The following is a 60948-nucleotide window of genomic DNA, read 5'->3' as shown; positions in this document are numbered from 1 at the left end:
ATACAGGCACCTACACAGAGGTGATGATTTTTTTCTGCTCTCACATAAACAACCGTCCGCGGAGGTTGCGCTTTCGCCCGCGCACAAGAGCCGCTTTTGTCCGTTTGGGAAGCGAGGGGACACAAAGGGGGTCGGAGCGGGGGTTTTGCTGTGGGAGCCGCTTGGGATGGGGATCCCGGTGGGGACCGGCGGCCCGGCCGTGCCCGGGGGCCTCGGCCGCGCAGCCCCGCGCAGCCCCGCGCAGCGCCGGCCCCGCCGCCGCGCACAGAGCGGCCTTTGAGCGCACCCAGGGCAGGGGCGAGGCGGGAGGAGCGCGGGGGAAGGAGGCGGGAGGAAGGGACACCAGGAGACAAAGGAATTTCTGAAAATGCTACGGGAGACGGAGCAGGGGACGGGACGGCGGCGGCTCACGGCATTTTTTATTTGCTTGGGGTCTTCTTATCATTATTCTTTTAAAATTACTACTATAATTTTGTTCTAAAGTGAAGTGCGGATCAGAGTCCGCTCCGCACAGGCCAACCGCAAACTCTCGGCTCCTTCCTCCCGTTCCTCTCTCTTCCTCACAAAAACCAGAGCAGCGACAGCGTTTTGTCCCTACAAGTCAAGCAGGGAAATAAAAGAGGGGACAGAGCCTAGAGGGGAAAAATTCCGCGCAGAAATATCGCGACTCCATTCATTCACCCTGACACCCTGTTCTCCCGTGTCCATTCCCCTCTCGCATGGCCGAAAATATGAGGAAAGGAAGAAGGGACGAAGCGGCAGCGGAGGAAGCGGGGCCGGGCCGAGGCGGGCCCCGCGCTCCCGCACACGCGGAGTTTGGCCGCCCTCGGGCCGCTCCGCGCTGCCCAGCACAATGTCCAGCCTCGCAGAGGTCAAGGGGTTTGAGAGGTCAGTCCGGGGCTCTAATGCCCAGCTAATCGCCTAGAAAACGTGTCCTCTGCGTGAACTCTATCGGGGCCGGCGAGCTCTGAATTTTGCCTCCCCAAATTCTCCCTCCACCCCTCCGACACATACAAGATGCGAGGGGCCCAGGGCGCTCCCGCGCACCCTGGAGGGACCTTAGGAATCCCTAATGCCCCCATCCCCGGAGACACCACCCCAGGGGTGTCCCAGCTCGGGACGTCTCGGGACATCCGACCCCCTCGGGACCAGCAAGGCCCCCTGCTCCCTGCAGAGGCCCGAGCCCTTCGGGATTCTCCAAGCCGCAAAATCCCCCAAAGCCTCCTGTGCAGGGAGACACGGGCAAGCAGCGCTCGTACAAAATAATAAATCAGAATAAGAATCAAAACGGACCGAAAGGAGCGAGAAGCCGCCTCAGTCTCAAACCCGCAGCCTCCCTCAACCCGCCTGCAAAGTTTCTGTGCTCGCTCCCTTCGCTCACATCGGGCAGCATAAAATGAGCAAACAGAAGGAAAGCCCCGCACAAGAATTAATGATTTTTGTTCTTTTTTTTTTTCGGTCAGAAATGCATGCCAAGAGACCAGTGCTGTTACCTGCATCGCTCCCACATCCTTTTTCCACGGCCCTCATGGCTGGGGTGGTTTCTTCCAAAGTGAGAGGTCTGGGGGAGGGGGCGGCTTGGGGGCTTTTGCTTTTGTTTTTTTTTTTCTCCCCCAAAAATAAAGCTTTCACCTTTATGATCCAGATTTTATTAATAATATTATTATTTCCCCTGAAGATTCTGGTAGGGCTCCGGGTGCTTTTTCCCAACAGACGGTCTGCGGAGATTTGCTGTTGAATAACAATGGGAAAAGGATAAGTATTTAAAGAAAAGAAGTGATTAATGATTTTCTGTATAATTCTCGCATTTTTCTTGGCTTCTGTCTGCTTATAATGGCTGTGAACTTAGGTCCTATAGAAATCTTCTTTTCTCCCCCTTCTATTCTATTCATACTTTCCAGCTTTGATTTGCTTCTATAGAACCTGCATTCCTAGAAGCATATGCTTTTTTTAAGAACTATTTTTGCCATTCTTAGAAGCACTACCCTGAAAATAACGCCCTCTTTGCACCCACAGCAGATCAAAGAGTAAACAGTAAAATAAAATGCAACAACAGCAAAACAACCCCAACCTCAGGCGTTACAATAAAATACAGCCCTTGGCACCCTCTCTGGGTTAAAAAAAAAAAAAAAAAAAGAAAAAAAAAAGGGAAAAACGGTAAAACAACAACATCAACAAAATAAACTTTAAAAGTCTCCAATTGCTGCCTGGGAACCCAAAATCCAAAATGCCTTTATAAATCCCCTTCTTCTGCATTAGAAACGTGTATCAAATCTGTATCATGTGACTACATTAATATTATTTTAAAGTATGAAAGTGTCAATAGAAGGAAAAATATAACGGTCCTTTGTCTGGGCTGGGGGAAGGGCCACATCTGAAGACACTTTATTTGCAAGGTGGTCGCGCAGTGACTTAATACAAATAAAGCCCTAGTAATAAACACAGGCCGGCCTCAAATGTCCCAGGCGCTGCCTTTGTCCCTGGGATATCGCGCAGCTTATGGGGGGTCTCCAAGAAGCCCATAAACACTGAACAAATAAGCAAAAGACATTTTCGTTGGAGGCAAGTATAAGAAAATGATTATTTTCCTCAAATGGGGAGAGGAGGAGGCCTCCCCGTCGCCCCCCCACCCGGGCACAATAGTCTTTTTCTTGTATTTCTAACTTAGAACTGCAGTGTTATTTCGTCTTGAGCGGTATTTTCGATACATTCTATGAGAAAGAAAATGAAAATTAATACAAGAGCTGCGGCTCACAAAAGAAGCCATTTGTCTTCTTGATTATCTATTTGCTTGTCAGGCTATGAGCTATCGCAGGAGCCAGCTCCTTTGTAATATAAAAATACACAGAAAACCTGCAAACACCGAGAAACATCTGTGCAAAAATTAGACTCATTAATGCATTAACTACCTTGGAGAAGGAGATTTTTTTTTTAAATCAAGAAGTCTCTCTAGAGAAATACAGCGTTCCATCAATTCTTTAAAGCCAAGCCCAGCACTAATGACTACCTCTGTTTTGTCTGAAACCAGTTTGGGAAGAGCATATTAATATAAGCTTAGAATAAATAAATCATAATATGTAAGGCTTAGCAGTACTTAAGGCTGATGTACCCCATAGTCAAACATCTTTTGTTTTCATTAGGGGGTAGAGGCTGTGCCATTGACAACAGAAAGCCCAGCTCAAAAGCGACATGCTTTTTAATTAAAACGTTGCAAAAATCCATTCCCCCCACCCCAGCACAACAACAACAGCACAAAGTCACACGGGATCAGCTTCACAATGAAACGTTTATTTCCACTCGCGGTTTTTTTTTTCCCCCTGCTGTTTACACGGGGGTTGAGGACGCGCCGAAGGACAAAAGGCGGCGGTGGCTTCGCGCCCGCGGCCCGTGCGCGGGGACACCTCGGTCCCCCCCGGGCCATCCCGCCGGGGCCCCCACGCCCCGCGCCGCCGTTTCCCGGCCCGGGGGAGCCGCTCTCCGCTCCCCGCACTCGCATTTCAGGTGGCACCACCGAGTTTCTAGACTAAATCTTTCCCCCCGCCTTCCCTCCCACCCTCACCAGACTCACAAGTGAAGCAATTAACCCAGTGGACTCCAAATGGCAGGGGGGAGCGGGGGGGTCCTGCATAAGGCTCCGTTCTCGCGCTTTCTTTGCCCACCACTCACTGAACACAATTTCACTTTGTTTTAGTGGTTTCCCCCCCAAATCCCGGGGCTGCGCCACGGCCCAGGGGGCAGCGCGGAGCACCGCGGATTTTCAGCTGGTTTGTTGGTTTTCGCCACCACGGGGATGTGCTAGAACCGCCGAGTCTTTGGGATGTCTGAATAGAAATTTTCGTTTTGTGGCTGGTAGGCGAGGGGAAAAAAATAGGGGATCCAGTTCGTCTTGAAGAAACTGAGCCTCATTTATTAAAGTGAACGCTGGTTGTCGAGGTAATAGCAGACATAAGGTCCATCCTTTGTACGGGAGAGTAAACATGACAAATGGGGCAGAGCTTGGCGTGATTAAAGATGAAACAAGGATCCATCTTAGCCAAATCTGAAAACTACTCTCTACAGCCTCCTCTTAATGGAAGAGAGGCACAACAGCAGGGCCCGGCTTTGTTGGAGCCGAGCCTCCCTCTGCTCCCCCTATAAATGCGGAGGACCCCTCCTTCCCTGGCTGCTAGAACAAAAAAAAATCCTGTGTTCCCTACACACACCCCCAAACTCGTACCCACAGACACGCTCTCATCCACACACGGAACAGTTATAGGCTGCTGGCTGGTCCATTGGATCGGCTTTGGGAAGCTCCTTGCTGTAGCTGCAGGCTGCCCGAGGAGCTCGAGGAATTAGACCTGATCTTGGTATTTGGTAACTTGTGATCTTTTTTCCATTTCATGCGCCGGTTCTGGAACCAGATCTTGATCTGGCGCTCGGAGAGGCAGAGGCTGTGCGCGATCTCGACCCTGCGCCTCCGCGTGAGATAGCGGTTGTAGTGAAACTCCTTCTCCAGCTCCAGGACCTGCTGGCGGGTGTACGCGGTGCGCGAGCGCTTGGGCTCCCCGCCGGAGTAATTGGGGTTTACTGAGCACACACAAAGGAGGGAGAAAGAGGAGAAGAAGAAGAATTACTGAGCTGTTCCTCCCGCCCCCCGCCAAAAAGCATCACACGTTCTTTGGGGGTGGGGGAATAGTCAAAAAATACACCACAAACCTTCTAAAAATATACCCAGAGACTATCTCCAAATCTCCACCTCCATCCTCGTTGCTTGACGTATATTCCTGTTTTTATAAGGTCCCCTAGACACATTCTCCATGCCCTCTGCGAGAATGTGCGTGCGTGTATGTGTGCACGCATATGTGTATATATATATATAAAAATACACACCCCCCTACCTGAGCATCACTCTACTATCCCCAAATCTTTAAAGTTCCCCCTACACTCATATACGCAGACAAACACAGGATTCTTTTCGTTAAATATCACACTGAAAAAAAAAAAAAAGAGGGGGGGTGGAATAGTAAAAGTTTACTCAACCCGCCACTTAAATACAAATTACGAAAACATAAAACTTAACTTATGAAGATTCAACAGCCATAAAAAAGTAGCCTGCAAGAAATTGGAGGAGGATGGTAACAGAGACTTCAAAGGCACATGGCCAAGCAGAGCAATAAAAATTTATGGAGGATGTAATTATACCGCTCTGCAAACAGGCGCTCGTAAATCTCCGCGAATGGTTATTTTACAACTGGTGCAATAAGATTTCTACAAGACTTTGAGGTGCTACTTAGTATAAAGCAAAGCCTCTTTAGTTCACTTACCCGTGCTTACATGGACTTTTTTCATCCAGGGATAAACTACCGGCTCTTTGCACGAGGACCTGGCCGGGCTTTGGTTCAGAGAGTTTTGGCTGCAGGAGGGCGGCGGGCTGGGGGTGCCCGGCTCGCAGGGCTGGTTTGGCTCAGAGAGGTGGCTCTGCAGTCCGGCCGGAGGATGGACATGACCCCGGGGGGATAAGACCGCTGCTTGGTGGCCGGAGCTCGGACAGGACGAGTAGAGCTGCTCGTTGCACGCTGACCGCGGCTCGTACATCGCTTCATGTTGGAAAGTGCCCTCTCGCCTCTGGCTGCTGTAATATTCCGGCGAGTGATTGGGAAGGTAATCGCTGTGGGAATACTCTTCACAGGGTGGGAACTTGGGGTCCACATAGTTGGAGTTGATCAAAAAGGAGCTCATGGCCATTAATTTCTTAGAATTGCACACACGAAAAAAAATATATACCCTAAAATTTATTCCTGTCCCCCCCTTTACTCGTTTTCCTGTTTCGTGAAACCCTCCTACTTACTGTCAAGTGAACAAAGTTGGAGTCCATGTGACAGCACGGGCCAATGACGAGGTGGCCTGCGATCCCCGGATAAGGAAATCTGCCCGGCACGGGCTCTCCCGGGGCCCCGAGCATCCCCGGGGAGGCGGCCGGGGGCGCCCGCTCCCCTCCGGCCGCCCCGGGCCGCCCCGCGGCCGAGCCCCGCCGGCCCCCGCCGGGCCCCGGCTCCGCAGCGCCCCGAGGGCTCCGGGTGGCCCCCCCCGGCCCTCCCCCGTCGAGGGTGTGTCTTGGACGGCAGGAGGAAAAGGCGGGGGGTGGAATAAAAAAGGACAACAAAAAAATATATATTTTAAAGTGCTACGGGGCTACGGATCAGACTCGCTACCCCCGCATGTGGTCCATAGCGGTCCCTCCGGGTGGTGGCTGCGCCCCAGTGCCGGCTAAGGTGATACGAGCGGGAACAGCGCGCCCCGAGCCTGGCAGAGATGGATAGGGCTTCTTTGGGATCGATAGGGAATTCAGCAGCTAATTCGGGGTGCCCGCTCTCCTAAATCACATTCGGCTGCGCCTTTAGATGGGCTCCTTCCCACGCGCGGAGGGAAAGAGAGCGCGTCCTCCGAGTGGGGAATCAAGGGCTCGATGAGCAATTACCGAGAATTAAGCGAAGTCCCGATGCAGCTTCGGCTCGCCCGTAATAAAGACGCTTTAAAGGCCACAGCAAAGGGACAATCTTTCTGAAAGCACCCGAAATGCTCCGATTGGCGCTAAAATCCGAAAGGCGCAAAAATCGCTCCCCAGTCCCGTTTTTGCTCGGTGTCACTGCCGCGGTGGCACAAACCGCAGCCATGGGGGGACCCCCGTCCCTGCGCGCAGCGCTGCTGCCCGCCCCCCGTGTGAGCAGCTCTGATTTTATCTCCAAGTGATGATAAACTTTATCACGGGAGAGCTCGAGTTAGGTTAAGGTCAAATCCAAAGGATTTCTTTTCAGCTACAAAGAGGCTTTCTGTAAGACCTTGTTTTCATCGTTTTATTTAGGGATTTTGATGTGATGGGGTGTAGGTTTTTTATTTTATTATTTATTTTTATTTTTATTTTTCATTTTTGGGGGGGTGGGAGGGGGTGTTGGTTTTGCCTTCCCGGATTGTGACCTGTAGTGTTTGTGTCAACTACATATTCCCCTAGATACGAATTTGTGACCCAACTTCCTTTACACAAATTCGGATCTACAGGGTACATATAGAAGACAGATGCATCCTCCTTGGTCAGAGATCTTCTACTTTTCCTACTGCCAAAATTATCTTCCAGGGAGAGGGGATGGGAGAGCCTTAAAGTTTGTAACTAAAGAGACTGAGATTTAATCTATAGATAAAGAGGGTTAAAAGATTTTCAGAAGAAACACAATTAAAGCACCCGCTCAAAATCCGAATGATTTATAATCTTGCTTAGAAAAAAAGAAAAAAATTATTTATCTACCTTCATACCTTATGCATTAGATTAGTAATATTATATATGTATAAAAATCGTATCCTGGACTGGGTATATTAACATAGACATAGACAACGAGAGCAGAATCCGAATAATAGTGTTTTAAAAGTAAAATGCGACGCTGCGCCTGCCTCGGCCGTGATACCTTCCTAGTTATTCTCTAATGCAGCACAGATATTTCATCCATTTTTCGTTCTTGGAGGTCAACCAAGGTTTTAGTTTATACGTGCGTGTGCGGGTAAATTATACATATAAAGAAAGAAAGAAACAGATGAAAAGAAATACAGAATGTAAAGGCAGATGGGACGACAGTTTTTTTTTTAATGACAGGCAATTCTTTTTACAACCCGAGAAAAAGATCAAAGGCTTTTCATTTCCGAAAAAAAAGGGATATAAAACAATAAAATATTCATACTGTCTAGGTAATGAACCTTCATTCGGAACTAATGAGAGTAGCATCACGTTGAGATTTCGTTTAAAATTACAGTTGCCAAAGACATTAAAAGTAGAACATCCTCCCCTAATTTCGGTTTTGTGTATTTCAAAAGAAACAACATGTTTTTGGTCAAGTATTTCCCGATTTTATCGTTATTTCAATGTCACAGTAGAGAGACTACCCAAAAAAGTAAAAGGAAACAAGAAATGCTGATTTACTTTGCAGTAAAATTTTGAGTGCGGATGCTTTTCCCCCTACCTTTCTGATAAATATCTCAGATAAATAATTTAGAAATGCCTGTAATTTTCCTATTAGAGGGGGGAAAATAGTTACGGCCACGATCGAGTGACTGAGTGTCCCGGAGCGCTTGGCCTGTGACTCTCTGTGCCCTGAGATTTTTTTTTTAATAAACTTTGCAGCGATCTGGCGCTTTTCCTGATAAAAGCGCCTGCTCTCCGGCTGAGCACATAAACGGCCGCGTATTTCCCGCGATAAGCGCAGGGCCACCCCGGGCCACCGCGCGCACCCTCCGCGCGCGCAAGGGCAGGTTTGGGCCGCAGGGCCGCGGCTGCTGCGCTGGGGAGCAGAGAGCGAAGCTCCGACTTCCCTTCCCCTGTAAAACTTGCCATAAAAATAAGAAGCCAAATCAAATCTGCTTGTACAAAGCGTCGATGGAAGCCATAAAATAATTCTATAGAACCGATCCCATTAGAGTCTTTTTTTCTCTCTTTCTTAAATTTTATTCCTCCTTTCCAATTCCACTCTGATTTATTTTATTTTTGTATTTCCTTTCGTCCCTCACCGTAGAGACCTGGTAAACTAAGCGAGTGTCATGAAGGTTCCTAGAAACAACTAGGCCTATCCCAGGATTTTTAACCCCCTCCCACGTATAAAAAAAAAAAGATATGTAATTTTAATTTTCCTTTCCAGTGACGGACAAAAGGGATTTGGTGCCAGCAAACCAGCAGCCCTAGCGCCTACCAGCCCTCTTCCCCTCCCCCCTTCCCCCCCGAAATCCTCCCAGAAATCGCACCCTGCCGCCTGGGATCCCAAATTAAACGGGAAGCGCCCCCCCCACCGCACACCTTGCTGCCTGCGCGCACAAATGCGCCCCGCGCTGCGGAAGTTCCCCGGGGCAGCGCGCGCCGGCGCTTTCGTTTCCATTTCAAAGCAGCGCTCGGACGGAGAGGGGAAGGGGCGGGGGGGGCTCCCTGCCCCATCGGGGATCGCGGCGACCCCTCGACGTCCGAAAACCTCCCCAAGGCACCTGCCAGAGCGGGGTGGCACTAAAAGCTTCCCTGCCAGCGCGCTCGGGGACGCTCCGTTGTCGCCTCCGCCGCATCCTGATCCCTAAAGAGGGGGGCCGGGAGTGCCCCCCCCTCCCCGGGCGGCGGCTCGCGCAGGTAGCGCGGGGACGATACTCACCTCGGCCGAGGGGCTGCGGGGCTCGCGGCGCTGCCCGCGGCGCCGGGCGCGCCCTCCGCGGGTCGCTTTGCAGGCGGCACCGCTCCGAAATCACCTAAAACCCGAGGCGCGCAGCACCCCCCGCCTCCCCACCCGAATCTAGGCTGGGCTATTCCGGGCCCTCTCCCCCGGGTTCCTTCTCGGCGACATTATTCCGCGATAACACTAATTTCTTTCCCCCCCCCAGTCCCCCCACCCATTTTTCGCCCCTCTGCCCTGTTTGGTGCCCCCTCCCCCAGTATAAAAAACCATTGTGTTCCGCGGCCAGCGGAACTGCCGCGGGCGGAGCGAGGGGCCCCCTGCGCGCCGCGAACCCCCCAACTTTGGGGCTGAATCGCGCAGTTTGTCAGGCTTTGTTAAAGAGCGAGGCGTGTCCGCGGCCGCGAGCCGCGCTGACCCGCGCTTCACCCCGCGCCGCTCCGCGCCCCCGCGCGTTACCCGCCGCTCCACGCGCAGCGGCGCCCGCCCGTCCCCAGGCCCTTCCCCGCCTCTAGTTCCCGGATACAGAGAAATTTATATATATATATATGTATATACACACACGCACAAAAATACACACACATATATATATATATATATTTTTCTGGGTGAATCTCCTCCAGAGCGGGGGTTCACTGCTTTTGGGGACCTCTGCGCTGGCAGCAACGAGCGCTGCGATGTCCTCTGCTCTGCCGGGTCCCCTCAGCGCACCCCCCCCGCCCCCGCGGAGGACCCGCCGGGCTCCGCTTTTACTACGAAGCCTCTGGCGTCTGTAGCGCAGCGGGGCGCGGAGAGGCGCGGAGCGGGATGCGGAGGGCCCCGGCCAACACCTGCCTTGCGACAGGGAATGGGGACCGAGTCTGGCTTGTCCTCCCCCCTGCCCCCCCAATGTCATTTTGTCATTTCTGGGCAGAAGGAGCGGGGGCGGCTCTGGGTTACCCTACCGAGGTGCAACTTATTTTAATTCTGCCGCGGTATTAAGCGGGGGCGCGGAAAGAGGGTGCGTGGAGTGAGCGCGGCGAGAGGGAGGTCGCCGGCCACGTAAATCGGGATTAAAACGCCGCGGATTGTCCAGCGGGGCGGGGGTGGGAGAGGAATCCAAGGAAAACCCACTCCAGAGTTGGGATTTCCGCGCCTGGCCAGGGCTGAGAGAGCCGAGGGCCAAGCCCCGAGCAGCAGAGATAAATTAGAAATATCCCTGAAAATCATCCCTTTAATTTCCTCCTTCTTTCCCTCCCTCGCTTTCTCCCCTCTTCCACTGCTTCAAATGAATCTACTTCAAATGAACATGCAGAATCGTAGTCCTAAATTGAAACTTAAACGTTATAATGTAGGAGTGAATATTATAGGGAAAGTTGGGAGGTGGGTTTTTTATTGCCATGAAATTATACCTGCTTGTTTTAATATCCCGAAAACAAATGGCCTTTATTATCCATTACCTGTTCTATAAACCTGGAGTAGAAATGACTGTTCTATAGAGATAAGTATAGTAATTACAAGGGCGAAGAGATGGATCACCCAAGTTACAACTAAACGGTAGCCCTTATATAGTGATATTTTATAAATACCAAGCAAATTCATGGCAATTAATTAAAACCGAGGCTTATCACGCGAAACAAAACGCTTTACGTTCTCTTGAATTTCACCTACTCTATGAATATATCCGCAACGGGAAAGCAAATGTATTTTCCAGAATGCCTTTCCCAGGGCTCTAATATTCTCTCTTTTTCTTCCAAGAAAAAAAAATGAACCCTGTTATAACTATTTAGCCGCTGAAAATATTTAAAAGCCAAAGGAGAGGGGACCGAGCATCAAAATCTTTTTTTCTTTCTTTCTTTTTTTTTCTTTTTTTTTTTTTAGGAGTTTGCCTTGCTCCGCTTGTTTGCTTAAGAAGCGATTGAAAAGATCTTCCCCAGTCCCAGTGCAAATAATATTTCGGGTTTGGAGGGTTCAAAGTCTGGCAGTGTAGAAATAACTTTGAAAGGCCAAGGGAAATATTTATTATATCAGTTCATTAAACTGTTGCAGTGGCCAGAGTGGAGTCACATTTCAAGCAAGAAATAGAGAAAAAATCCCATTCAAACTGCGGCGGAAAACGCGCTCCTCGACAAAATCAGCTCCTCCAACGGGATCGGGGGCGAAATGGGCACTTGAAAGTTCCTTTAAATACCTGCATTGGATATTTTAAAAACATCAGTGCATTGATTTCGCCGATTGTAGCTTTCCCACGATTAAGGTATAAATGCAGACAGTAAATCATGGCTGTGATTTCAAGCACATTTTTTCCTTTTTTTTTTTTAATTTCTTTTTGGTAATTATTTTACACTCCTACTGAATACTCTTACAAAAATATTTGAAGCTTTCCGCTCCTGAGCCCCAGGGAGGAGGCAGAGAGGCTCCTCTCCAAGGGTTTTAGAAGCATTTCCAAGGCAAGATGTTAGGACATATTTTCACGAACCATGTCAAGCTCTTTTTCTTTTTTTTTTTTTTTTTTTACTCCTCGGCATAATTTAAACCTTCTCCAAACAAAATTGATTCTCGACTGAAAATTATTTTTTAACTACTAGCGTTAATATCCTATGGGGACCGCGGGGTAATTGGATTTAATAAATGCATTTCCCCCTCTATTCCCTTAATTTGACTCTAAACAGCGTTTCAGGGTTTAACGATGGAAAATACCAAGGAATCGCCACGCGCTTCCTCGCGGGAGCCCCGGCCCCGGTGCCCCCTTCCCGCCGCCCCCCGGCCGCCCCCTCGCCGCTTTCCCGGCCCTTTTCTCGCCCTCGCACAGGACCGAGTCACGCACGGCGTAAACTTTTGACCCTCAACTTTTTGACCCTTCGAGCTATGATGCTGTACTAACAAGCCCCCCAAAGCACAGTCACCTTCCACGGCTCCAGCAACCAGCTTTGCACTGATTTCCCTATCTTATTTTGCTTTAAAAAAAATCAATTTTGCTTTAAAAAAATCTGTTTTGCTTTAAAAAAATCAACAACCACAACACCCCCTTTTCCGGACTTTTTTTTTTCTTTTTATTATTCTTCATTTATTTCTCCCTTTTCTTTATTTATCCCCCCCCCTCTCTCTTTTTTTTTTTTTTTGGCTAGGAGGAAGAAGGAAAGGAAAATCAGTCCTTCGGAAATACTAGAAATTTAGCTCCAGATCTCCAGATCATCCAACACCGTCCTAGGCAGATGATTTGTTCCCAATTCTTTTTTTTTTTTCCTACCTTCTGCCACCTCCGTTAACTCCGTAAATTTAGAGGAACGGCAAAAAAAAAAATCCTTAAACCAGAGCGGGCTTCATCTCGCTTTGCACCAATTCTCTTTTATTTGCCTATTGGGAGTTCACCTAGGCGAGTTGGTGACCGCTGCAATTAGCTCCGCATTGGGGTAGGGGGGGGACTATGTGAATATTTGGGTTCTATTGCGGTTATTTAGGGAGGACTCGGTAGCGAGTAGTCTCCGAGCTTGTTCCGGGGACAGAAGGGAGGTGGGCGACGGGGACGGAGAGTCTCAGTCCCGGTTCCAGCCCCGCGCCCGGCCTCGGTGCCGGACCGGTCCCGGTCCGGGTCCCGGCCCCGGTACCGGCAGCGCCCCGCGAGCCCCTCTCCGGCCCTCCTGGCAGTGAACTTGGTCTGAAGCGAGCTCTGCTGGCTGCTTGGGGACGTTACAGGCGAGGCCACCAAGTCCCCGGCCCCGCTTTCCCTTCCCCCCTGCTCCGGCTCCTGCCGAAACTTCCCAAATACCCCCCGGCCCCGGGCTCGCAGATTCTCCTGCATAAACAAATCCGGGATTTGCCACTAAGCAAATGCCCTTTACAAAAGCCGAACGCTGTCATTTGTTTTGACTTGAAAGGTATATATATACATACAGGCACACATATACATACACATGTTAAAAAGAGATAAATCAAAAGGAAAAAACTCATGCTAGTCTTATTCTTTCAACGCTTGCTGTCAAAATAGCTTCTTTTTCAAGCTATTTAGGGTAACAGAACACGGAAAACTACGAAGGGTGGACACCTCTCGAGTTAAGTTATCAACCTCCTTCCAAATACGATTTATTTGAAGATCAGGAGAGGAAAGATGGGAAGAAATAGCTCAGGTCCCGAAAGAGCCACGGCCTGAAAGGAAATTTCAGTCTTTAATCCGCCCTGGGCCTGGAAAGGGACCCCCCAGGTTACCTAATTGTGGCGAGATCTTTATCAAGGGGGTTTAAATAATTCCAGGAGCTCTTGCCTTCAGGCCGCAGGGACAATAAAGGAAAAGAAAGGGGGGAAATGGGGAAAAAATGAAAATTTTTTTAAAAGGGAAAGAACAAATTTTCAGGCTGAAATTCTGCTGTGTGGATGGGAAGGAGCTTTGGGGACATGCAGGAACAGGGGCTGCCCTCCCCCTGTCCGCCCTGGCGCTGGCGGTGGGGAGAGGGCAGCTCTTCCCAGCCCTATGGCACAGGACTAGCTCCCTACTCGTGATTTTCCTTCGGCAGAAGGAAATAAAGAAATCGCCCGAGCGGGGCAGGATCGTGGCTCCGTCACCAGCGCAGCCCCTCGAGGTAGATAAGGAGCTGTAATCTACGAAACTGTATTTTGTGTTTTGTGGAAAAAAAATAAAAAGTAAGAAGAAGAAGGAGAAAAAAAAAAAAGACCCCTTTGGCTGCTCCGAAGCAGAACTGCCACATTGTTGCTGGGTGTCGGGATTGGGGCAATCCGAAGCACATCCAGCCCTTTCCCAGCCCTCCCCCTCTCTCGCTGCGAGGCACCACCAAAGCATCGGGGACCTGGTGAATTAAAAAAAAAAAAATGGAGCTTATGTTTTCCTTAAAAAAGGTGACCCGGGAGACCCCGGGGTCCGCGAGAGCGGCGAGCGCGGGCGGTGGACGGTGCTCGCCCTCTCCTTGGGAGCAGCCGGGGCTGGACGAGTCTGCTGACCTCGCCATGATCCCTCTCGCCTATGAATTATTGATGAGATATGAGCTCTGATTTCGCTTTTCAGTAGGCAAACCCCATTATACTGTTAAAATGGCGATTTAATCGTTTAGAATAGCTTCGCTTTTTTTTTTTTCCAACTCATTTGTGCCCCCTTCATTTTCATTTAATTCTCTTAATTAAACCCTTTAACAGATTTTAATCACTTTTGGTTGAATAAAATAAGACATCATGCACATCTGTAACTAGGTTAGCTTGGCGAAGTTTGTTTTTGGTGGGGTTTCTTTGTTTTGGTTTGGTTTTAATTCGATCTGCTTGGTTTCGGGGGTGAATTCTTAAAGGCAAATTTTACTCTGTGCAAAACCGAACCAAGGGAGCACGGAGAGCCTGTAAAAATGCCTTTAAAAAAAACCTAGTCTGGCGTTCGGAGCTAAAATAAATAAATAAAGAGAAATAAAGCCACGGCATTCACACTGTCCTGACAACGGCCCTTCCACACTGAGCTGCTCTTTTCATTGCAGCGCTCCCCAAACAGCCCCGTCCCTCCGAGAAATTCATTTCCCCCCAGTTACCGCTAAGCGAAGCTGCCAAGCAAACGGCTACTGCGGGGTTAAGGGGGGAATTTTCCTCGTTTTTCCCCCAAGGTGGCCTGGGTTGGGAGCACCTCGCTGGCCTGGCCCGGGGCTCGGAGGACGCTGCCCAGCACCTTTCGTTACTGCAGATGTGCAGCTAGGCGGGGGCCTGGGTGAGAAACAGGGGTTTGTGCTTTTTTGTTCTCTTTTTTGTTCTTTCTTTCTTTTTTTTTTCTTTTTTTTTTTAATTTTACTTCCCCCAAAGATTCATTAAGGATTAGACACTGTTTGCGAAACGAAATAGGAAACCTCCAGGGCTGCAGAGAAGATAATACGACATAATAGGGAACAATAAATAAATTTTATAAAGGCAAGAAGGGACGGATGTGAGCCTTTCATTTTATTTTATTTTTTAATAATAAGCGAGAGGCGCCCGGGCTCGCTGCGGCCCACGTGGCCTCCCGGGGGGTCCCCCAGGTTTTGGTCACCACTTGGGGCAGATATCCCCGATGCCCTCGGGCACCACCGGTCTCAAGTCCCTAAAGCAGAGTTTCCACGGTGCCCAGAGCCCTGAGCAGCACCAAGACCTGCATCTCAGTGGGCGTTGGAAAGAAAATCCACTTGTTTCCCAAAGCACTAATCACCTTCAAGAGGTTGTCCTTATTTATTAATACCTGGTGTTAAAGCATTTCGCATTTATTCTCTCTTCCACAGCTGCAGAAGAACTAATTGCTGCGTGGCTGGTGCCTTACAGCGACAGAAGCGCTGAAAAAGGCCAAGGAAAATCCCCGCCTACCTGCACGGTCAGAGCTCCGTTTTCCTGTTTACTCTCCTTATACTTCCTCCTCATCTGCCACAGGGAGATTTTCTTTTCTTTAGGGGCTGGGGGGGAAGTCCGTTCTAAGCCTGTGACCCGTTCCGTGCTGTAAATTGGTAACCAGTGAGACCTCCCTATGTCTCACAGGAAGCTGGAGACTAACAACATGCAGGAAAGGAAAAATATATATAAATAAATAAAAATAACAATAAAATTCCCCAAAACACAACTCGGAGGAAACAGAATGTACTCCATGATGCAGATTGAAAGATAGAAAGGATATCTTGGGGATAGAGAGGATAGGGACAAGGGAGAGCAATGGGAAGGATCTGGGGGGATTTTAGCATGTCAGGAATCAAATCCAAGCCCTGCTGAACTGCCCTACTGAAGCCCCCAGCCCCAGTGCCAAGGCTGCTCGTGCACCTTGCCCTCCCTTTGCCCTCCCAACCACACGTGGCACTTGCCAGGCCGTGTAAAATGGTGCCACGTCAAATAAGAGCCGTGTGGCTCGCGCCCTCGGACTTGATTTTGGAGCGGAGCTGCCCTGGGACATCGCAAAAGAGGAATTCCGAGCGCGGACACGAGCGTGGGGGAGAGGGCTGAGTGGATGGATAGATGGACGCGCTTTGGAAATGTTGGTGCATGGAACGTATTTATTCAGGTTTATATTAAGAGTGGAGGACACTGCTTTTCTTGCCTAAGTTGTTAGTTGTGATACGAGGCGGTCACAGTTATTTCTTGCCGCCAGTGGAGATGAGAGGAGGCAGAAGCAGCAGGCCTCGCACTTGCTCTAATCCGGCCTGATAACAAACCTCTCCCTTCCGCGTCTCCTGATGCAGGGGAGCCAAAACGTCCCTAACTTGCCTTGTTCATGGCGCAAAACGCACGATTTCGCGTTTTAAGACCTTTCCATTTCATATCTTTATTATCAACCGGGAAACAGGAGTCCTGCTTCAACAAGCATGAAGCTACACAGCATAAAACAGCTCCAATGAGCAGGAGAGGCTCCCCAGGCTCCCCACACCCCGCTTCCCTCTCCGGATTTCTGTGTTTTCACACATTTGCAGAGCAGAGGTTTCTGCCTGTCGCTCAGGAGCGTTCGTTTGCTCCGTCAAACCTCTGCCTGGACAGGGAGAAGCTGGAAGCCTACACCACGATAGCAAAGATATTAGAAGCCACATGGAGCAGGACAGGAAAAACAGCCCGAGGAAGGAAAAGCAATCGCCGAAGTGTGCAAAAGGGGGACATTCTGCTTTGTGTAAAAGAGACGGACATGTGTCCACCAAATGTTGTCTCACCGTTAAAATCCCCGCTAAGGAGGGGGAAAAAAAGGCGCTTGTGACTGCTCCAAAGTCTAGCGAGCCCCCACCCGCCCCCCCCTCCGGGGTGCATCCGCTTTGAACTTTCTTTTTCTTTTTTAAGGCAAGGACGGGGAGGGGGGAAATAGATGTGAGTTGGTTCAGGTGCTGCAAAGCGCTCACCCTCCCTCCCCCTCGCCCCTTTTCTACTGCAGAAGTGAAGATTTTGGTTTCCCAAAGAAAAATCCACCGTTTTCCTGCAGTTTCCCCCCGAGCCCAGCGGTACCTACGCGGGCCGGTCCCCACCTAGAGCCACCTCGGGCTCATCGCTGCCTGCCCCCCGCTCCGAGCCCTTCTGTCTCTGCTCACTTGTTTGTTTTCCAAAGGGAAAGGCTGCTCCCTTTCCATGGCACACTTGGGAAAGGAGACGCGAATCGGCGAGAAGAGCTTTAGGTGAGAACAACGCTTGGAGGGTCCCTATGCAAACTGCAGCCGCCTGACTAAGTTTTAGGGATCGCTGGAGACATAACAGTGGGCATTCCGTGTCTCCATATGGGATAAACAAACTGCGGAAATCAGAGGACACTACTTAAATATATATATACATATATATAGATATAAAAGTCCTGGGGCAAATCATAATAATCATCATAATAAAAAAGGGTCTCTTCCCAGGCCAAAATAAAAGCAAAAGCGCACAAATTTCCTTGGCAGGCAGGTGAAAAACAATTAAAATCAAAAGGTGTCAGCAACCTGCAGGACGCAAAGCGATTGCAGTTAATTGAAATGCAAAGGGAGAGGCCGGATTTGTGACTAGTTGTGAGCAGTGATAAAAACCCCCAGACCCTCCAATACATGACAGAGATCCCTTCTGCATGGAAAAGGACAAATCTAAACTTTGCCTGCAGTGTTTGTCCCCGGCCAAGCCAGGACAACCCCGCGACCACAGTGAATCTGCCCAGATCTGCTGTTCCTCCCGTCCCCGCAAAGTTCACTTTGGGCCTCAAAATTGTGGCGGAAAACTGTTGAACCCCGGACTCTCGGGAGGGTAAGCGCCAGAAGCTCCTAAAAGTGAGAAATACAGCTCTGAAAGAGAGACAGACCCTCTTTCCTCCCCTCTCAGCCTTTAGCCATATCGCCCCCTGAAAACACTTTAAGCGGATAATATTTCAGAAGAACTTACTTTCAGGACTCCAGTCTATTGGTTCTCTGGACTGAAAACTGGACCCGCAAAACATGTTCCCCGCAATTGCAACGTTTATCTCATCTGGAAAAGTGCTCACCCATTGCTGCCCCTTACAAGCCAAACCAAGCAGTTAAAGTGTCACTTAACATTCTAGAGAATGTGAAATATATTGTACATTGTCAACTCCCCAAAACCATAAAACTAACTTTATGGACCTCACGTGACTTTTGAGAGCCAGTGAGGGGTATCTGTCTGAGGTCTGGGCGATTTTTACGATCTAACTTCTAGATAAAACCCTATCCATTTGACATCTAAATGTCATACCCACTTTTGGTATAGTTTGCTATTGGTAAAAAAATATCAAGGGAAGGCGAGCAAATGGTTTGGGATCTGACAGTCCACTTCACATTCCTCTCAAAATCACTTAAGAAGTACCTAAACAGTGGGAGATTAAGTTTGGTAAGTTTTAAGATCCAACTTTACTTGATACGAACAAAAAGCCTAAGCTGTATTGTAAGGATGTCAGTGGCGCTTTGCCAAATAGAGCGACTTTAAGCTGGAGTGTCTCGTGCCTTGTTAGAATCCCTAGGTAGCAAAATTGCAACATTTGCCATCTTTGATGATGTTAAATTATCTGCAGCGAAAATGCCTCGTTGTAGCAAGTATCAGTAGTTATCGAGCTGTAATCTGTTATTTACATGTAGAGCCAGAGACTCGGATGTGGCAGCAGTAAAGCACAATAAAATGGAGCGAGAGATGGAGGAGAGATTGCAGTTTAGCATAGAAATATATTATATATACATATAATAGACGTACACACATAGTTATGTGTAACGAGTTTTTTTGTGTGTGCAAACATAGAGATATGTATAAATACCTCTACCGCTTTATGAATGCGTGTGTGCGGATACATATGGCAATTCCTGGAGTGCGCGCAGATCCGCGGGAGAAGCTTTTATGCCGCGTTATTGCAACCTAAAGTAGTTTCAAGCAGTTTGATGCGATTTGGGGGGGAGTCTGTGTTATTTCCAGGCGGGGAGGCGCGAGCAGGAGCGGGACTGGGAGGGAGCCGCTTGCGCGGGGCTCCGCGGCACGTCCACGAGGTGCCCCGCGGCCGCGCAGCCTCCGCGCGCCTGGGCGCAGCGCAAGCCCCGCGGCTTGCGCAGTCCTCGGCGTTCGCGCGTGGCGCCGATTCCTCGCGCGAGTCCCGAAGCCGGCGGATAAAGTGCGAGCAGAGCCTTTGTGAGTAGGAGAAACGTTTATTTGACTTCGAGTAAAGCTACAAACAAATACAAAAAGCTTATTGGCAAAGTACTACCAGGCAGCTAGACATGACAGATGCCATTTTTACACATAACATTGCATTCACTCTGCCCACTACGAACTGGCTATTAGTCACATCAGAAATATTTGTAGTATTTACAAACATTAGAGCACTCTATTGTTGATCCAATTTTATACATTTTTTTTTCATAGTGAAGTTTACCCACGTCTAAGACGACGTCTCAGAAGTAGCCTGGGATTAGAAATCCTGGCCTGAAGTTTGAACTAAAACACAAACTGGACAATTTTAAGACAGAAAGATACAAGAGCTTTTTTTTTTTTTTTTTTTTTTTTGCCTTTTTTTTTAATATATATGTATTTTTTTTCTGCGACTGTAGTGCAGGAACCCCCGATTTTAGCTTAGGCAGAGAAGTCACCCAAAAGCAGTAAACTCAGGAAGGGAAAAAAAAACAACAAATAAACAGTCATATCTATCATCAATTTATAAATAAGTTATAACATTTAAAAGGCTCACATAAAACATGCTAGCTTTCCAAAAAGCACCAAGAGAGCACGGACACATACATTTATAAGAACAACAAGAGCATGTGAGCATCTGGAAATAAAATTTAATTAAAAATAATAAAAAAAAATCACGACATGAGTCCTGGGATAACGGTACCATACGCGTTGTTTTAGAATATCAACAACATGCCGAAAAGAAGGTGCCTCACTGTACAGTACTCGAAACTAAGATCTGCTGCTCTTTATTTATTTATTTAGGTATTTATTTATTGTTTCCTCTTCTCTCCTCGATATTCCTCCTCTATAATTTATGGCTGAAAGGCGCTGCCTGCAGAGGCTAAGCTCATGCTTTTCAGTTTATTATCCTTCTTCCATTTCATCCTCCTGTTTTGGAACCAGATTTTGATCTGCCTTTCGGAGAGGCAGAGAGCGTGAGCGATCTCTATTCTCCTCCTGCGGGTGAGATATCTATTGAAGTGGAATTCCTTTTCCAACTCCAGGGTCTGGTAGCGAGTGTATGCTGTCCTCGCCCTCTTACCGTCTGGTCCAGTCATGTCTGAATAACACGGACAACAGTGGGATTTTTTTTTTCTGTTTTCTTTGGTACGATATTCCCCTTGATGCTATTTATATATATATATATATATATATATATATATATATATATATATATATAAATCCCCATGCAAAATATTCACCCTCTTCTGCCCCTGGCTCCCTCTCTTGCTCGCACCCCACCCCCCCAGGCACGTGTAAAGCCCCCCACCCCCGGCCCCTGCAGAACCGACCCTGGCAGCTCAATAGTCCTAATTTAGCTGGAGACCCCGGGTCTTTAAATCTGTCCCTTTCGCCTCTGCCTGGCTGTCTGTGTGTTCGCGAGTGCAGCTGTTTGAACGCTGCTTTCTTTTCTTCGGGAGAAAAGGGGGGGTCTCGCTGCTCCCTATCTATCCCCCTGCAATTTTGCTTTTGCCACGAGCAGATTTTTAAGAATCCATCCGGCAAAATAGGAGTAGGAAAGGATGGGGAGCCCCATCTGTGCATAGAATGCCATTTTAACGGTCAATTCTTTCTTTTCCTCCCCCTCCCCTGAAACAGCCCCTTCCCCACAATTTTCAATTGCCTTCTCCCCCCACACACAGACAGCTGGAGTCTTAAACAAGCGCCCATTCCGCGGCAGAAATAGCGAAAGTAAAATAAAATCGCCCCCCTTCAGGCGCCAGAGGCAGCTCTCTGCTTTAAAGCAGCGGGCAGAGCAAGAAATACAAAGCAATAAATAGCTGGTCAAAGCGGCTGCCCCGAATAAAAGCAAGGGGAGAAATAAAGGGGGTGAAGGAGGGGGGAAGGGAGGGAAAAAAAAAAGAGGGGGGCGCGAAAATAAACAACAACAACGACAAGGAGCGAAAAAAAGAAGTAGCTGTACCATGGCTAATGTGAAGTTTCCTCATCCAAGGGAATATCTGAGGTGCCTGCCCTTCTGGTGCCGCGGTGGAGGTTGCGATGGGCTCTGCCTGCGCTCGGGGGATGCTGCTGCTTATTGGAGTGCCCTCGTCGGCTCCCGAGGACGCGCTGGTCTCGTCTAGTTCTGTGAAATTTGTGTTGGTGCTGCCAGAAGTAGCTTGCTCGGAGGGGGACGGGGCGGGCTTGCCTCCATGGCTCTCGCTGTTGGAGCAGGGCAGGGAGTCGGGAGAAGATAAGGAGCAGCTAGACGCCTGTCTAAACCTGCTCTCCTGAGCTGGAGAAGGGAAACCGCGGGAGCTCTCGCCCACAGCCCCAAAGTGACTAGAGGAGGCTGTGCGGTTGATGCTAAGGTCCATCCCATTGTAGTTGTAGCCATAAGAGCTGGAATGCATGGTGCTTGAATCTCTGTAAGAACCGTTCATGGAACTGCTGGTCCCATAATTTAGTAACTGATAGTCGGGGCCATTTGGGTAGCGCCCTGAGAACGAGTTTACAAAGTAAGAGCTCATTTGGGTTATTTTGGAGGGCTTGATTTGTGGCTCGTGGTCGTTATAACCCTGTGCTTGACGATTTATGATGTATTAATGAATTATAGCGATGCACTGTACTTCGTTTTTGCTATGTATGCGGCCAAATATGGGGGGAGGGTGGGGGGTGCGTTTGGGCATCACGTGCTTTTGTTGACCAGTCGTAAATTCTCACTGATGACCTCAAGAGGTAATTCATGCTCTATGGTTACAAATAATGACGCTCGCGGAGCCGCTCGGCCCGAGTCAGCGCGCGGCGCCCCGAGTCCCCGCGCGCGCCGCGCAGCCCGCGCGCGCCACCTTGGCGGAGCGCGCCACCTGCCGGCCGCGCCGCGGCGCAGCAGGCGCCCCCGCGCGCGCCTTCCCTGCGCTTTTCCTGCTTTTTCTTTTTTTCTCCCCCTTTTCCTCTCCGCGGTGCGGCCATCTCCGAGGTGTGGGGCTTCTTCGTCTTTCCCGTGTCCCACCGCCAGCTTCATCCCCATGGTGGCTTGTGCTTGAGATTCTCCTAGCCGCTTTACCGCGCGAGTTGAGCGGCGCGCAAAAGCGGCCGGTCGGGGCGGCTGTGCAGTGTCCGAGGGGAAGGCGAAGGCAGCGCGGGGCAGGCGGTGCTGCTGGGGGTGGTTGTTTCGTGCAGGTTTTGCCACGACTGCATGGAAATCTCGAGCTCCCTTAGCAGCTCTACAGTCACACCTTGAAATTCTGGAAGGGGAAGAAAAAAGAGGGAAAATAGGAAAATAAAAAGGAAAAGGAGGGAAAGTCCAGCCGTTGGAAGTGGTTGACAACGTTGCTCTTGAGATATTCATGTTGCTCAGTGTTTCTCGTCCTCTTTCAAGCGAGCATTGCGCTACATGATTTTTCCTTTCCAATTGCTAATCTGCAAGGAATATTTGGGAGCAAAAGCCCCTGAAAAGCGAACAAGCATTGTGAGATAACCGCACTTTGTTAAGCATTACTTTTTCTTTCCTTTTCTGTCTCTCTTTTTTATTATTATTTTATTTCTTTTTTTTCCCAAGGCAGTTTAGGAATTTCATATGGTTGTCTGCAACTCATTGGAAATTATGCGCCATATTGAAAGTGACATATAATTATAATAATTACGGGCAATGAAAAGCGTGGCAATAATAGTAAATGTCCTACAGCTGTGAAGCTTCTGCATGAATTGATTTTAAAAGTGACTGACATTAAACCAGCTTGTGGCATGGGGGAATGCATTCATACATAGGTATTTCTGGTGGGTAGCGAGAAAAGGGAATTGAAGTGAAGAGATACTTCGTCGCAGCGATTTCCCCCCTTGAAGCTCCACATAGTGGTATCCGAGTTAGGCTGAGCTAGTCGCTTGCTTTGATTCTTAAATCCCCAGCAGAAAAAGCACTTCCTTTCGTTTAATTCCACAAACCAGACAATCTTTGCTCTGTGCAGGCACGAGATTCCTCTTTGGTACAGAACAGAAGCAGCATCCATCCCATCCCAGGCAAAAGCGGACTGTCAGAAGGAGCCATTTCAAGTGCTTGAAGTGAAAATAAAATCTAATATTCTGAAACAGTCTATTGGGTTAATTAGGGCTTTTTCTTTCTTTCTTTTTTCTTTTTTTTTAATTAAAAAAAAAAAAAAACAAAATGCTCGGTGCTGAGAAGCTACTCATTTTGCAGGGAAGATTGCCTTGAAATCTGGATTTTTTTGCAGTACACTTCACTTTGATTTGGGGATATTAAGTAAGGGACCAGATGTTTGAAAGATGCTAGGCAAATGTTAGGTATCTTCCGCAGATAAATGCGAGCATATTTTTGCCAGTTTCCTTGATTTATTATGTATACGAAAAGCATTTCATCATAACTCTTTGTACTGTAACAATAAAAAAGAACGATACTAAAGCAGAATGTCAGCGAGGAAATACTATTGGTGAAAGGTCTTCCATTTCAGATTAGACAAAAAGAAGGAAAACCAGATTTATCTCTGCACTGTAACTTCCGTATGCTCGGACTTGCTTGTCCTTGCAGATTAGCAGATAGTGCCATAAAGAGAGGGGCTATTCTCTCTTTGCAGCTCTCTGCTCCTTAAGAACGGCAAATTTCTCTGGAAAAGGGAAATATAGCAATAATGACAGGGGGGTTTCATGAGCTCGAAGACTGTTTTTATTAGAGAATTCCATGTTCATACCTAAGACAAACTTCAAACACAACACGTACAAAAAATAAAATATAACTTTTTTGTTGCTGTTGCTTTTGCATCCTTTTAGGTAGTACTTGCTCTTTCAGTAGATTTTCTCAAAAAATAATAACAAAAAGGAAAACTAATTACAAAGACCCCAGGGCTTGATTAATTTACCAAAGGAAAACAAACATTTTTAAAAAAGGAAAAAAATGAAAAAGATCTATGCCAACCGTGCATGAAACAATTTTACAAAAATAAGACAATAAACACCCCAAATGACATATATTGCAGCACTTCCATTAAATACAAGAGTTAGCAGATTACTAACAGTGACACCAAGGGTAGAAACGCGGGTAGACGTCTCTTTTTTTTTTCTTTCCCTTTCTTCCCCGCCCCCCTCTTTTTCTGTATCTTTACTTATGTGTTTTTTTTTTTTCTGTAATTGGGGGGAGGGGAGGAAGATCTAGGAAGAAAAAAAAAATCGCAACTAGAAGCCTGGTATTTTTTTCTTTTTCTGGACATGACAGAATTACTGGAAACACGAGTCCATGGCATTGGTGGCGCAAACTTTCTAGCGTGGCCGTGGCAGCAGAGGGCTTGTCCCACCAGTGTGCACGTCCCCGCAGCGGCCCCGCGCCATCCCACAGCTCACACACACTCACTCACTCTTTTTTTCTGCTTTTTGTGTGTGTGTTTTGCTTTGTGTTTAAATACTACTTTCACTCGGCCGTTTTCTCCTCCTCCTCCTCCGCGCTGAGCTGTGCGGAGTTGAGCAGTTTGTTCTCCTTTTTCCACTTCATGCGCCGGTTCTGGAACCAGATCTTGATCTGGCGCTCGGTGAGGCAGAGCGAGTGCGCGATCTCGATGCGGCGCCGCCGGGTCAGGTAGCGGTTGAAGTGAAACTCCTTCTCCAGCTCCAGCGTCTGGTAGCGGGTGTAGGTCTGGCGGCCTCGGCGGCCGCTGGGCCCGAACGATGAACCTGGGACACCCGCAGAATGAAAGGAAATAAAATAAAGGGGGAAAAAAGGGAATGAAAAATAGAGAGGGAAGGGATGGGGTGAGGGGATCCCGGTGGTTATTGGAGGCGCGGGGATCTACGCGCTCGCTGCCTTGGCTCCCCCCCACACGCCTCCCCCTCCTGCCCTGAGAAGCCGGAGACGGCGAAAAACCCCGCGGGCCCCTTGGCGAGGGCGGCTCCGCGGGCCGCCCCGGCGCAGGCTCCGCGCAGGCTCCGCGCCGAGCTCGGCCGAGCTTGTAGCCGGGCTGCGAGACAGGCCGAGGTCTATCTTATTGCAGCATGAAAAATCGCAAGGTGTTCTCTCCCCCAGCCCCCCCTTGCTATTTTCCACCCTACCGGCAACTATAATAGATCTGAGCATTTAAGCAATAATGAAGTGAATCGATCTGCCCAAACTCTGCATTAAAGAGGACACAACACTTTATGTCCCTGAGCTAATGGACATCAATTTGGAACTTAAAAGGCAACAAATGCATCTAAACATGGGAAAGGGGATGGCGAGACACTATTTTTTCTCTCTTTCTTTTTTTTTCTTCTCTTTTTTTTTCCCTGATTGAGGAAACAGCACTTAAAGAAGTAATATATCATCAGGGGAAAAAAAATCTCCTCAGGCAGACTTTTCATTATGTGCGGGTTTCATTAAAAATGTAACTCTCCCCTTTCAAATATTTAAACACTTTTATATTATTTAACTGCGGAGCGGGCAGCTAGCGAGAGATGGATTTGCGGGTGGGTGTGGAAACGTGCGCGTGTAAAGTCATCCAGATCTGGGCTAGGGGAGAGTTCCCTGTGCATGTAGGGGGAAGACAGAGATAAATCGTTGCTACTGAGTGACATGCAAACTGGAATATGCAAAAAAAAGGACGGGGGGGTGCTGTATTCGGGTTTAAATATGGAGTAAATCTTGGGTTTTTTTTTTTTTTTTGGTGGAGGGGATTATGAAGGGGAGAAACGGGCTAACGGGCTCAGGGGGAACTGCTCCAGCGCCTGAAGTTTCGGTGCGTGTTGGGAGCCGCTCGCCGCCTCTCGCCGTGCCCAACTTCCCCGCTGCAAGTTTGGTCTCTAACGTCCTGCTCCGCGCGCGCGCTCGCTCCCTCTGGCGCGAACAAATAAGAAAGGGGGGGAGGAGATTGATTTATTTATTTCTGTAAAAGAGTAAACTCACTATTGCAAGAGTTCATCCGCTGCATCCAGGGGTAAACCGGTGCGGAACACTTTTGCTCCTCGCTCTCTCCGAACACACTTTTGCTCTGCGCGCAGTCCGACTTGCGCGGCTCGGGGGCGAAGGGCACCTCGTCCAGGTTGGAGGGCGCGCACGCAGGGTCCTTGTCGCGGAAAAACCCGCCGGCCCCATAGTCACAGGCGGAGCCGCGGCCGTAGGCTCCGTTGCCTTGCTGGTAGTAGGCGGAGGACGCATAGCCCTTCTCCTGCACGCCCGTGCCGCCGTAGGTGCTGGGATAGTGCCTCAAAGGATCCGCATAGCCCGAGGGATATAACGGGATCTGTCCCAGGAAGGGCTCCTGCCCCGCCGCCAGACTCACCGGGAAGGTCGAGTTGACAAAATAAGAACTCATTGGAAGGAGCCTGCCGTCCTTTCCAGGCTTTATGATTTGTTGTGTTTTATAGTCCAAGTGGTTTAGCTATTAGTAGTATATCGGAGATTGGGTTTTAGCTGAAGGGAGATGGCGTGGTGCCAGCGAGGGACACAAGGAAATACAACCATCTGATCAGGGGCTGACCAATAGCAGGCGCCTGAGGTTGCAAAATAGCACCCATGAGGAGCTGAGATTGCACCAGGGACCCCAAGAACAAACCTTCCACCCCCTTTTCTCCCTCCCTTCTAAACAACAGAAAGGCACCCCCTTAACCAAATACATTATATCTGCGGCAAGAAACATTCTCGGCGCGCTTGGCGCTTCGTAAATAAATAAATAAACGCCCCCCCGCCCCCCATGGGGGGTGTGAGAGCCTGGTGTGTGCGCGCATATGTATTTACACACATGTAATATATACAAATACCTGGGACAAGTGGGAGAAAAGTTAATTATTTTCATTAGAAAAACTTTAACCCCTGGTGTTTGCAAATCATTCCCAAATGATAATTTTCTACAGTAGAAAAAAACTTTTCTCTTTTTTTTTGTGTGTGTGTGAACTTCTGCAAAGAGCAGATCCCGTTGATTTGATTAACATTGAATTACTATAGGAGAAGAAATCGTTTTGGACAATTTATTTTTGTTCATGTTTATCTAATTACCATAGATTACCATTCTCTTTTAAAGAAAGCGGCACCTCCTTAAACCAACCATTCGCATTTAATTTACGTTATCTTTTTCCCACTTTTTTTTTTTTTTTTTTTTTTTTTGCAAAAGCTACATATCCGGAAGATAAATGGAAAATCGAAGCATTTCCTTTATCCTTTGCTAAATCCCGATCTGCTCTGGAGTCATGTACCGCATTGTGCCCTCTTGCGTTTTTTTGTTAATACCAAATCTATCCCCGACCTTTTATGGCCAAAAGGAAGCCTTGGGTTACGGTCAAGAGCTGAGTTTATTGATTGGTACCGATCGAGATTTGTTTAAGAGAGCAGAGCTTGTCGCCTGCTGGCTCTGCGCCTGGAAGGTGCGCAGGGATCCTGCGGGTTTGAGCCCCTTCCCTCCCGGACCCCTGCCCCGCTTATTTTTTTTCCCAAAGTTAACGCGCTGCAAGGCATAAGCTCGGAAGTCTCGAGCAATTTCCCTCCATCCTAGAGCTGCCTTTGGGGCTGGGGTCTCGCTCGGTTCTGCCCGTCTTTCCCAGCGAGGGATGCGCTCTTCGCTACCTGGTGCGTTCCCCTCAAATCCAAATCAAAACCAGGAAACTCCATTTAACATTCACATTTTGCAAAGGATTTGCTTCCTGGCCGGTTTTGTTGCCATCTGTCTTTTGGGTTTTATACGCAATGAAATGACACGCCGTGTAATGTACGCTCTGAATCTGCGACAGAGTGTGCTACAAATCTAGAATTACATATATTACATAGCCACTGTGGAGCTGCCAATGCGGTTCTCTCTGACGGAGCTCTAAGTATCTACGAAACTGGTATCTTATTACGGCCTAATTTATTTTAAACATCGTGTTTACAGCAGCACAGCCAAGATTGTTTCATGCCACGGCTGCAATGAACATTTCGACTGAAATGTAATCCTTATAATTCAAGGAAATAACACGTAAAGGAAGTAGTTTTCCATCCTCCACCCCCTCTTTGACTGATATCTCTAATATTTGTTCTTGCAGAGTTTCCCTTTGTGTATGGAATGGACCCAAACTTACGCAGATCAGCTTTATCGGTATGCAAGAACAACATGTGAGACTGAAAGAGAATGGGGACTGTAAAAGAAAAAGAAGGAAAGCGAGAAAGAAACAAAAAGAGGAATCCGGAGTTCCCTGCTTTGCAGGAGCCGAACAGCTCGTATATTTGATTACCGAGTTACGCAATTTTTATAGCACCACAAAACCCAGCGATTATCTGGCATGATCAGCTCGGCATGCAAATTTTGGGCTAAGAAATTGGAGGTCCTGATCAATCAATGTGTGAGTACAACCACTGCAAAAGTTTCCTATCATATTTGCTCTCTGGTCTGATTATTACTCTAAAACTAATCCCTCGAAATACTGCGAAAAATATAGTCGCCCCTATTCAATCTTCCCCGAGGTAAAATATTTTTTATTCTAGTACCTTTGCAGACAAAGATGGCTTTTTTTTTTTTTTGCCGAGTTGGCTGTGGACATTTGTTAAGAAAATAAAGCTCACTAATTGACCCTGGCTGCTCGCTAATTGCTTATTGCCGGTATTTTAGAGACGCTGTAGATAAAACCAATATGTCTTTACTCTTAGAAGCAGGGAAAGCTTCGCGTGGCCATATAGGTGGTTTTGAAATATATATTTCGGGGTGAGAGGAGCAGAAAACTTGGGCCCCAACGTGGCAAAAACGCCTGTCACCGAGTTCATCTTCCTGAGGGCCAGGCCCACCGTCTAATAGGCTTGCCACCTATAATCCATGTAAATACCAGCAAAGGTCTTAAATCGCACTAAATCTCCGAGAACTACACGGTTAGCAGAGAGGTGGCTTCTATTTCCATTTTAATAGCTTGGTTAAAAAAAAAAAAAAAAGAATTAAGAGGAGCCTTGTTATTATTATAGCTGTTTAACAGACGCTATCCTGCCTTCCCTGCTAAAGCCCCAAGGAAAAGCTGAGCCTGATTTTGCGAATATATTTTCTTTGGACGCCTCTAGCGCCAGCCAAGACGAGGAGGGACCGAGCCCAAGCTGGCGGCTGAAGCAGCGAGTCTGGACCGGAGCCCTTAAGTTAGACCCGGCCGTGACCGTACCCAGCACCATATCTTTACTCTGGCTTTGGTCTCATCTACCTTAAATTAGTACCAGCGTTTGACAGAGGAGCGATGAACCGGGACAGTTGGGAGAGACATCAGAAGGTGGAATAACACGTTTCATTTTATCCCGGGAATCCGGCTTTCCCCTCCTGACTGACATCGCTCAACCGGCAGGGCATAAATAACGGTAAAGAGACGTAGTAACAGTATGAACATAGCAGCTCTCTGCTGGGGAAGGCTTCACTTTTTGTCACTTTGCTTTTTCTGGCTTGCAAACGCCCACCCCACAAAGCAGAGCCAGGCAGATAGATGAGGGGATTAAAACAACACCTAAATATTTCGAAATGCAAACAGAACAGAGCATAGCTTGTGCAAAAGCTGATCCGGCTGAGGAACTTGGTAGAAAGTTCAGTGCAGTTGCTTCCAATAAAAAATGAAACTCTTTTTTCATGTGGAGCTGGAATTCCCGATGCTTCTGAAGTGAGAACACAGCGGGGGGTTCCCTGCCAAGGGAATTATTGCAGCCATAAACTCAAGCAAACACCACGAAAACACTTGAAAAAAGCCCTTGTTCCTGGAGTCAAACATAGAAAGCCATTGGCGGCAGAGAAGCTTCCCTCATGCGCACCCGAAAACACATCGGAAAAGGGGAAAAGGAGCCCAGCAGAAGCTGCAGTCGTGGCGTGTTTAAAACAATGATCTTGAAGGTGCAAAAATATCCGCGCTCTCTGCCCATAACCGCTTGAAACTTAATTTCCAGCAATTTTAGTTTAATTTACCTGACTTCCCGTGCAGTGCATAATAACCTTGTTAATGGCATCTTTGAAAAGAAGCAATAATAACCTGCCATTGTTCCATTAAAGAGTGCAGCTAATTATTAACCAAAAAAAAAAAGAAAAAAAAGAGGGGAGGGGGGAGGAGGAGAGAGCATGGTGGATAAGGATATTGGAGGAGTCAAAATGCATCCAGGACCGCACGATTTCCGCGAAAGCAAATCCAAAGACCAAGGGAAGGGGGAAGAGCACTGCTGGTGAAATTAATATCGGGTCAACAGAGAGAGGGAAAGCAAAAATGCAAACACGTCTCGTACAATTCGGAAGGCGATTGCTGCAGGGTGTTGGGAATTGGGACGTCGAACAAGTTAATCATGGCTGTTGCTGGTCAAAAGAAGAGAAACTTTTTACCACCCTCTTTTTTTTAACATAGTCACTGGACATCTCAGTTTCCTAGAGAAAATGTCACTAGTCTAGACGTAAACAGTTGCCAGGAAACTGCGTGGTAGAAGGAGAAAACGAGAGGGAGCGGGAGAGAGAGAGAGGAGAGACCTTTTAAAATAACAGACGCGCATTGTCCCTTCAAAGCCTACAGTAACTTTAAAGTGATTCGTCGTCTGCCTTTACTCTCGGTTCCCTTCCCCGGCAACCACCTCAATTTTGTGTACACGACTTGACATATCTTTTCCAGATCCCACCGCTCCAAGCAATAAATAAATAAAAGCGCCTCTGCTTTCTATGATGAGCTCAAGCCCCGCCTCGCCTGCGCCTCGCACCGCAGTTTTTGCACCGCACAAACCCCCGCCTGCGATGCCACATAACAACCCGGGTCCTTTCCGCGCTGCGGAGGGGGCTGCAAGCCCCAGCGCGGGTGCGCGGGGCGATATCGATGCGCACATGGCCGCGGAACGGGCGCGCAACTGTGCGCGAGGAGCGCTATTCGCGCACGCAGCGCACCCAACGGCGACGCGGGGAGGCACCCGCAGCCCCGGTCCCGCACCCCCCGGCTCTGCAGCGAGCTGAAAACAGCCAAAATAAACCCAAACCCAGGGTGCAATAACCCCCCACGGGCACCGCAGCGAGTGGGCTCCGCCGGCCGCTTCCCGCGATGTGCGCGGCGGGTACCGGGCCCCGCCGCTGCCCCGCGCAGGGGGAACCGGGGCCCACCGAAGCCGACCCGGGGCCACCGCGGGCCCCGGCGGCCGCAGCCCCCCGGGAGCCGCCGCCCGCCGCCGCCGACGGTAGATGGCAGCAGACGGCGGGGAATGGGCGAGCCCCGCGCGGCGGCGCCTCCGGGGGGCTTCGCTTTGATTTCATTGTGCATTTCCCCCCTCCTTTTTTTTTTTCTTCCCCTTCCTCCAAAGCCGGCGGGGGGAGCCCTGCGGCGGCACCGGGCCCTTCCCCGCGGCACACGGGCGGCCCGGACGCCCTCGGGAGACCGGTCCGAAATGGTTAAAAAGACCCGCAGGCGCTTCCACAAGTGGTTGCCTGTGCGGGGTGTGGGGGAAGCCACAGCAATCCCTTCTGCACCCGCTTTGCTTTAATCCTTTTTATTTTGTAACTTAATCAGAAAAATATTTTTCCCCCTCGTAAAACAAAAATACAACGAGCGCAGATACTTAGGGAAAAGAGAGAAAGGCATTTGAAACGCAATATTTCTGTGTGCGTGTGATTTATGAAAAAAATATATATAATAAGATTATTGGAGAAATAGCTCTTAAAATAATGACTTTAGGTTTATTATTTCCACAACTTGAGATCATTCACTCTCGCCCGCACTATATTCCGGAACAGCACGGCTAGGTGAGATAAATCGTCATGTCATATAATGGTTTATGCTTAAGTAATGAATCGCTTCTTACTCAATCCCGCTTCACACACACAGGCTCTTACATTATCCTATTTAAAAATCACCTCGTAACAGTAGCAATTAGTACTATATTTCAACATTTCGAAATATATATGAAATGTAATATAAACACATTCAAAATGACGGGCATCGCTGGACAAATTTTTCCTTAAAACCCAAGGCAAACGTTAGGTGATCGGATATGAAAAGGAGAAGCAACCGGCGGGGTATTTGTACGTAACCTGCTCCCAAGCTCCGCAAAGGGCTGACTCGACGCGGGGCTGAAACCCCAGGCGCTATTCCGGGTTGAGAAGCCGGAAAGGCCCCTTAACACTGCAGAACGCAATTAACTACAAGGAGGTTTATTGCATCGCAACGTCAGCTTCATTGGGGAGTTTCACGAGGAAAAAAAAAAAAAAAAAAAAAAAAAACAATGAGAGCTTTGCGCTATGGGTTGGCTTCACTCATTATCTTTTTTTTTTTCCCGCTCTTTTCTTTTTTTCCCTTATTTTCCCCCCTAATTTCCAGAGCCTTATTCTCGAGGACTGCCGCGAACTGCCCTCTTTGAAGAAACCACCCACGTAATAACGACCCTGGAGAGCAGCGCAAAACCCCGCCGGCTGCCGCGCCAACTTCGCCAAATTGCTGGGCTCGCCCGAAGACAGGCGAACTGGCAAGAGAATCTGCGAGGGGAAAAAAATAAAACACGACAACTACCCACAAAGGGCTTGGTATTTTTTTGAGGCAGTGTCTAAAAGCCTCCTTCACCGAGCTACTGCAAAATCCTTCATTCCAAGCCTACTATCTCCAGGTGACCTTACAGGCTTTATATTTCTTTTTTATTCTGTTATATTTCCTTTTTCTTTAATTATATTTCTTTTCTTTCCTTCTCTCTTTCTTTTCCTTCCCTTTCTATTTTCTTTTTCTTTCTTTCTTTCTTTCTTTCTTTCTTTCTTTCTTTCTTTCTTTCTTTCTTTCTTTCTTTCTTTCTTTCTTTCTTTCTTTCTTTCTTTCTTTCTTTCTTTCTTTCTTTCTTTCTTTCTTTATCTTAGTCTTTATTTTAATCTTTTATTTCAATTTTAATTTCCTCTCCTTTATATTTCCTTCCCTTTCTTTTCTTTCCTTTCTCTCCTCGTTTCTCCACTTCTCGCCCTATGCCACACTTCTGGGGAAACGTTTCATTTAAACAGATCTTAGCTTCCCCGATATCCCTGATTTCTTACAGTGTCTCCTTATCACCCCTCATTTTCTTTCTATACTACAGAGGGAAGAGGGAGATGGGGAATGAAACAGAAAAGGCAGTTTGACAAATGCATTTTCGCAATTAAAATTAAATGAAGAGAAACAGATATTATTCCCTTACCTTTTGACGTCCATTTCTCTGGTATATGTAAAGTATATAGGGAGAGAGAGACAGCGTTTGCTTATCTGTTTGCTGACAAATATTGTCCCAACCTGATAGCCGTCGATTGCCTCTCTGACTTGTGATAGCTTCTTGCATTTCTGTCATTTGCATAGAAAATGGAGTAACTTCCCTCTTTGAAAAATGATAGCCTCCACTCGGTCCAGAATTTCCACTTCCCCTCCATTACCACTGAGATTCCAAATCAGCAGGCAAATTAACCCAGGAATTGAAAAAAAAAAAAATCATATAACTCTTTTTGTATGTGAGTGTGTGTATGTGTGTGTATCTGTGTGTGTGCGCATAGGCTTCCCCCCTCCCCTCTCCCCTGTTTTAGCCCTACCGAGCTTATACACAAAAGTAAAAAAATGTAAAGAGGCGAGAGCCCTATAGAGGACACTGATCCGACCCAAGGTGCAGCGGACAGAAGAATGGTGCAATATAACCACATGGGAAATAATAAAAAGTTCATGTTCACGGTTAGCAGTCCACATGACCGGCTCTGGCCAATCCCAGAACCCAGCCACTCATAAAGTTCTATCACAAAGTTGTAAATTTTCATAAAACAACAAGGAATTTATTGCATTTCTTCATGACCGGTTTAACAGCAGTCTTTTTCTTAGCCGCCATCTTTTTTTTAACAAAAATAAAAGAATATGAAAGGAGTTTCAGGGATTTTTCCCCCATGGTTGCATATGAAGGAGCTAGAAATAATCAAATATTACCTTATACATTAAGCTGTGAACAATAATACCCCCTCACCCACCGCATAGAGAATTTGGGGGTGACGTTGGCTTTTAAGTGGGTAAGACGGTGGGGTTCGGGTGGGGTCTTGATGTGATTTTGGGTTCTTTCACGGCAATCTGGGCATCTTTCCTCTGCAAGGGGGGAAGCCGCACTTGCGGCTCCCAGGAAAGAAAATGAGGCGGATAAAGGTGTATTGCGAGCGGGGCCGTGTGCGGGCAGAGCCGCTGGCTGCGCCCCCGAGTGTCCCCTCCCTCCCCCGCTATAGCGCTGGCTCCGCCGGCGGAGGGACCCCGGCGGGGAGGGGGGGTCCCCCCGCCGCTAAGCGCTGCCCTTCGCTTTATAGAGGCTTGCTTTGCCCCCGGCAACCCCCCACTTTTAAAAATAATCATTTATTTATTCCTTTCGGATGCCTCCTTTTCCCTGGCCGCAGGGGGCTGTGCGGGGGCAGCCACCCGGGCCGGGGCAGCGCGGAAGCGCAGGGACGGGGGAAATTTCTGGATTTTTTTCCCCTTCCTTTTCCCTCGCTATGCGCAGGGCGCTGCTGCAAAGACATTGCTTGCACATAAAGGAAAAAAAAAAAAAAAGGAAGAATTTCCCTTCTCAGCAAGTGGGATTTCAGTGCTCTAAAGCCATAAGCGCTCCTGCCTTCAATAACAGGCTCGCCGTAATTAGTTATATCCAGGAGGTTGCGTGAGCCCGAGTTATGGATATGGGCGCGCAGATGCTTGACGTGGTATCTCCTTCACGCGGGGACCTGCTGAAGGATGCCCTGCTCCTCTTCCTCCACACGTGAAATTATCTGCGGTCGCGGGTGGCGGAAAGACAGAGAGACAGAGCGGGAGGAAGGCAAGGAGGTGGAAAGCTGCCATTTCCAAGCCAGAATTACCTCCAAGCGCTCTTTCATTTCTCTTTAATTATGATTTTTGGGTTCGTTTTTGCTCACGCAGTGCGGAGTAGATTGCTCGGAGCCTCTGCTGGAGGAGCCCTCGTCCTCGCTGCGCGCCCGCGCAATGTAAATAAACCAGGAGTGCGGAGGGGGAGACGAGGCCGCTCCCCGCACCGGGCCCGCTTTCCGTGCAGCAGTGCCGGTTTCACCGGCCTTTAATGGCTTTCATTTATTTTATGTGTGCTTTGCTGCTCAACGTTATTCGGCGCTAATGAAATAATTACAGTCGGCAGTAAAGTAATTGAAGGGCAGAGGGAGAAGCTCCAAAAATTAAACCTGCAGCAAAACATCCCATCTTGCTGCAAATTGTTACAAGCGCAAGCGAATTAAAAGATGTGCAGAAAGCCGATTCAAGCTGTTTCTGGCCTCTTTGCGCTCCCCCCCTCCTTTTTTTTTTTCTTTTTTTTTTTTTAAACCCTCTTACCTACTGCTGTAGCAGTCATGGCGCAGTCACAGAGAGAAAGGAGAAGGAATCCCCGTTTCTAGAATCCCCAATATGGCTTATACTTTGGTGTATTCACCAGATCTATCAAAAGGGCACTTAAGGTTGAAGCCAGTGGCTAGAGAAAAAAAAAAAAGACTTTCACAGTGATACATCGGGGCTTATTTTATTATAAAATGGTCTTTAATGTGTGTGTATATATATATATATGAAACCTATTTTAAGAGGAGGGGAAAGAACGCAACTCATATAATCGGAGATTTTCTTTTTTATTTCGAAGAATAATAATCACAGACGGGGAAAAAAAGCAACGCTGCGGCATTAAATAATTTGCTACTTCGATATACAACATTTTACGTAGCACAATATTAATTCTTTTTTCTTTTTCCCTAGAGACTTGAACAAAGAAGTAACCCAGGTAAAAAAATACACAGACAAAACTGCATAGCGACAATAAGAGAACCACGGAGACTACAGGATGAAGGCGTAATAATCATTTATATTATGTACAGGATTATATACGCTAAGTATAATTTGCATTCTGACTTTCAGGTCACATTTTCTAAATTAAAGGTGCTAAACACGACCACGTTACTTCATACCAAAAAGTACACGGCAAAGTACAAATGGAGATTTACAATTAACTTGTACTATAGGAAGACTCACATAGAAAAATGTGTCTATTTGGACTCTAAAGCCACATTTAATAGGTAGATATTCATTCTATTGTACAAAACAAACAAACAAAAACTTAATATAGGTAGTATTTTTTCAGTGTCAGGAAACACAATGTATCATTCCTAAGATTTTTAATTATTTACCCACTTATCATTTATGTATTTTAATATATAGTCTTTTCGGTGTTTTTTTCCCCCCATTTTCTTTTTGTCTGTTTTTTAATATTTTTGTTTTCCACGTTTCCTGGCTTCACCTTTCCAAGCAACAGTTCCCCTTGGCCCTCTCATTCCTCCTCGTCATCCTCCGCGTCTGCCTTTTCCTGGCTGCCGGAGCCCGAACAGGCCGTTTTGTTCTCCTTTTTCCACTTCATGCGCCGGTTCTGGAACCAGATCTTGATCTGGCGCTCGGTGAGGCAGAGCGAGTGCGCGATCTCGATGCGGCGCCGCCGGGTCAGGTAGCGGTTGTAGTGAAACTCCTTCTCCAGCTCCAGCGTCTGGTAGCGGGTGTAGGTCTGGCGGCCACGTTTTCTGTCCGTGCCTGCGGAACAAGGTTGGATGCAGCTGAGCTGGGGGGTTAGGAGGCTCTTTGGGCTTTTCTCGCCCTTTGCTTTCAGTCTTGGGGAGGGTTCTTGCTATCTAATGCCTGCACCACGCAGTGCGCACCCGGAGAGCCCGCAGGAGTTCAGAGCAGGTTCTTCACATTTGCAAGATCCAATCCTCATTCTATAATCTTTCCCCATGTCCCCCTCGAGACTCACAGCCCCTCTTTCTATCCCCCGCGTCCCGTCCATCGCACTTTTAACTTCCCTTCACGTCGGAGAAACACGCGGGGCTTTTCCGCGTGTCACTCTGCGTTCCTCCCGCGGGCCGCGGCGCGAGGGAGTAGCGAAACTTCGCAAAGTTTCTGCCCACGCCACATTCTCGAGCCACTGGGCCCGTACTGTGATTTTCATTTCAATTTTCGGGTGCTTCGGAAATAAATACATAAATAAAGCGGAGCAAGCGAGGCAGCTGTTGCCTACACAAATCCAACTATTTGTCCTCTCTTAAAGCTGTCATCGGGAAGCCTGCTTGGAAGGTGTGTGATGTTCCTAATTATTTAGCGGAATGCGCTGCGCACAGCGGTGGCTCCTGCTCCGCCGGGCTCCGCAGGAGGGGGACAATCCCCCAAGCCCCCCGAGGCTCCCCTAACCCTCCAGCAGCCTTGAAGCAGGCGTTGGAAAGGGCCCAACTCCTAATTCTCCCCCTCTTTCCCCACCCCCCGATAATTCCTGGAGTCCAATGGGAAATAACGCTGCAATATGGTGTTTGTGACTCTGGATAGCTTTTCCTTGTAAAGGCTAAATGTGTCTCTCTAGTCTAACACATCCTTTCCAGGGAAAGGGGATGGCGAGCACCATCTCTCGCCCTCTCCTCCACACATTCCACTGGACTCCTCTTCTTCACCTCCTCCTTTTTTTTTTCTTTCTTTCTTTCTTTCTCCCAGAAGAAAAGATCCAGTCATTAAAAGGAGGGGGGGGGAGCGGGAAAGCAAAATAGCCAGGCTAGCTGTAAAGTAAAAATGTGCAGGTCGTGGAATGTGGGTTGTAAAATCCGCTGAGGGGAGAGCCATAAACTGCTGTTGAATAGGGATGACAACTCTATCTCTGCTCTCTGATGAAATTCCGCAATCAAACAGTGGCCGTGAGGGGTGGGGAGGTGGTCTGGGGGGGCGGGGGGGTGGGGAAGGATGGGCGCAGGCCCTGCCCGGATACCTGGGCCCGACTCTCGCCGATTTTAGGCACAGCACAGCCCCAATACGCGGCTCTGAGCGCTCGTGCCCTGCTCCAGAAGCCTCTCTAATGTTGGTACTCTCAGCCTCACATGCTAAAAGAGGGTTGCGGAGGGGGGTGTTCTTAAATCTGAGGTCAGATAAAAGCAGAGATGAAATGTTTACGAGCAGAAATATTTGGGCTTTGATAAATCAACTGTAAAAAGGGAATGAATTATGGAGAAGGTAATGGAAAGTACTGACCACCAAATAAGTGCGAAAGTAACTCTAGTTCTGTGAGCTGCTCTGCACTGGCTGCTCTGCTCTTTGCTTTCCTTCCTGCTTTGCAGGGAGGCCGGCCCGCACTCCGCTCGCCCCCGAAGTTTACTAACAAGACACTTTCCCCAAATCCTGCTGCCAAGTGAGACGCGCTCAAGTTGCGAGGGGCAAAGCTCAAACGGCTGCAGCAGAGAGCTCACACGGTCCCCTCTCTCCCAGTGGGACAGCGGCACTTTTCCTCCTTTTTTTTTTTTTTTTTTTTTCCCCAAGACCTCAGGAATACGAAGCCTCAGGGGTGCCTAGTGCCGGGGGGGACCCCGAGTAGGCCCCGGCCCTGGGGAAGCTCCACCCCTTGCAGCTGGGCTGGGGGCGGAGGGGGCACTGGGACACGCGAGCCGCGCTCTCATGTGGGGGAAATGGGTGTTTATGAAATAGGAATTAATGTCTGGGTCGCAGCGGGCTGGGGGCTGCCGGGGAGGCAGCGGCTTTGAGCGGGGTCGGGCTCCGAACACACGTGCGAGGCGGCGGCTCCCGGGGGACCCGCGGAACGGGGACAGCACTGGCAGGCGACAACTTTCGGGAGATGGCAGAGACCCCCCACCCCCCTCCCAGTAGCCCCGCGGAACCGTATCCGAAAGCCTCGTCCAGCCTGCAAGGGAAATCGAGCCTGCAAGGGCCGCCCGGCTCTCATTTTTTTTGGAGGTCGCATATATAAGGCCGGGCTCCCCCCTCGCAGCCTTTATGCATACGTCCATACATCCGGATGCCGAAATGTCACCGTTTGGAAAAGCAGAGGCTTTTAACTGCACAGGGAATGATGTGTTGCTGCTTCTGATGGCAACACGCTATGCTTAATTGCAGTCTCCGGGACGTTGTGGTGAGGTGCTGGCAATTGAAGGCTTTGTAATCTAACAGAAAACAAACCGAGCTTGCAAGCACCTCCCATAAATAGTTTCTTTAAGAATCTATATCTATATCTACATCTACATGGGGCTCGTGCAACCTTCATCCTGCAAATATAGGAGGAGAAGGAGATGGCCATTATTTCTGCGGCTCTGCCTGTCCCCCCTGAGACAAACTGCCTTTTGCGCGGCACATCCACAGCCCCGGCACCACTAATAAATATTTAAAGCCCAAAGGCAGCCTTTAGGGTGGGGGGGCTCGCTCGCCCTCCGTCTCTTTTGAGAAGAGAGATGCGCTTTCACTGAAACGTCATGCAAGGAGTTGGGGACACCTCCCCCCTTCCTCCTCGATCCCCCTCTGCCCCCCCGCACGCCATGCGATAATTTACACCCCCCGGGTGGGCTCGCTCCTTACCTGTGCTCCGCATCCAGGGGTAGATCCGGAAGTTACTGTCGCTTTGCAAATCCGAGTCCCTCTGGTCCGTTTTGTTGCAGTTCTGCTTGGAGGCATCTGCCGGGCACATCATGGAGAGGTTTTGCTCAAAGGGGGAACAGTGCATGTTGAAGGAGCCGGGCTCCAGGCCGTAGCCGGACGAGTACATGCTGGGGGGCTGGGGGTGCACCGAGCTGCCGCTCGAGTAGAGCCCGGGCATGGAGGCAGCGAAGGGAGGCGTGGATCCGGCCCCATAGCCCGCTCGCTGCGTGTTGGAGGCGAAAGCGCAAGAAGTTTGCTCAGGAAAGACTCCGGATGGGAAAACCGAACTTGCGGCTTGATATTTAGAAAATAAAGCATTCGCATAATACAATGAACTCATAATTTGGCCGGGTGATTTGTAGGTCGGGACGTTTTAGTGTCGGTTTTACGAGGTACCGTGATATATTACGGAATTAGAGTCCAGATTTACACCAAAAAGGACCCTTTTTCCTCCCGGCCCATGTGACGCGCGGGCACGTGGCTCCGGCGGCGCCAATCGCCGCCCGCTCCCTCCTCGGGGGCAAAAAATTGTAGTGCTGCTGGATTTATAAAATATGATAAATAATTGATGCGATATAAAACCCTCCAAGATCTATGCTGGAAGGGGTGAAATTGTGCTGGAGTCGATAAGCAACCTGTAATCAGTTTTTAGCTGAGAACGAAGGAGAAAAAGAAAGAAGTTGGGGAGGGAGGTAAAAAGCACGTTGCTGATGAGCCGGTGGCTCCCTCTCGGTCTCTCTCTGCTGGAGGAAAAACAGGAACGGAGTCCTATTTATCCCTTTATTGATCCCTTCTAAAATTCCCTCCTTCGCACCATTTCCCTCGCTCCGAGACACTTTTTTTTTCTTTTTCTTTTTCTTTTTCTTTTTTTTTTTTTTTTTCCACGAGACTGTCCCCCTCCACCCCCTCCTTGTTCCCCTCTCCCTCCGCGGCCACCCCCAAAAGACAAATGTCTCATTGAGACCTAATACTTCCAAGGTCTTTCTTTTTTCTCTCTCCTAATATGCCATTCAGTTCTATATCTAATTTATTCTAGTGCCACAGGCTTCGAGCTGCTTATTGAGCTGGCATTTGCTTTTCTTGTTGCGAAAAATAAAGGCTGTACAGATCCCTTGTTCAGCGTGTCAGCGGTTCCGCGGGAGTCAATTACAATTATAAGTAAAACGTTACCAGCTGGCTGATTTGCTTTCTGCTGCAGAAGCAGAGAACTTCCCAAATGTGATCTGCCTCTTCTATTTCTTTTTTTTCTCTTTTTTTTTTTTTAAGAGAAGAGAAGAATAGGGGAGGAAGTAAAAAAAAAAAAGGAAAAAAAATAGTATCCCAGGAAAAGCAGCCCAGACAATGGTGGTTTGCATCTAGGGTTTGCCCTGCTTCTCCTCTCCCAAGGTTATGTTGCAAGGGAATGTGTGTGCATCCCCACACACGCTATCCTCCCTGCCAGGGCTCCATAGGCGAAGGAGCAGGAAGCAGCTCGGCTGCGCTGGGACAATTTTGCAGCGTGACCCGAGCGAGGGCAGCAGAGTGACCCAGACCTGGGCTTCATGTCGCTGGGGAAGTGGGGTGAGCGAGGCGACAAGGGAGGGAAGGCAAGGCAGAAAGAAGAGAAAAACAGCGATTACCTTCAGGCAGGACTTCCACACAGCCTCCCAACCTGTCACCACACATGAACTGTTAGCAAGGACAAGGAGAGGAGAAGCCATCGCCGCGGCCCAGGCCCCCTCCCCGATCCCAGTCCCTGCCCGTCCCAGCAGCGCTCCGGCTGGTCAGCATCTCTGCAGGCCAGGAGGGCTTTGATGGCCACGGCTGCCCCTCCAACACAATTGACTTTTATTTCCTTTCTATCAAAGTGGTCCTGGAGGAAATGAAGCAGGCGAAAAGAATGATGTCACGGAATTCTCACTTGTAAACTTTATTGTAACTTTCTTCCGCCGCTTCCAGGTTTAGACAATAGAACAAAGTGATGAAAGAACAACAAAATATATCATTAGTCCCCCAATAAAGTAATTCACGTATACAGTATACATTCTTTTTCACAGTTAACCTAAAGATCACTTTACAACTTGCTTCACTGTGCGCATGCTAACTAAAGGAGAGAAAACGCTTTTTTTCATGTATTTTTTTTTTCATTTTTGATTTTTTTGGGGAAGAGACACTTAAAATTTGTAAACAAACAAACCAAAAATCCCGAACCAAACAAAACAACAGAAGGAAAGTAAAAAGAGAGAGAGATAGATAACTACAGCATAAATAGGCAGTTTCATGTTGTTGGGATGTTTGTTTCAATAGCTACCTCCATTACATACAGATAAACCACAACAAAAATAAAAAGTGGGAAATTAAAAAAGTGCACAAATGTAATTTCACATAACTCCTATAGCATTAAAAGCTATGTTAACAACCCACCCCCAGGAAAGAAGAGAGACAGAGAGAGACAGAGAGAGAGAAAATTTCACAGTCATGTTTTACATAAGCTATTGCGTTACACTACCACTAGTTAATAACTGGCAAAAGGCTGGAGAGACCTCCACATTACTTTTGCATACTGTTCATTGTATCAAAGGATAATCAGGAAAGTGGTGCTTACAGCTATATTGTTTTACAGCAATAAAAGTTTTTTTTTTCTTTTCTTTTCCTTTCTATGCATTGTTGTTTTTTTCCCCACCCCTCCCTTACATTAACTCCCATTAATAGGGGACTCGGGGGCTCTTCCACCCCAGCAGCGCTTGCCTTTTCAGTCCTTAAAAATCCTTTTATTTCTTGTCTGCCTTCTGTGCTTCCCCTTCCTCGTCCACCTCCTGGGGTCTTTCCATTTTCTGTTTTTCCAGTTCTTCCTGCTCGCATTTGCTGCTGGGAAACTTGTCTTTGTTGTTTTCCTTTTTCCATTTCATCCTCCTGTTCTGGAACCAGATTTTGACCTGCCTTTCTGTCAATCCCAGGGCATGCGAGACCTCGATCCTCCGTTTGCGGGTCAGGTAGGGATTAAATAGAAATTCCTTCTCCAGTTCCAGCGTCTGGTAGCGGCTGTAGGTTTGCCTCCCCCTCCTCCGTCCAGCGGCTGCTGGTGAATTGCAAAGGTTGGGTGCAAGAGGGGAAGAAGAGAAGGAGGTTGAAAGATACATAAACCAGGCTCGGGGATAGACACACGGATACACAGACACACACACACACACACTCGGCAGGGGGAGGAAGAAAGGGCTCGCCCAGGCGAAGGCAGGAAGCGAGCAGGGACACGGAAAAGCTCCTCTATAATATTATGAAGGGGAAGAAGGTGCTGGAGGACCCGGGTATGGTGGCGGAGGAGGCGAGGGGGGGGAGCACAGGGCCACCCTGCAGCCCCCTGCGAGCGACAGCCCCGCCAGCCCCACGCTCCCCTTACACGCTTAGCACCATCGCAACAACAGCAGCAGCAGGGCTGGGGCTCGCAAGGCTCCCAGCCGCTGCCATGGGGGAAAAAAGGGAAATAAAATAAAATAAAAATTAAAAAAAAACACGAGCGAGAGACCAGCAGCACCAAAACTCCAAATCCAACTCGCAACAAAAATGAAGGGGCCTTTTTTTTTTTTTTACGGCTATAAAAGTGCCATAAACTTTAAGGACGCTTCCTTCCACAGAAAGCCCAGCGCGCTTAGCCCCCAGAAGAAAAGGGCTCCTTCAGGGCAATTAAACTATAAAGCAATTTACAAGTGCAAAAGTTTACCCCCATAAAGCAGTAAAACCCGGGCAGCGGGGGGAAGAGAAAGGGGGCAAAGCGAGCAAGCGGGCACGGCGAGCAGCCAGAGAGACGGCCAGCCGGCCGGGGGGAAAGCGGGGCTGCTCGACGGGCTCGTAGGAAAAGCCTCCTCGCTGTGCTTCCCATCTCGCCTCACCTTGCGGTCGCATCCAGGGGAAGAGCTGGGTGGGCGAAGGGCTCTGCTCCGCGCTCTCCGCCTCCTCGCCGAGGCCGCCGGCCGCCAGCTTGCAGTCCGTGTACTGCACCAGCTCCGAGTCCTGGGCGGCGAAGAGGCTCTGCCTTTGCAAGGGCTCGTAGCCGTAGAAGTTGCTGGGGTCGCCATGGCAAGCCACAGCGCAGGGATTCTGTTGGTAAGGGGAGCTGGAGAGCGAGGAGGCACCGTGGTAAAACTCCTGGATCTGGGGGGGGTGCTGGAAGGTGCCCCCCGCGCTGGGTCCGTACACCACCGTGGGTCTGCCCCCGAGCTCCTGGGCGAACCCGCAGTCATAGTAGTTGGGACGCAAGGAGTCCCCGGTTTTGTATTTGGAGAAGAGTGAGTTGACGAAGTAAGAGCTCATTTTAATTTAAATAATAATATTTGTTGTTTTTTGGAGAAGAGGGAAAAAAAAAAAAAAAGCCAAGCGAACCAGACCGCGGGAATCTATTAGCAAAAAAAGAAAGCGCTAAGATGCTAAGCAACGACAGTTTGTGATTTCCAGGAATATAAAAGGAGAATATAATCAAAACTCTAAGCCTGCATGATATTGAATTCTTTCCTTCCCCCCCACCCAAAAAAAAAAAAAATCGCCACTTAAAGAGTTCTCGCTTTACATTTCCAAGAAGAGATGCCAGTTCATAAACAGTTTTCAGTGATTTACTTCAGCGCAAATGAGTTGTTTCATATTTTGCAGTGTCTTTTCATGATCATTTGCATCTATTACCAAAACCTCATCCTATTGGCTTCTCCTTACTCCACACGGACTCTGCACTGCATGATTGTGAAAGGAAGAGTGTGAGAGAATAAAGAAGGAAAAGCAAGCGAGGGGGAGCGAGAGAGAGAGAGAGAGGGAGCGAGAGAGAGAGAGAGGGAGCGAGAGAGAGAGGGAGAAGGAGGTGGGGTGAATATACGGATTAAATATGTTTAACTACCTACATTAATGAGATATCTCGCGACTCACAACAAATCACATACCTAGACCACCCAAAAGATTGATTTTTTGGGAGTGTTGGAAAATTAAAGAGAAGCGCTCTCAGTCGTTAATTTCAAAATTTTAACGAGGCAGTTTTAGCCTTTTTAAATGTCAGGGTCGCTTTGGAAAACTGTAAAAGAACACGATTTAATTGCTACCAGTTTTAAAAGGTCCTATAAATGTAATTGGTATTTTAATACAAGTTATCAAATCATACAGCTTCTTACCCTAAACATATTTTAAAACAAACGAGGTAGTCATATTTAACATTTTAATGATCAATTTCCTTATTATTGATAAAGGTTTAACTATCACATGAAGGGAATTGCATTTGTAATAGCCCCCCAAAAAAGGCTGTAAACTGTTTAACAAACTATAAAATGCCATAAAGCCGGGGATGTTGTTGTTGTTTATACCGCACTACATAAAAGCCGTTAGGATTTTACGAGTTCTTTCCTCTACTGCTATAAAACAGAGGTTTCGATTGGACCCGTCCGCATTATGGCGAGATGTTGAGGTGTCAATATTGAATTAAAATGATTATAGTTTTTCATATATAACATTGACTTTTTGTGTGTGTCTCTCTCCCAGCCCCCTCGCTGCCTCCTCCCCCAGCCCCTGCCGCATGTTGAGGACTCGCAGAAGATGTGGTTGGGGATGATTGCAAACTAAAAGTATTGTTTCGCTTATCACCTCCCGAGCAGAACCTTTATGGTCAGTAACTGATGGCTGCTTCCCTACCTCACCCCAGCCTCAACAACTTTATTTATTTATTTGCTAGTTTTGCATGATACTTATAATGAAAAGCAGGGTGGGGGGATAAGGGAAATAAGAGAGAGGCTTTCTGTTTTATTGGCATTTGGTAACAACGGAGGAAACTTACCCCTAAGATGCCAACGCTGCAATTTTGCACGATCTAAACACACAGGGGGTAGATTTGGAAATTCGTTTATCGCAGTCAGCAAATATTACCGAGACGTATTTCAGCTAATAACGACCCCAAATCCTCCCCACTTAAGCACTGCCTCAGTGTGCCTGACCCCCTCCCCCCGTGCCTCTCCGGAGCCCTCGCATTGCCAGTTCTATTCCCCAACCCGCAACCTTCAAAGAAGTTAAAGACACTCTTCTAAATCACTTTTTTTTTCCTTTTCTTTTCTTTCTTTCTTTTTTTTCTCCTCTCTTTCTGCCCTGGGTAGATCTCTGGTAGATTGCATCCGTCCCCGCGATAGTGACTCAAGAAAGGTGAATAAGGTTTTCTCTCCTTCCTGACTTGAAATGAGAATCAATTCTCAACTATCTCAACCATCCGCCGCAGCATGGAAAAGAGGGAAAAATCTAAATGTTAGTCAGTCTTTCTATGGCTTTTTTATAAAATACTTTATATTATCAACACTGAGGCTGGGAATTGGCGTGGAATTAAAGAAAGTGAAAAAGAAAGAAAGATAGAAAGAAAGCTAACAAAGATTGTAACGGAATAAAACTTTAAAACCATCCTTAGAGAAATAATTTAAGTAAATACGTTTCTTTTATTTTGTGCTGGGATAATTTCAGTCTAATCTAAACGCCTTTTCAAGTAATTATTGCTGTTGGAATACTTGCAGTGATATAATTAAGGCATTTTCCCCTCTAAAAAACAAGTTAACATTTTATTTTTTCCAACACTTTTATTGTCAATTGAGCAGATTTTGGTCTCATCTTTGAACATAAAACCCTAGAAATGGTACACAGAAGTAAATGGAGCTAAACAACCTGGTATTAAGATATCCGATACTGGATTTTGCAACAAAGTAAAATCCTGAATCGACTAAAGTATTTTTCAGAAAACAACTTAGGTTCTTATATGTGTATTTACATACATACTTACATCTACAGACACATTTAAAATAAATTATAGCAGCAGTTCCCATTCCTATGTGGCCACTGCGAGGGCGTGAGTTAAGTTGTTCTTGGAAGTTAACATTTTTTATCAAGTGCAGTAGAATTGTATGGTCGTGATGTGATGGTAACTCACCAATGTCCCGGAATCAATGGCTTATCTTAAATCATCCATGTACTGTACTCAGATTCCTGACGAAAGCAAAATGTTTCTATTACAAGAAAAAACAAGTGCGTGTGTGTGCTTGTGTGTGTGTCTGTGTGAGAGAATATAATTTATAAATACCCAGTGGGGGAAAGATTTATTAGGAATTCACAAAGAAAGAAAGAAAGAAAGAAAGAACCCCTAGCCGTTTATAAGGTAAACCTTAACTTTTCGTTCCTCTGCATTTTACTGAATGCAAATAGGCAGGATTCTATCTATCTAGCTATATATCCATCCATCTATCTATCCATCTATCTATATCTATTTTGCATTTGTATTTAAATTAATATCACTTGAATAGATTCTTGAGATATTTAAACATTGCCTCCTCGAACAACATATTAAATACTATTGAAAACGATTCCCTTTCCTGTTTTCTTTATTTGTTTCATTTGTTTCACTCTTCTGAAGAAATCAGCTCATGGGGAAGTGAACAGATTTTCTAGTGTGACTTAGGAGAAGTATTTATGCAGAAAATGCTTGTCTGTAACAATATGAAATAAAGCCTATGTTAAAAATTTATTTATTGTTCTTTTTCCTTCTTTTTTTCTTTTCTGATTTCATTTGGATGAATATAAGGGTTCAAACGTCTGCACAGCTATCGTATTTTTAATTTTGCATTTAAAAAGGGTTTAATATAAGTGAATTAGTGGAGTTAAAAGTTTATGTTGTTACTGTTATTCTATCAGTGGAATATTTATATGTATTATATGAATATACATGTATTACAAATCGTGGTAATGTGATAACATTTTGGGGTAAATTTACATTTTAGCCTTAAAAAAATACATGTATTTTCAACCATAATATGCGAAGTCTTTGTCCAAGAAGCAAAAGTATTACCAAAGGGCAAAGCAGAAAGACCTCCAATGATCGTCTCAACTTCCAAAAAATATCGACTCTTTTTGCGGTCGGCCTTTGAGAATAAAAGATAAAAAATTAATAACCGTGAAGGTTGCAGCTCATCCTAACGGTTTAGGTAAAGAGACAGGAAAAAGGTCCTGAATTTGTGCTTGTTTCGTTCTCCAGAAATATTTGACCCACTCTTTTTTTTTTTTTTTCCTTTTTTTTTTTTTTTTCCCAGTCCTGCAAGCGTAAATCTTCGGCATGGAGATAATTAAGCTGTCCTCCCACCTCAGGCAGAACTAGCAGAAGACAAAACCGAGGCTTTCTCTTCCTTTTAAATGAACATTTGAAATAGATGCGCGTCCTACTTCTCTCCACATCCCAGTACAGAGACTTCAAGATTAACTCCCATTTCTTCTCAGAAAAATAAAATAATAATAATTAAAAAAATACAAAGAAACAAAAAACCCATACACTTCGAGGAGGGGGGCAGGAAAGGAAATGTGACCTATAAAATCGGCAAAATAGCTGTAATTAACCCTCTATTTTATGCGCGGGGCTGGCTGGTCCCGCGGCCGCTAATGCAATCAAGGTGTTGCGCGGGGCGGCGCGGCGGGGTGCGGGAGGCGCGCGCCTAGCGTGGAGCAATGGCGCCACCTCGCGGCGCGGCGCGGGGCAGCGCGGCCGGTCTGCGGGGGGCTACGCGGTGCAGCTGGGGCATTAAATGAAATAATTAAAGAAAATAGATAAATAAAAGCAAAAGCTGAGGGTGAGGGGGAAGGGAAGCCACACAAGAAAAGGGAGAAAGAGAAGAAAGAGGCAAATCGACTTCCTTCTATTCATGGCCGAGCTCTAATTTCTTTCTGCGGAGAAAGCCCCCACCATCCAACTGGTTTACCAGCAATAAAAGAGGCGGAATGGGATTGCTTTTGAAAACCACTATTGTTTCAAATTCCGAGACTAAACAATTGCTCATTCTGCTCTGGAGGGGGACGGCCGGAGCTGTAAAGCGATAAAGAGCTTCCCAAGCCCAGACGTCTCGCCAGAACGAGTGTTGTGAGTGCGGGGGTGCCTCTCTGTGTGTGTGTGTGTGTATGAGTGTGAGTGTGTGTTTGTGTCTGTGTGCGTGCGGGGTGTTTTTGTTGGTGATGTGTGCATGGTTCAGCATTCTGGCAGCCTGGAATTGCTTAAAAGAAAAGGGGACGGGTTGGGGGAAGAACAAAGGGAATCACCCATAGCCCTGGATTTCCAAGGCATCTGCAAAAGAAGAATAAATTAGCAAAAGTCCCTCCCCACCTTTTCTCTCTCTTTGCTCCCCCCCCCCAATTTTTAAATTCCCCCCTACCCCTATTTTTTTATTTGACTGAAGAAGAAACAAGAGCATTTACACGTTGGGTTTCCCCACGTTGCCAAGTCGTTGTAGTAATTTAGGAGTTCCTGAAAGTTTTCTTGCACTGTTTGCTTTACAGCCGTTTAGTTCCTTAACCTTCAGAAATTTATACCCTATAAAGTTTTATAGCGGTCATATTCTTTTATTGCAGCACACTGCACTGAATTTTCCTTTTTTTATGACAAGTTACTTCCTTTCCTCTCTCTTTCCTTAGTAAACTCCAAATATCTTTTTTTTTTTCTTCTTTTGTTTTCTTTTCAGAGCTACTCCAAAGAAAGGATTTTTTAAAGAAGTGAAATATTGTCCTTTAGAGTGCCCATTATGTTAAAAATTAGTGGAAAGAGACTCTCTGTTATATTTCTCACTACCTGCTTCCCGCAGGACTGAGCAGGTCTTAATGTTTTTTCGTTTTTTAAATATATAGATAGAAACAGTTTCCAAGCACTTGTATTTCTTCATGAGCAATAAAATGTCAAACGAATTTAGAGACAGAATTATAGTAACCGCTCATTGAGCTCTTAGAAAAAGGAACTCTGTGTCAAATATGAGGTGATGCCATGCAGAGAATATAGGGTGGAGTTTCTTTCTGATTGTTTTGATTTTTCCAAATTTTAGGGGGGCAAAGTTATCCTTGGGTAGTAGGGGAATAAACCGAAGAAAGTAAAATAAAGTGAGTCTGCTCTGCCATTTTCACTGAGGTCCCCAAAGGCTCCTTTGCTTTACCCTCTGCAAAGCTGCAAAGCTCAAACCCTCAGAAAAAAGAGACAATCAAACAAGCAAGTCTCCAATAGTATACATAACCAGAGATTAACGATCTTGGATTTAATTAATAAAAACAAAAAAGAGAGAGAAAAAAATCCAAAGACGCAGTAAGTTTGCACAGGACGCAGTAAGTGCTATGCTACACCGGAGCAGAATTATTTTCATTTTTCTCTGGACATTTATTTTTTTAAAGCTAAGCAAGAATTGATTCTTATAATACACTTAACGAGCCACTAAAGAACGCAGGAAAACACAATGATTTTTTTTTTTTCTGAAATTTTAGATGAAGCAATATAACACAATGACATATAGGTACTGTTGTTCTAAAATCGATTTTTATTCTGGAGTATTAAACATCTCTGGAAAATACATCCGTGCTGATGCTACAGAAGACAGTTGTTTCCACATTTTTAATAAAGCATATTTACTAATAAAAATGAACTAACATTTTAAATTCTATTTAAAAGGAACCCTATCCTGTTATCTTAAAAATAAACGCTCTTTACCACAATTCTAAGGAAAGGGAAAAAGGTTTCTAAATTCGAGTGGCCGAAAGGCTGAGTACATCAATGAAGTCACGGGTTCAGTTTTGAAAAATATAGTAATAAGCATTTAAGTAAGTCCATATGCAATTCTAGATATGGGAAGTACATTAATTCAGAATAAAGCAGACGTGAGGTTCATACATCCTTCATTAAGTGAGAAGAATCCAACAAAAAATGAAAAATTAGGCTGCCTAGCTTAAAGGGATCTAAATCATCTTTCCCATCTTTCCCTATTTTTTTTTAATCCGAGTTTAGGAAAATAATTTTGCGGTCACAAACTTTCTTTCCCCAGATTAGAAAGTCTCTAAGACAGCTTTTCTTAAATCAGTTTCAAGGGAGGGGATTAGGGGTTTTGATACAGAGTGAAGCTGGGTTACATTTAACTCATACTGGCAACTCGATAGTTAAATTTGAAAACCCCTAAGGAGCTATTTCGTGATGGAAAGTTTTACATTAGAAAGTCTAGGTTAAAAAAAAAAAAAAAAGGCAAACACCTAAGGTCTGGTTTCTGGTCTAGTGAAATATTCCACCCCTCCATGCCGCCCCCCTCCCCGCCCCGAAGAACTGAATTGATGCAAATTTCACTGTGCACCGAGGAGCAGCCACTTGATTCTTACCTCTGGATCATGAGGGGAAAAAATAATAATAATTAAAAAAATAGGAGAACACTCTCCCCAAACGCAAATCTGCTTATCACTTATTCACAGAGCAATCTCTGCTCAGCAGATAAAAGTGGTCTCACAAAAACCTCACGCTAAGTATACCCAGGTTAGTCGCTAATGGAATTAGATTTTCATCGGTTCTTTCACACATATATCAGAAATGGATTTATTTTCTCTTTTTTTTCTTCCTTTTTGCCCCCACGTTATGAAAACAAGCCACCTTACACTCATGTTGTTCCTAGAAAGACTTCTGGCAGCTAATGTACAAATATGCACACGAAGAAAAAGAGAGAGGTTTATTTCGATATTTGTCCATCGACTAACAACTGCAGAAGTCCTCGTATACTTAAAAGCCACATCAGAAAAAGGAATTAAAGAAAAGGAAAAAAACAAGCTCCAACATTCACAGAAACACAATCACAAGCACATTTTACAATACCCACCATATAATCAACTGGTACTAATCCCCCCTCCACCCGCTCCCTCCCCCTTTCCCAAAACAAAGTATTACAGAGATAAAGGAAAATAATAATAATAATAAAAGCCCTGCCCGGGCCGTTTGGAGAAACCTGCGGCAGATCTGTCAGATGAGAAATCGGCTCCGAGCAGCCTGACATGAGATCGCTTTTGCAAACCTTCGGGAGACTCGGTGCCACCCGCGGCCCGGCGGGACCGGGGACCGGCTCTAGCCCGGCCGCGAGCTCGTGTCTACCGGAGCAGGCGAGGAAAGAAAAAAAAAAAAAAGCGCCCTGGGATGGAGCACCGCAGCGCAGAGCAGGAGGGGAAGGAAACTCGCACGCTATGGTTGGCATTTTATCTCTGCAACAGTCTACTGCTTTTAGGAAAAGTCAATTCACAATAAATTATAAATATGCTAGCACTAAGAACGCAACCTCCCTGTCCCTTGTAGCTCTATTAAGGTAGTCTTTTTTTTTCTTTTTTTTTTCTTTTTTTTTCTTTTTTCTTTTCTTTCTTTTTTACTTTTTTTTTCTTTTGTTTGTTTGTTTTTTAAACTAGAAATCTCATTTTCCCTCCTCTAGAAGTTAGGAATAAGTTGGCAGGGGTTCTTCCGCCCTTTTTTTTTTCTCCCAAATAATTTACAATGCGGCTCTGAACGTGCCCCCCACACACTCTCCTCCCTCCCCGTCTTTTCTCCTCTTCCAAGTGACCCAGTGTAAAACTGCCAGATGAGGAGGCTTGTCTGTAAAGATCCTACTTAACTCTCAGGCTAAAAAAATCACCTTTTCTGCTATGGCACTATTAAAATAATAAGGGAAAAAAAGGAAGACTAAAACAACAGCAACAACAACAACAACAAAATCATAAAGCTACCCAGCGCGGTTGGGAGTTGGGCTCTCATTAATCGACTACTCCAGTATAAAGTTGGCGAATTGCAAATGATTTGTGGGGTGCAATTAAATGCAAGTCTTACGAATGTGTCTGTCTTGCAGTAGTTTAATTAAATCGTCTGGTTCCTTGGCCACCTCGGTGTGTGTGTGTGCGCCGGGTGCTGGGGAGGGTCATTAGGGAATCATTGTCCTTACGTGGATAAAGAAAAGCAGCCCGGCTTGTTGGGCGCTTGGGCCAGGCTTGTTCGAGGCCAGTTGGTTTTGCCGCCTTGCCTTCCATGGAGAACATGCAAGCAGGGAGAGCGCTGCTCGGGAGGAAGTCTGTCTATGTTACACTGCGGGGAGAAGAAAAAAAAGGGGGGAAAGTAGCGGAAAGAGCACAAGGGAATAGAAACAAATCCCAGTGTGAGTCCCCCAAAAGGAGCTGCAGTTTTGGCTAAGTTGTCTCCTACGTGGCAGGGGTGGGAGTATGTGGGGTGGAGGGGAGAATAATAATCAAGATCTCGCATGCAAAGGTGGAAGCGGGAAGCTGTTCCCGTGGCGCGGGGTTGTTTGTCAGCACTCTGGTCGGATGCGCTGCCCGAGGCGGGGGGCGGAAAGGGATGTGTGTGGGGGGTGAGGATACTGCTTTTCGGGAGGATGGGGGGGATTCACTCCTTGCCCTGCTCCTTGTTCATTTTCTTCATTTTCATCCTTCGGTTCTGAAACCAGATTTTGACTTGTCTTTCACTCAGGTTGAGGAGTCTGGCCACTTCGTGTCTACGGTCCCTCGTCAGGTACATATTGAATAAAAACTCCTTCTCTAGTTCCAGGGTCTGGTATTTCGTGTAAGGGCATCTTTTTTTCCTGGAGGAACGGGCGTGAAGCCAGCTGGCAGCTGGGTTGGCTGAAAGAAAAGCAGCGAGATCAATACGAGGCAGCTTGAGTGTTTCTCAGAAGGTTTTAATCATGCCATCAAATATTAAGATTATACACACGCATATACGCGCCCGGGTGAAAAAAATGCGAGGTAGCAGCAGAAGTCGTAGGAGGGAAAAAAAATCAAGAAATAATAACATATATATATATATATATATATATATATATATATATATATATATATATAAACTCCTGCGGGATGCTGAGGGCGCGGAGCCCGCCCCGCGCATCTGGAGCGGGCAGTCCCAGTCCCCGCACCCCGCAACATAAGCCCCCAGAGAGGCCCTCGGGGGCAGGGAAAGGTCCGCGGGAGCGAATGAGCTGCCCCGCGTGTCTGCGCCGGGTCCGTGGGCCTGCGCGCCCTCCCCAGCCCCCCGCGCGGGAGCGCGCACTCGTTCGCTGTGGCCCCAGCAGCAGCTCCGATCCCCCTAAGCGCCCCTCCGCCTCCGCGGGCAGGATGGGACCACCTGCCTGCCCTTGCGCGGCTGCATCCCGCACACTGCAGTGCGAGATGCAACGGCGACACTGTATATTTATATATATATTTATTTTCAGATATGTTTTATTTCCCCACGTGTCTGCAAAAGCAGACCTATAGACACAGGGTTCAGGAGAGGAACACAGCGAGGAGGTCTGGACGAACCTTTCATAAATCCTGCCTTTTTTTTTTTTTTTTTTTTTTCTAGAAACAGCCTGGATACAATAAACATCCTCTGAGGGCTGCGCGGGCTTTGCTGCGCGGGCTCTGCTCAGTGTTAAGCGGAGACCCAGACACGGTCAGCGCGGCCCCCAGCGCCAGAAATGCAGCCGAAAATAAACAGGGAGCTGCCCCCCACCGTTGCGTGTGAGAGAAGTTAACACGGGATCCTTTTAATAAAGTCAAACTTCACCAATTTATCCAAGGAGGTGGGGGGGGAAGGGAGTGCTATGCTTTGGGTGTAGAAATGAGGAAAAGGGGAACCTCACTGAAATGGAGCTGCTGGAGGTGTCTCGGAGGATCTCGCCCCCAAAAGCGAGACTGTTTGGGGGTAAATGCCCGAGCAGCCGCTAATCACATGCAAATATTAGCGGACCGCTGGGGAAGAGGGAGGCGGGAAAGAGTGAAATGAAAGGTTATGGGCAGACCACGTATTTCTATTTTATTTCCTTTGCCTCCCCTGAAATGATGACTGAAGCCATAAACCTTTACACCAATTAAATGGACCATTATAAATATATACATACACACGCGCTCCCGCAAACAGAATTTTTACTCTACGTAAAATGAAATATATTGAATATTTTTTTTAAATAATCCGGTTAATCTTCCACTGTAAGTACTGCCTCTTACAAATTTGCACGGCTATTTCCTTAATGTAATTGACTTGATCTAATATGCAGAATTAAATATTAAAGAGGAAGAAAGCTGTTAATAATTGATACTGTTAATCCTGCTACCCATCCTTTAATGGCAATGGCGGGTTCTGCTTCATAACAGTTTTTTATTTGATTTGATTTGCTTTTTGGTCACATCTTGGATCGTTAAAATATAAGACATTTTAAATGCGATTTTTTTTTATCTATTCACTCCATACAAATCTCCAAAAAGGGAAGTGAATGAGAAGAGGTTCTGGCACATGTTTTCTTGAAAAGTCTAGCAAATAAATTAACAGATCTCGATGCCATACACAATGCAGAGACTAGTTATTGTGAAATACTTGCAAAAGTTGAAAGAGTCAGGAAAACTGGTGGGAGTACTTTCTGCAAAACAGCTCCGTCTCCCAGCCCTGGCAGGCTCTCAACATCAGCCCAAATTAAACTATTATTTAAAACAAAATATGTGTCGTAACCACATGCCATAGAAACCACACAGCATCCTCTTAGCGCGGGTCCCTGCACTCACTTATAACTTAATAACCTTTTCTCGGACCAGATTTTTATACATTCAATTTCAGGCACATTGAACACAGAACCTGGATATTTAATTCTCTGAAATCATTCACCTCGCTGCTGCAGTTTGTTCTGGATCTTTGCCCAGTACAATAGAATGGGACTTTCTTTTTTGTGTGTGTGTGTGAGTGTGTGTGCGTGTGTGTGCGTGTGTGTGCGCCTCTGTGTGTGTTCACGGCGTAAGTTAAATGATAAGAAAAAAAAATGTCACCATAACATCCTGGACACGGAAGGGAGGGAATTACGAAGGAAGAGATATACTGTATTTTTAATGTTAAGGTTGCAATTGCTATCTCTGTTGGGGAAAAAAAAAAGTTAATTCAAGGGGGGGAAAAAAAGGTAATTACTGTGTCATTACACACTACACAGCCTCTGCAGAGCTAGACCCGCGGCAGGGGCTGTTCCTCTGACTGTTCCAGCTAGTCAGTTTGGAAAATTTGAACATTCCCTGCAAAATATTTACCGTGGCCGTGGAGCCAAGTTTATATCTCTCGCCTCCTGCACCGACTTTGGCTCCGTTTTACCTTTCAGTTAGAAGACAGGTACCAAGCAAATCGGTACGAGGTTAAGATACTCTCTTTTTCTTTCTCTCTTATTTTTTAACTCGCATGCCCCTGCATCATTATTAGAATATTAATGTTATTAAAACATTTTCGAGGCGACTTTTAATACACAATATTTTTTAGGAGAAAGAAAGAACAATGCTGGTCACTAAAAAGGCAGATAATGCAGTTTAACAGTTCACCAATCTAGCTCCATTACAAATAAATACTTAATTTAGTTAGAAGCAATCCGCACATCCCTGCCTTTTTTTCTGCGAAAGAGGGCGCAAAATTTTGCAATATTCATACCCTGAACAGTTGCATTTAATAAACAAATAATTTAAAAAATGCGCGCACACACACACAAAACAAAACAAAAAAAGCCCGAGACAACGTGACAAGTGAGGCTGCCCGGCATCCTGCATCTCCCGAGTTAAATTAGAGCAACGGACAAGGATAAAAAAAGACATTGCTGCTGTTTACTTCCCCCCACGTGAACTTTTCCTCCTTATTTTTTTCACTCTTTCCCCTCTTCTTCTCCTCCGATCGCCGCCCTCCGTTCCCGTTTCCCTACATTTCTTCCCCATATTTATTCACCCCCCGCTTCCCTTCCCCAGCCCACTACCATCCTTGTAGATTGACTCTCGCTTACAAAAGTGATCTCTGCTGCCGGAGCCAGCTCTCTGTAGAAAAGATGACTTGCTCCAGCTTTTGTCCGCTCTGGACTCTGTTTTGCTCAGAGACCAAGCTCAATTTTCATTTTATTTATTTTTTTTTCAGCAGAGACAATGCCACCCCGCTCCCCTCCCCACCTCTTCCCCTTAGGTTGGCATCAGGAATTTCAGAGTTTTCTTTAAACCCTGATTTTAAACTTTACGCAGCATTGTCCCCTTTTATTGCACCTCCTCCAGCTTTTATACTGTTTACTTCCTCACTTTTATAACTTACTTTGATCTGTCCTGTCTTTGTCTTCGCTTCCTTCACAAACTTTATTGTCCTCGAAGCTGGGCCTTTGATTGGAAACGTTCCCTTCCCTTGCAGCAGAAGTTTCTAAATTGTACTCCTGTGTGCCCTGTTTATGGACATCCCCGGGACGGCCCAGCAGCGGCTCTGCTTTAACGGATCCCTGCCCGGGGAGGCTCTCAGCTCTAGGCACGGGGTCCAGCCAGCTCCGTAGATACCTGCTATCAGATGGGACGCTTTGATGTTGAATATATGGATGGTAGACGGCAGGAAGGGTACCAGAAGAATGTGGATTCAAAGGAGTCCAGGAGGCGCTGAAAACTGGAGGTTTTGGCTGAAAACTACAGGAGGGGAATTCTAGATGCTCATTATGCCCAGCTTGCCTGGAACTTGTATATTGCCCAGATGAAAATTTAGCTGAAGGCGAGTCTTCACTTTCATGACTTATAATAGAGTCGACATAATAATTGCTAAGAGTTCCAGAAATGGACATTCTCAGACATCATACAAAGCACGGTTCAATGAAGGGAAAAAAATATATAGGACAGATCTAGATTTGTACTCGACCCCCTTCTCCAACTTCCTAGCCAACAAAGTACAGTTGGGCTGCTGTGTTGTGAGCTCCCAGCAAAATGATTGGTCAAACTTTTTTCGTGTGCCTGATAAAGCGTCAGGCGCGGCGTAAATCAATCGCCGCCGAGGGGGCTGCGCTGCGCTGTCATCCGCCCTTGCATTCCATATCAAGGATGGATTGTTTTATGTTTATGCAATGTTGCAAAACGTCAGGAGTTTAGCAAAGCCACGAAACAGCCAGAGCTGTGCCTAATATTCCTTCATAGATTTGCCCCTGGAATATTGGGTGGGGGATCAGGAGGAGGAGAGGGGGGAGCAGATTTTTTTTTTTTTTTTTTTTTTTTTTAGCATGATGTTGATGTTCTCTCCTTAATAACCATCATGGGGGAAGAGAGATAAAAGCTATTCTTTGCCACTCGGGCTCCAGAGAACCATAGCGAAAAGTCAGAGAATAAGTACAGTGTCCCCCCACTCCCCGCATTTCCGCCACCCTCCCCTAATCTTATATACGCAGATATGTGTATGTGCAATACATGCATATGGATGGAAATGCCCAGATACACACACACTTTTACAAAGAGAATGAAGGACCACGTTAGGTAGAGTGGGGGGAGTGTGTTATAAATAATTAACCCATGAGATTGGGAAAACGTACTGTTAACATGGTAAAATAATGTGGTTAAATATGAATTTCAAAAGGTCAATAAGATGTACGGGACTTTACGACTTCGACCAGCAAGCCGCCGAGCTGCCGGTTCCTACGTACAGACAAAGTCTGCTTTAAAATATGAGTACTTATACATACATACGTATGTAAAAAATATAAAATATATACATATGAATATATGGCCACATGTTTCACGGCATAATCTCAGGTCTGCTTTTCTTGGGCTAAAATATTTTAACACATTGCTGAAATCAGAAGCCTTCATTTAACTTTACAAGGCTAGTAAAATACATTGCGCCACTGATCCTGCTTTACAGAATGCCTTAAACTTGTGACGGTTAAATAGTTTAATAAAACTTACATTAGCTTTGTTTGATTTTTATAGCCTTGAATTTATTGCCTGTGGAAAAGAAAGGGAAAAAAAAAAAAAGACAGAGGAATCCTTTGCATTTTTCCTTCCCGTGCCACCCCACCTCGCACCTCCACGTAGCTCCGTGGATGTGCTGTGTGCCACCCACCCCCGCCGCCGCCGATGCTTGCATTTTAAGTGTGATTTTTATTTAATTATATTTTATTTTGGGGAAAAAATGCAAGATTTAGGTCTCTTTTCTAGCGCCGAAGCCGGTGATTGACATGAGGTTATAGCTAGACGCAGCTTCGAGCTAGTCTGAAGCCGGGTAACAGGGTCAGTGGGACCTAGTTATTATGACAAATGCGTTTATGGCGAGCTGGTCCGATGGCATCGTAAATGTTGGTTAAGGAAAAGGTGCACTCTATGATTACTGCAAAAGAGTTTCTCTGGACTTCAACTGTAACAGTCTGGATCAATTTGCCTCCTTTAATCTATCATCCCTCCACCTTCTTCCTCTCACCCCAACACAGGAGGATATTTAAAGTGAAGGGCAAAGAGATTTCTAGCAATGATAAATCGTCGTGAATCCTTCCTGAAGTGTAGGGGTGTAAGCCCATATTAATAGGATAATAATAACGTTGGAAGGGGTGCTAATAGCCACCCGAGATTAGGGAAAACTGTATTTCGGATTTGCCTCTGCATCTGCGTATGGAGCAGCCGGTGTACATGACTCCATATATCCATGTCCACACAAAACATGTGTGTGGAATGACTATTAGAGGTGATGAGGATTATAAGGGTGCTTAAAATCCTGGACCCGAGGCATTACATTTTCCCTTATAGCTATAAACGGCGCCTGTATAGGAGCCGCTGACCTGCGCCCTGCCAGAGGCACACGGTCCCCATGTCCAGAAGCAGAGCGCCGCTGGAAGAGGCACTATTAGGAAGCTGTCCATTTTAATTAAAAAAAAAAAAATCGAGGGGGTAGGGATATGGTCAAAGGAGAGTGGAGGTTTAATGCTGAAGGTGAGATTTATTTTTTAATTTTTAAATCCATCAATGTGGCAAGAACCCCTCAACCAGTGCAAAAACCTTCCCTGCTTGAAAAAGCAGATTCATTCTCCAGGCTCCAGCCAAGGTGAGGGTTGAGGACTGCTTGGTAAGACCGTTACAGCCTCTGGGCTAAGATCTTGCAAAGGCTACCGTGAATAAATGTGACCCAGGTGAGTACTCCCCACCGACTCTCAAACTCTCCTCTCCTTTCCGCGGGATAAACCCAAAGTAACTTTACTTTATCCCTTTCGCATTGAGTATCGTGGAGTAGGATCATTGCTTCTTTCCAGTGTGCATCTCACACAAAAGAGGGTTCTGCCAAACTGGGAGGGGGGAGGTGGAGTGGAGTGGGGGGGTGTTCCTGCTTTTTCCAACTTTTCAAATTTCTATTTCTTATTTATTTATTTTTGCTTAACTTCCTTAAGAGTTGGGAGGTTATGAATGAAAAGACCCTGTGTCATCAGACAAGAAATACGAGCTGGCTGCTTGCGTTGTCATATTTCTCGGCTTTATTGCCTTTCAGAAATGATTTTTTAAAAATCAGCCTATTTCACAACAGATTTGGAGGGACTCTACGAACGTTATGAGAGCCGGCAAAAGGAAAAGACTGATTTAAGCGTGTAGTGGAGATTAAACTCGCTTGGCTAATGGAAATGTGTTTATACAACTGATGGATAAACAGCCGTGTTGGTAGAAGGGTGCTGAATAAGTATAGATGAAATTATTGAACGTTAATTGAAGAAAAACACCTGTTCTCCGTTTGCTAGATAAATTGGCCATGTCTTACCTGTAATAAATATATTATTGGAAAAAAAATCTGGTGCACCTCCTATAAATAATGATGAACTATGTCAGCGTGTGAGTATATAATTTTCTGGAGTATATAAATTCAAACCAAGAAGACTCTTAGGAGTGTGGCTGTGAGGCAGAATCCAAGGGTTTTTAGATCCCTAGTGGATGGAAACCTCACAAGAAGATCTGCAAAAGCCATTTGCTTTAGCTCCTCTGGAGGTTTCCGTTTCTTCAGTAGTTTATTTTTTTAAATCATATCCCCATAGCTCATCTCTTTGCAGGCTTTTCTGAAAGGGGCTTAAGGCTAGCTTCTTCTCAAATCTGCCCACTTGGAGAGACCAAGTCGTGTGATGCTGTGTGCTTCGCTTGACATTGCATAGACTTTTATATTTTAAAGCCCAAAATAGTGCCAACCAGAAATCGCACGAAAAACTCGTTCGTTTGAGGGGAAAAAAAAAGAAGAAAACAAAAGGGAGAAAGAAAAGTCAAGGAGAAAGAGACCTCAGAGCAGAACGTAACAGTTGTGGGGTTGAATGTTTGGGATAAAGGAGACAGGATGTGCAAGCTTTATTCGGCTCAACATACTGGCAGGATTAATTTTAGATATGCGATTGTGTGACTTTGTTAAGGGAAGTGGAACTGGGATACTTATAAAAAATGGAAATAAAAAAAACTCTGAAGTGGAAACTTTTCCTGCTTTCAGAGACAGCACCAAGGGTTTTAAGTGTGTTTGGCTGTGAGGAATTATTTTGAATATTCTTAGCTCGTCTTAGATTGCCATGGAAAGCCAGAGGTTTCTGAACTTAGTTATTGTTTGTAAATAATCTTTATTGTTTGCAGAGAGAAGAAGAAATAATTTACAAATAGCACTTCCCTTTTAAATACATGGTTACCAAAATATATATTGCACCACCAGCTTCTGGGGCTTGGTATTTCTGTGATGAAAATAACCAAAAATAAAATAATTCAAAAATATGCTGATTTTAGGTCTGTGCTATTGTCGTCTTTTACTGACTTACGATCACTGGGGAGGGGAAGGGGAAAAGGAATAAAAATAAAGGTATACCATCATTTTCTTCCCGAAAAAAAAATGCTTAAG

The 60948-nt window shown here is 46.5% G+C and overlaps 6 protein-coding genes and 2 long non-coding RNA genes across 11 annotated transcripts; 2 read left to right on the top strand and 6 right to left on the bottom strand.

Moving 5' to 3' along the window:
- Nucleotides 1–1633: 1633 nt before the first annotated feature.
- On the bottom strand, nt 1634–6012 carry HOXB4 (homeobox B4). 2 transcript variants are annotated; one of them, XM_088532657.1, is made up of 4 exons: nt 5828–6012; nt 5304–5730; nt 4217–4566; nt 1634–1731 (listed from the first exon to the last, which is right to left on the bottom strand). In XM_088532657.1, exons 1-3 carry the CDS (start codon nt 5939–5941, stop codon nt 4250–4252), a joined length of 858 nt encoding a protein of 285 aa, XP_088388783.1. In that variant the 5' UTR covers nt 5942–6012; the 3' UTR covers nt 1634–1731; nt 4217–4249. The 2 variants fall into 2 exon arrangements, with proteins under 2 accessions (XP_088388783.1, XP_088388781.1); XM_088532655.1 differs by lacking the exon at nt 1634–1731 and having other exon boundaries at nt 3881–4566.
- Nucleotides 6013–15419: 9407 nt separating this feature from the next.
- On the top strand, nt 15420–28290 carry LOC104567052 (uncharacterized). The gene is made up of 2 exons (XR_015913825.1): nt 15420–15474; nt 28188–28290. It is a non-coding gene; the product is annotated as an uncharacterized LOC104567052 (long non-coding RNA).
- Nucleotides 19212–22058, bottom strand: HOXB5 (homeobox B5). The gene is made up of 2 exons (XM_010213854.2): nt 21181–22058; nt 19212–20316 (listed from the first exon to the last, which is right to left on the bottom strand). Exons 1-2 carry the CDS (start codon nt 21725–21727, stop codon nt 20069–20071), a joined length of 795 nt encoding a protein of 264 aa, XP_010212156.1. The 5' UTR covers nt 21728–22058; the 3' UTR covers nt 19212–20068.
- HOXB6 (homeobox B6) lies at nt 24576–33834 on the bottom strand. The gene is made up of 3 exons (XM_088532660.1): nt 33271–33834; nt 26080–26666; nt 24576–24875 (listed from the first exon to the last, which is right to left on the bottom strand). The coding sequence occupies exons 2-3, from the start codon at nt 26486–26488 to the stop codon at nt 24616–24618; spliced, it is 669 nt and encodes a 222-aa protein (XP_088388786.1). The 5' UTR covers nt 26489–26666; nt 33271–33834; the 3' UTR covers nt 24576–24615.
- On the top strand, nt 28405–29839 carry LOC148593048 (uncharacterized). The gene is made up of 2 exons (XR_015913824.1): nt 28405–28484; nt 29743–29839. It is a non-coding gene; the product is annotated as an uncharacterized LOC148593048 (long non-coding RNA).
- Nucleotides 33835–35877: 2043 nt separating the features above from the next.
- HOXB7 (homeobox B7) lies at nt 35878–39934 on the bottom strand. Its single transcript, XM_010213858.2, has 2 exons — nt 39468–39934; nt 35878–36659 (listed from the first exon to the last, which is right to left on the bottom strand). Exons 1-2 carry the CDS (start codon nt 39865–39867, stop codon nt 36406–36408), a joined length of 654 nt encoding a protein of 217 aa, XP_010212160.1. The 5' UTR covers nt 39868–39934; the 3' UTR covers nt 35878–36405.
- A 2013-nt stretch (nt 39935–41947) lies between these two features.
- HOXB8 (homeobox B8) lies at nt 41948–44158 on the bottom strand. Of its 2 annotated transcripts, none has more exons than XM_010213855.2 (2): nt 43394–44158; nt 41948–42585 (listed from the first exon to the last, which is right to left on the bottom strand). In XM_010213855.2, the coding sequence occupies exons 1-2, from the start codon at nt 43812–43814 to the stop codon at nt 42278–42280; spliced, it is 729 nt and encodes a 242-aa protein (XP_010212157.1). In that variant the 5' UTR covers nt 43815–44158; the 3' UTR covers nt 41948–42277. The 2 variants fall into 2 exon arrangements, with proteins under 2 accessions (XP_010212157.1, XP_010212159.1); XM_010213857.2 differs by having other exon boundaries at nt 41948–42582.
- An 8551-nt stretch (nt 44159–52709) lies between these two features.
- On the bottom strand, nt 52710–57012 carry HOXB9 (homeobox B9). Of its 2 annotated transcripts, XM_088532659.1 has the most exons (3): nt 56398–57012; nt 56102–56176; nt 52710–52946 (listed from the first exon to the last, which is right to left on the bottom strand). In XM_088532659.1, the coding sequence occupies exons 1-3, from the start codon at nt 56903–56905 to the stop codon at nt 52711–52713; spliced, it is 819 nt and encodes a 272-aa protein (XP_088388785.1). In that variant the 5' UTR covers nt 56906–57012; the 3' UTR covers nt 52710. The 2 variants fall into 2 exon arrangements, with proteins under 2 accessions (XP_088388785.1, XP_010212161.1); XM_010213859.2 differs by lacking the exon at nt 56102–56176.
- Nucleotides 57013–60948: the final 3936 nt, after the last annotated feature.

This window comes from Tinamus guttatus, unplaced genomic scaffold (genome assembly GCF_059628265.1).
Source record: "Tinamus guttatus ecotype Peru unplaced genomic scaffold, ASM5962826v1 Tinamus_guttatus_pri_ptg000463l, whole genome shotgun sequence".
Classification (NCBI taxonomy): Eukaryota; Metazoa; Chordata; class Aves; order Tinamiformes; family Tinamidae; genus Tinamus; species Tinamus guttatus.
The sequence above is the reverse complement of the archived record's forward strand: the minus strand, read 5'-3'. Positions and strand labels throughout refer to the sequence as shown.

Bases quoted from the DNA above. Each gene is read 5' to 3' on its own strand.
- HOXB9 (XM_088532659.1), bottom strand. From the start codon at position 56,905: ATGTCCATTTCTGGAACTCTTAGCAATTATTATGTCGACTCTATTATA. The intron at 56,177-56,397 runs GTAAGTTATAAA...TGAGCAAAACAG, and splicing joins CAAAGACAGGACAGATCAAA to AGTCCAGAGCGGACAAAAGC. The intron at 52,947-56,101 runs GTAAGCGAGAGT...CTTTTCTTTCAG, and splicing joins CGGCAGCAGAGATCACTTTT to CCAACCCAGCTGCCAGCTGG.
- HOXB7 (XM_010213858.2), bottom strand. From the start codon at position 39,867: ATGAGTTCATTGTATTATGCGAATGCTTTATTTTCTAAATATCAAGCC. The intron at 36,660-39,467 runs GTAAGGAGCGAG...CTTGTTCCGCAG, and splicing joins CCCCTGGATGCGGAGCACAG to GCACGGACAGAAAACGTGGC.
- HOXB5 (XM_010213854.2), bottom strand. From the start codon at position 21,727: ATGAGCTCTTACTTTGTAAACTCGTTCTCAGGGCGCTACCCAAATGGC. The intron at 20,317-21,180 runs GTACAGCTACTT...CGTGTTATTCAG, and splicing joins GAAACTTCACATTAGCCATG to ACATGACTGGACCAGACGGT.
- HOXB4 (XM_088532657.1), bottom strand. From the start codon at position 5,941: ATGCTCGGGGCCCCGGGAGAGCCCGTGCCGGGCAGATTTCCTTATCCG. The intron at 5,731-5,827 runs GTAAGTAGGAGG...TGCAATTCTAAG, and splicing joins CCAACTTTGTTCACTTGACA to AAATTAATGGCCATGAGCTC. The intron at 4,567-5,303 runs GTAAGTGAACTA...GTGTGTGCTCAG, and splicing joins AAAAGTCCATGTAAGCACGG to TAAACCCCAATTACTCCGGC.
- HOXB8 (XM_010213855.2), bottom strand. From the start codon at position 43,814: ATGAGCTCTTACTTCGTCAACTCACTCTTCTCCAAATACAAAACCGGG. The intron at 42,586-43,393 runs GTGAGGCGAGAT...GCAATTCACCAG, and splicing joins CCCCTGGATGCGACCGCAAG to CAGCCGCTGGACGGAGGAGG.
- HOXB6 (XM_088532660.1), bottom strand. From the start codon at position 26,488: ATGAGTTCTTATTTTGTCAACTCGACCTTCCCGGTGAGTCTGGCGGCG. The intron at 24,876-26,079 runs GTGAGTTTACTC...CGGGTGTCCCAG, and splicing joins GCGGATGAACTCTTGCAATA to GTTCATCGTTCGGGCCCAGC.